The 72,089-nt window shown below is 36.6% G+C and overlaps 8 protein-coding genes across 8 annotated transcripts; all 8 read left to right on the forward strand.

Moving 5' to 3' along the window:
• The first annotated feature begins 4,149 nt into the window (after positions 1-4,149).
• LOC149288707 (olfactory receptor 5AR1-like) lies at positions 4,150-5,085 on the forward strand. The gene has a single exon (XM_089491414.1). The coding sequence runs from the start codon at positions 4,150-4,152 to the stop codon at positions 5,083-5,085; it is 936 nt and encodes a 311-aa protein (XP_089347540.1).
• Positions 5,086-11,070: 5,985 nt separating this feature from the next.
• On the forward strand, positions 11,071-12,030 carry LOC149288708 (olfactory receptor 5AR1-like). The gene has a single exon (XM_089491415.1). It carries the CDS (start codon positions 11,071-11,073, stop codon positions 12,028-12,030), a length of 960 nt encoding a protein of 319 aa, XP_089347541.1.
• Positions 12,031-14,854: 2,824 nt separating this feature from the next.
• LOC149288709 (olfactory receptor 5AR1-like) lies at positions 14,855-15,811 on the forward strand. Its single transcript, XM_089491416.1, has one exon. The coding sequence runs from the start codon at positions 14,855-14,857 to the stop codon at positions 15,809-15,811; it is 957 nt and encodes a 318-aa protein (XP_089347542.1).
• Positions 15,812-18,799: 2,988 nt separating this feature from the next.
• LOC149288710 (olfactory receptor 5AR1-like) lies at positions 18,800-19,765 on the forward strand. Its single transcript, XM_089491418.1, has one exon. It carries the CDS (start codon positions 18,800-18,802, stop codon positions 19,763-19,765), a length of 966 nt encoding a protein of 321 aa, XP_089347544.1.
• Positions 19,766-24,040: 4,275 nt separating this feature from the next.
• On the forward strand, positions 24,041-24,985 carry LOC149288711 (olfactory receptor 13G1-like). Its single transcript, XM_089491419.1, has one exon. It carries the CDS (start codon positions 24,041-24,043, stop codon positions 24,983-24,985), a length of 945 nt encoding a protein of 314 aa, XP_089347545.1.
• Positions 24,986-28,713: 3,728 nt separating this feature from the next.
• LOC149288712 (olfactory receptor 5AR1-like) lies at positions 28,714-29,649 on the forward strand. Its single transcript, XM_089491420.1, has one exon. It carries the CDS (start codon positions 28,714-28,716, stop codon positions 29,647-29,649), a length of 936 nt encoding a protein of 311 aa, XP_089347546.1.
• A 3,862-nt stretch (positions 29,650-33,511) lies between these two features.
• LOC149288713 (olfactory receptor 5AR1-like) lies at positions 33,512-34,456 on the forward strand. Its single transcript, XM_089491421.1, has one exon. It carries the CDS (start codon positions 33,512-33,514, stop codon positions 34,454-34,456), a length of 945 nt encoding a protein of 314 aa, XP_089347547.1.
• Positions 34,457-39,611: 5,155 nt separating this feature from the next.
• LOC149288714 (olfactory receptor 5AR1-like) lies at positions 39,612-40,592 on the forward strand. Its single transcript, XM_089491422.1, has one exon. The coding sequence runs from the start codon at positions 39,612-39,614 to the stop codon at positions 40,590-40,592; it is 981 nt and encodes a 326-aa protein (XP_089347548.1).
• Positions 40,593-72,089: the final 31,497 nt, after the last annotated feature.

The following is a 72,089-nucleotide window of genomic DNA, read 5'->3' on the forward strand; positions in this document are numbered from 1 at the left end:
CTATTTATGCATCTGATTAAAAACATCTCTAGATATATGATTAAAATTAAACATATTAAGATTATACTCTCAAATCTGTTCACTCATCTTATCCTCTATTTCAATACATTATGCTCTATTTCACAATATTATTCTGTATGATATTACTTAGGATATCTTATCCATGTATGTCTATAGGTAGTCAGGTAACAATAGATTATTCTGTTTTTTTCCCCCTTGGTTGGATCCTTTCTTCACTCCTTCCATGTGGTTCCTTTTTTTCCCACTAAGGGTCTATACTATTATATACAAATATCAGTCCCATATAAATTATATATCTCCACATCTATATACATTTGAACAGCCGTACATTATAATATGAACATCAATGTACTTTTGCAAATAGATATGTCCCTATATCCATAAGTTAAGTTCAATACCCCCGTATTTTATCTAGGGCGACTTCAATCCGTTCCCCATAGAATAAATGACAGACAAAGCCGTTTTTCATATACTACGAACAGGTTCCGATTTTTTATTAAAACCATATCCTTCTCCCATCCCAAACGAGTTTCGGAAGATTGGAGAATCGACACCTGAACGTAACTTCTTTGCTACGGAAGGAAAGATATTGGTTCCAGCGACGGCATGCGTGACATTAAACATGTAGGAGGAGAACACCGTCTGACGTCACGACGCACGGAGAAGGGGTCGCCACTGGAGGAGGAGGAACACAAAAAAGATGGCGCCAACCATGAATAAAAAGACGACGAAAGAGAGAGAAACATCACTCCTGAGGAAGCCCCAGCAGGCGAAACGCGTAGAGAGAGGACTTTTTTATTCCAGTACTTTTATCTTTTCTGATTACTGGTTTTTAATACATTTATTTATTTTTATCTTTGGACATAACGGACTGATTTTTAAATATTTATCTATTTATTGTGGCGATATTTATTTATTTATTTTAAAATCATGTACTTGTAGTCCATTAGGTACTTTTTGTATAGGGCTTTGCCCTCAAATAAATTCTTTTTTGATTAACTACTTTGTTGGCCACTAACTTATGGTAGTTTCCAATTTCAATACTACATTTTTTGGGAAGATCTACTAAAGACCAACACGAGACTGCAGACAAACATAAAGGAGAAATCTATCAGGAGCCACCCTCTGGGGAATCCAACGCTGAATACTCTCTACATAAGAGTAAGTGCATCCACCACCTTATGGTACTCCCTCCCTGAAAGATATCATCCCATGTTTGTTTGGTTTTGTGTTTTTGTCCACATATGCAAGCGGACAGACGGGCCTATAGAGGACTTTTCTTTCACTTTGAAGCATCACGTATACTTGTGAGTGCATATAGCATATTTATCCGTTTAATTGACTGACTATACGTCTACACTATTATTTTTTTCTTTATATTATTTTATTTTATCGGTTAACACGAGCGCACCTGGTTGGATTGTTTTACGAATTTTCTGCACCTGGAGAGTGTGTTACAAGGTCGCAGCTGTGTAATCGGTCCAGAAACTAAGGGTAGTATCCCCCTCGATTTATTTATTTATTCTTACACACTTAATATACGGTCTGAGACTGGTTTTTCATAACTTTTCACTTCAAACTTGGAATACAGACACATTATTCAGCAAAACACTAAGTTACATACAGTTTTGTAAGAATACTACTACTACTACTATGGGTTGATGTAATGTAATGTTACCCTGTTAATTGCGCCGCTATAAGAATCAAATGAAATAGATGATAAAAGGATTTGTACCGTGTTAGCCGTTGAGAAAACAGGAGAAAAGTATAGTTAAAATGATACCATTTATTGGGTAACTGAGAGTCTAATTGCGAGCTTTCGAGACCAAGTTGTTAGCTCCCTTCCTCAGGCATTAATGAAGCTAAAACAGAAAGCTTGCAATTAAACTCTCAGTTAGCCAATAAATGGTATCGTTTTAGCTATAAAATATGATTACAGTGTTCAGAGGGGCAGAGGTAGAAAAAGCGTTACGTTAACTTTCAGAGGATTGTGTTTATAAAGTTGAGAATATAATAAATACATATGTAATTCAAATGAAGGTAGGCTTTTACACAATAAACGTGTTACTGCAGGAGAGCAACACTAATTGTGTAATATCATAGATATCATAGATTGCAAGAACAGAATTCTAACTTAGGTTTGGCATGTCTTACAGAATGACATTTATTAGATCAATATAGAAAAGTGGTTGGCAGATGTTGGTCAAAAGTCTGATGGCTTACATGTGCCGGTCGCTGGCTGACATCACCTCATACCACGCTCGCCAAATGCAGGATATGGCTCTACGCCAACAATAAATTAAATGCTGGGCAACTAGAAGCCTGTGCAAAAAAGGGCATTTATTTTTGGCACTTACACGTTTTCTTTTTCCGGGTGGAAAGAAATTATGCCTTACCCGGTCCAGATTAATGTAGGGGCTGATGGAGCTGCAGCTCCAGGCCCCTACCTGGAAATAGGCCCAGACCGGGCCGGCCGGTCCAGGGACGCCCTGAGGTGGCGTATAAAGCCGCAGCAAAGGTTTTGTGTTATTTACTGTATCTGCATATTTTATTTAAAAGGATCAGTCACTAAAATGTGACTGCAGGCACCCCGCGTATGATGACCTTTTTAGTGTAATGATGTACTCCCAATCCCATCACATAAGAATCTATATTATATTATCTCTCGAGCATTGATGTCATCGTCATCCGGTACACACGGATGCCAAGGAGTTAAGATTCTGTCTATTTTATTTATTTCCATCAAAAGGTCCAAAATCCTCAGCACCAGGCCCATGATGCTCTTAATCCGGCCCTGTGTACACCGCACGGCACAAAACATCAATCAATTTAACACAAAATGAGGTTTAACATATACCTCCAGTAAAGATACACTTCACATGTATACCCAACTTTTTACCTCATTTTGTTAAGCGTGGTTAACTTTTTCACCTTGCATTGCTCAATACTTGCTTTTAACTAAACAGATACCATGGATGACCCATTACACATGTTTTACATATCAGTTTTAGCCTTTATTCAGTGCCATTCTAGCTCATTGTTATTTCCCTCCCCAGTATTGCCTCATACGCCACCTACAGGCTGCTTACAGAATACACGTAACAGTCCTCCCAGAACTTGACTAAAAAGATCATAACACGAAAAAAGGTTTAGAGATATTTGTTTCCTAGTAATTACCACAGTCCTTCACAGCTGCTACAATAGAAGTGCAATACAGAATTATTTTATTGTCCTACATACAGTATTTTATATCAGTTTTATTCATGTCCGTTAGCAGGGAAAAAGGGTGGGTGCAGCGCTACGTAATTGTTGGCGATATATAAATAAAAGATAATGATAATAATAATGTATATTAGATTTAATGACCCCATATATATATATATATATATATATATATATAGATAGGTAGTATGTTTCCTCTAATTATTTAGAAAGTTTAGTTTATTTTTACTTTTGTTTTGTTAAGATCGGCCAAACTCGAGTTAAAAGGAACTGTGGCCAAGTCACTTTTACATTTTGCATTAATGAGCACTAAGTGGCCCCCTAGTGAGTACTGGCATTACTTTCTTTGCATTAGTCTCTATCAAGCAAAGTTTATTTAGTAAACTTTTTTTTTTTGTTAAATTGTCTCTCACACTATAAAAATCTGATCTCTCCTACCAGAGGAGTCTGTACTCCAATCTGCCATCATCATTAGCACTGCTTTTATACTTTTGGAAATCATCTCTATGTCAAGAACATACATTAAGGTAATGTGTATTAATTCAGGATTTTTATGGAACGTTTAGAGTGTCTTCTTTTAGGTTTGGTTTACATAAAACATGGTATAACCAGATGATATCCATTAGAATGTTTTTTTCCCAATCTGTAATGTGTATCGTTCTGGACAACAGATCAAATGCATTTAAATATTTATTCCAATCCAAAATTTATAGCATTTTGAACAATTTACTCTATCACAAGTATATTAAAAATTGAGATATATCGGTCAATTATGTACCACTATTTTACCTATTTTTTTGTAAGTAGATAGATAGATAGATGATAGATAGATAGATAGATAGATAGATAGATGGATGGATGGATGGATAGATCAATATTATCTTGTTTAAGTCACCTTGCAGAAAAATGACATTTGAAAGGCAACTAAATCTAACAAGATTTACTATTCAAACCTTCACTGATGCCCCGGAACTCCAAATACCTATTTTCTTAATCTTTCTACTTGGCTATCTCATCATTATCCTTGGAAACTTCACTATTTTTGTTGTCATTGTAAGTGAAGCTAGTCTTCATACCCCTATGTATCTATTTTTGATGAAACTTTCACTTCTTGATATCTCCTGTGCATCAAACATTCTACCCAACATGTTACATATGCTTCTGACACAACACAAGACAATTTCTTTTGTAGGATGTATCACGCAGGTGTATTTCTTCATATCCCTGACCTGCACTGAGGTCCTCTTGCTTGGGGCCATGGCGTATGACCGATACTTAGCAATATGTCACCCCCTTCATTACTTTATGCTGATGAGTTTCAGACACTGTGCGTTGCTGATAATGGCCGCTTTTACCATAGGCTTCATTGATCCAGTGGGACATGCCGTCTTTATATCTAAGTTGTACTTTTGTGCTTCCCATCTTATTGACCATTTTTTCTGTGACGTTTCACCCTTGCTGAAGCTCTCCTGCAGCGACACATCGCATGTAGAAATGTTAACGTATGTGGAAGGGACATTCATTGTTTTCCCAAATTTCCTACTTACGTTAATCTCATATATATTCATTATCGCCACAATTCTGAAAATAAAATCTGCAGAAGGTCGGCAAAAAGCCTTCTCCACCTGCACCTCCCATCTGACCTGTGTTATTATGTTTTATGGAACTATCTTGTGTTTGTACATGAGACCCACGTCAAGCTATTCTCCAAAACAAGACAAATTCTTTGCTCTTCTGTACGTTGTCTTGGTTCCGATGCTAAACCCAGTTATTTACAGTCTAAAAAATCAAGATGTTAAAGGTGCTCTAAAAAAACTGAAGAACAAGATAATATGTAAATAATGTAAAAATAGTAATTTATCACAAGATAAATAAATCAAAATGAATAATGTGATCAAGCATTTTTAATTATGTTTTTTTTCTGTATTTAATTTAAATAGGTAAGTTTTGGTAACGTGGATAACACTATACAAGTTTTGAATGGCAGAAAGGAAGTTGTGATATTGGTATTCCAATTAGTGTTCCAAATGATAGCTTTTATGAGGCCAACATAAAAAAGATTCAAAGTTACAAGAGCTTTCGAGGCCTCTGTGTTGTCCTCTTAACATGGACCTTTAGATGGTCCCAAAAGCTTTTGTAAATTTACATCTTTTTATGTTGACCAAATAAAAGGTATACAATTGGACTAAAAACTCTTGGTTTAATAAGACTATATACATTTTTGTAATCGTTATTCCACAGATCTAGGCTCCACCAAACAATGATGTGAATCTTCTGAGCTAGCTCAATTCATGATGCTTTTTCACTAACCTGTGAGTTAGTATGACTGTTGGTCCCTATATGGTTCCTGTATGTTATAAAAGCTATCCTAATCACTAAATAATCTTATATGCAGATTTATGAATAATTTGGTTAACAAATGTTATTGTGACTTTTTTCATACATAATTCATGTTATTATATTATTTCCTGTTGTATTATCATAAAAGATTAATGTCTATGTCTTCAAAATGCTAGTACAATGGAGGCTGAATTCTTTTAGTTTATACAGAGAATATTAATGAAAATTGCAGTTAAAACAGATGTGTCTCACTGTTCAGGCCCATACTGGCCATCTAGGACACCGGGCAAGTGCTAGGTGAGCCATTGGCCTTAAAGTGCCAGGGCTACCTCGTCATCGGCCGTATGGTGCTGACACTATTACAGTACACTAAATAAGCCTTGAGAAAATGATTGTAATAAGTGATCGGAAGTGTTCTTAATTGGTGGAGATTGGTCTAGGAAGCCTTTTTAAGACTGGGAAAGGGGATTTAGGACAGTAAATGCATTAACCATAGTAATGTAGCTACATTTTGAAGCTTTCAATATCTAAAATATATATCTCTTCAACATTCTAGCAAACTATTATATTACAATTTTGCGTCAACATTTTTTTTCTAACTCCTTCATTGGTTCATAGGATTCAGTAAAAATATATTAGATATATTAGAATGAATGTACATATTACTCGTGATTTATTTGCTCATAAAACTCTATCTTTTGAAGTTATCAAAATTAAAACTTTAATGAAGCAAGTATACCCATTTTTAAGGATTCAATGGATTGATCAGTGAATAACAAGTAATCTTAACATCATTTTTTCAAAGAAAATTAGTCAATTTCAAATAAAAATATTATCAGTCTGTGGCAAGCATGCTCTTAGAATGGGCAATGCCTGTTTCTCTAATTCTCCCACAGGAGGACCACACCTGGAATACTTCCACAAAACAAAAAGGAGTATTTCTAAAATTCTTGCAAAGACTTTATTGTAAGTCCAGATGGAGTAAAGTAGTGCAACAAACAGAACAAGTGAAATTGCTTGATGCATTTCCACCTTAGTGCTAAGTCATAAGCTAATTAAACTATGTAACTAACTATGTAACAATCAATCCTTATATGTTACCATAATTATATATATATTATTATTATAATATAAACTATTATAATAATAATAGTATTATATATTATATAATATATAATATATAATATAAATATTATATATAATTATATTATATAATATATATATATATATCATATTTTATATATATATATATATATATAATATATATATATATTATATAATATAATATAATTATATATATATAAAATCCAAGAGGTTAAAATGGATTCAGATCCCTCCTTCCAATTAATACGTAATGTGGACAAAGTGACCTAATATTTCTCAATGGAGAGAGATTGAGAGCTCTCCCTCTAATCAATTTATAGTGCAGAGTAGCCCAGTGTTACTAAAGAGATCATAAGTATATTAAACATACTAAACAGTGTAGTACATTCTCTGGGTTCATATAGCACATGCTCAATAATGAATTGACCAGCCTCGCATGAAGAAACAAGCAAATCCTCTAAATGTGTAGGACCAATGTCTCCTCACGTATACTGCCATCAGAAAAAAAGCTTCAGTACTAATACGTATTTTACTCTTAGTGTATAGTGAGAGAGTCTTATATTAGCTATACAAATTACACATACAATTTGCATCAATGTGTAACTCAATTGTGACCGTTATTATAATATGTAACTATACGTTATTAGGTTAATTGTGTGTTTTCATTAGCAGCCTGAATAGGACAGGTGGAGCAGCTCCATCCATTATAAATGGAGTAGACCTTGGTTTTACCTGGATTTTAAAAAGGTTGTCAAGGAACGCTAACTGGTGGGAGTGAAAGTGCACTTGTGTTTCGCTAGGGTCATCAATAAGCTCATCAGAGCCAAATAAATTATGAAGCAGATTTGAGGAATTCCCTCAGAGGCTGTTTGCACTAATGTGTAAAAGGTATGGCAGGTATGTGACAGAAGGACATGGCAAGGATAACTCCCAACTAATTATATTTATACATGCTAGAGGGCTGTGCATTTGCAGGTATTGCCAAAAGTGTCACGGCAGAGGAGACTTTAAATTTGTCCTGGCAGTGCCCTTTTCCTGAGGCTTCCTTGGTAACCCTGGAAGTTCCTACCTACCATTTCATTTCTATGGCCCTTTTCAAGTACCATTGAAGAATCTTGGTGCCTAATGTGTTGGGTCAAGGATGCTTTATGGCCCACTGGGAACTGCCTGATTCTGAGATCTGATCTGATACTCAGCTTCTAAAAGATTATTATTGTTGCTTCTATGTACTATGGCTTGAGTCAATGTATGCCTGAATGTTTATGCGATGATTTATCACAGTACACTACTTACTACTTTATTGACTGTACATGTTAGGCCTGTAGTTAGAAAGAACTCAACAGTCTGTAGATGATGCAGTATTGCGATAAACACAAATTAAATCAAATGGATGAAGAAGAAGTACGTGTGGTTATTCTTTACCTTTTTAACAAGCATATTGCATATGCACTTTATGTCACAAAGTGTTATAAAGCAAATGTATGCTGGAGAGAGAATCAAGAGGGAAAGGGTCAGGCTTGCAACAGTCCACAAAAAATTAGGCTGTTTTGTATACAATCTCCTTAGTGATATTCTAGTGCTTAAAGTGACTTCTACATAAAGAAATTTGAAAAATAATGGTATATAATAATGGTAATAAGCCTACAGATTGACCTTAATAATATTGGCTGGTCTCAAACATTAACCCACAAGAAGAGAAACAAACTGCAAAATAGGGGACTGGCGCAGCCTTATCAATGATTTAAAAAAATAAAACTTAACTTTTATTGAATATCTTTAAAAATAAAATTAAGGGACTGAAGTTATATTTAAAACTAATGGTACTAGCTTTTATAAGTAATTATTATAGGTTTACTAAATGAATAACCGTGAATAATAGTTGACGGAAACCCTAGCGCGATAAAAGAACAGCCTACCTAAAAAAAATCCTGCACCTAACTCCTACGCAGACCTAAGCGGATTTACGGGCTGTACCTTGACGTGAATGGGCGGTCCTGCTGATGTCAGTGGGAGTTTCCACTGACATTGCGGGAAACACCCCCATTTGAAGGGAAAATGGGCGGGGAGTGGCATGTGTCAGGACCCCTGCTCTCATGACCTGGAGGATTTGGTTGTTGACCCAGAGAACCAATGCCTCTCCTGGAGTTCTCTGGGTCAAACCCGAAGAGGTCTCAGGTATGTTAACTTGCAAGCAAAATAGACTAGACATGTTTCCATTGCAACATTAACCTATAGCTGGCTCCAGAGCCGGCCTTAAGTGTTCTGGCGCCCTGTGCGGACTACTCCTCTGGCGCCCCCCATCCCAAAAAAAAAAGAAAGGAAAAAAATCTCCCCCCTCTGCCCCTTCTCACTATCTACCCCCCCACTTCTCATTATCCTTACTTACCTTGTTGAGTCCTGCGGTGGGAGCGGGAGGCGTCCGTCTTCCCGCCATGCTGCGGTGCACGCTTCACAGCTGAGCGTCAGAATAATTTCAGCGCTCAGCATGAAACGCTGGTACCGCGACGGAGAGTGAGGAGCGCCGAGCGGTTGATGAAAACTTCACGAGCAACCACTCGGCGCCCCTGCCCAGGACTTAAATTAAAACACCGTTTTTTTTGTTTGTTTTAGCTTTATTTAACATCCTCCGTGTTAAATAAAGTTAAAAAAAACTTTATTTAACATGGAGGATGTTAAATAAAGTTAAAAACAAACAAACAAAAAAACCCCCGATGTTTTAATTTAAGTCCCGGGCAGGCGCCCCTGTTGCCATGGCGCCCTGTGCGGCTGCACAGGTCGCACACCCCTAAGGCCGGCCCTGATTGGCCCTGATCCTAACTCTAAAACTTTTCCATGTCGCAAGTTCAACCAATAGGAATCCAGGAAAGTTTATATTAATTAGTTCTGAAAAACATTAGATGTATCAAGGCGACAGTTGTTTCATCACTGATGTTCACACACCGTTTTACTCATCAAACTTCGCATTCCCTGGAGGATTTTCTTTCTCTATAACATAATATAACTGAGCGGAGCATAACTGCCACTTTGCGCAGCCTTCCCTTCCTTCACCTAAGACTGCATTTTCATGGAATCACACAACATAAGGTAATATGACTTATATTACTCACAAGAGAAAATCTCATGCCTGACAACAGACAAGAATATTTTGCAATATTTTTTTAAATATTTTTTTTATATGAGCTAGCGATGAACATTTTAAACTAAAACAACATGTATATCTAGGAAGGCCCCTTATGGCTAACGTGGCAAATGCTGCTTTAAAACTTCAATTTGTTGGGGTTTTTTTCACATTTTCTATAAAAAAAAATAAAATAAAAAAGGAAACAAATTGAGCAAAACAATTATAAGACTGTTCGTGGAAATTCTTACAAAAAGGTTTGTTGTATAGTCAACCATTTACAAAATGTAAATATTGTATAATATGGGACTAGGACATTTCGTTAAATCCTAAAATGGTGAAATAAGGATTCGTAATATGGTATGTAATTTTTATATACACAGTATATATATATATCTAATGTGTACCTTAGCATGGCAATTTTAGACAAATCATCATTCTAGATGAGCTATGGATGTAAAATAAAATGCAGTTTTTTAACTGTTTTGATATAAATCTTGATATAATCTAAACAGATTACCAGAAATCCCATTCTAACCGTTTAAAACTGTTGAATATTTGTGAATATTACAATGGTTGTTTTATACTGACAATCTCAAGGTAACAATATCACTATTGTGTATAAGTGGGAATTGAGTTGTTTTCTTGCCCTTTTTTGTTATAATTACAGTGGCAGGAAAATGTAAGTGAACCTTTGGAATTACCTGGTTTTCTGCTTTAATTACATTAGAGCTCATGTGCTGGTATGCTCCCTGATTTATAGTTTAAACAACCAAGAAACGTTAGAACATGATAATATGCTAATCACATATAATTTTTGGGCTATTCCTTAGTTATTTCTCTAAATTAAAATGTATAGCATGAAGCAGCATACCATCTGAGTAAATGGCTTGATTATATAAAAAAATAGATTTTGTTGGCAAATTAGAAGGTTTCTTCCTTGAGATAAAAATTGCATGATTATATAGATGAAATAGAAGAAAGAAAATGTAATTTTTTTTTTTACAATATTTTTTTCATCTATATAATAATAATAATAATAATAATAATAATAATAATGTAATAATTCCATGTGGAATTATCGGAGTTCTTCCTCTCAATTCGAATGATTCTTTTTTTTATCTTTAAAAATGTCTCCTGGGACCTCTATATGAAGGTAAAACAACTCCACTGAACGGCCTCTACAATTGAAAACTAATGACTACTCTCAAAATCAACATTAAACAACGTTATTGGCTTTTTCAAGACAAATGTTATGTGACATCATGCTAGAAATAACTATTCAGAAAATGACATATGAAAATCCAAAAAATTGGACTGGATTCACTATTCAAACTTTTACTGATGTTCCAGAACTCCAACTACTAGTTTTCTTACTTTTTCTGGTTGGCTATTTCGTCATTGTCTTTGGAAACATTACTATTTTTACTGTTGTTCTACGTGACTCTAGTCTTCACACCCCTATGTATTTGTTTTTGCTGAAGCTTTCGTTGATTGATATCTCTTGTGCATCAAACATTCTACCCAATGTGTTATACATGCTTATTACACAACATAAAAAAAATTCTTTTGTGGGATGTATAACCCAGATGTATATCTTTATTTCCTTGACATGCAATGAAATATTCCTGCTTGGAGCCATGGCGTATGACCGATATGTAGCAATTTGTCACCCCCTTCATTATTTTATCCTAATGAGTTATAGACATTGTACTTTGCTAATAACGACTGCGTGGCTCCTAGGTTTCATTAATCCTATAGCACATGCCGTCTTCATATCTAGGTTGTCCTTTTGTTCTTCACATGTCATTGACCATTTCTTCTGTGATGTCACACCCTTGCTGAAGCTCTCCTGTAGCGACACATATAGCGTAGAGCTTTTAACTTATTTGGATGGGATGTTAATTATTTTTCCAGATTTCCTGCTTACTATAATCTCATATGTATTTATCATTTCCACTATTTTAAAAATACAATCCACAGAAGGTCGACAAAAAGCCTTCTCTACCTGCACCTCTCATCTGACCTGCGTCATTATGTTTTTTGGTACTATAATGTGTTTGTACATAAGACCCGCGTCAAGCTATTCTCCAAAACAGGACAAGTTTTTTTCACTTCTTTACGTTGTCTTCGTGCCTATGTTAAACCCGCTTATTTATAGTTTAAAGAACCAAGAAGTTATACATGCCTTAAAGAAGCATACAAACATAATAATATGTCAATAACATTTACTTGTTTGGATTGTTCCTTGGCTCTCTCTTTAAATTAAATTATATAACATAAAGATGCAAATGATCTGAGTAAATTGCTTTATTATATAAAAATAGGTTTTGTTGGCAAAGGTTTATATATAATATATATTAAATAGAAAGAAAATTTAATAAAATGCTATATGGCATTGTTCTTATTTCGCTTTAATTTGCTTCAAAATTAATTAAACTAATTTTATTTTTCTATTTCCCATTAATATTTTAGTTAACTTTATGCACTTTTCTCTGATGCTTCAAGTAACTAGGCCTAACACATGGAAACAAAATAGATATTTCAAAAAATGATTAGAATAAAGTTCAACAGGTGTATGCAAGCATATGACCAATGCATACATGTGACATGCATCCCATTAACATGTATTATGTCATATATGTCATAGAAACAGAAACTGTGACGGTGGATAACAACCAATCGGCCATGATCTTACTTGTACATAGACATGTTCCTTAATACAACATTTAAGTGACAGGGGTCAGCAATAATAATTAATTAATAATAATCTAATAATTAGACTTTTTTATTAGTGACTAAATACATATAAAAAGTATATCCTGGCAATATAAATAATTAAGGGGTTAAACACACACAAAGAAATGTTGCACACAATCATTAAAGGTGACAGAAAAAAAGTAAGTCGTCTCCGAGACCTGGGCCTACTTCGAGAGACTTTAATGTTAATGCTTAACATCCAGAGCTGTACTGGAGAGTTCAAGTGGCAACTTTCCAAAGTCGTGAATCTTGAGGGGTGAGAGGGGCGAGTGGCTCCAGCATAATGCATAGTTGAAAAAGGGAGGTGGCCGTTGTACAGGGCATTCTCGGTCCTTAATGGCTCCAAAAGATATCTGTACTTCAAAAGCAACAACCAAGATGGAAGTCGCAGCTCGGTGGGTCAGTCAAGGGAAATTCTGCAACCTCACCAATGGAATCATGAACCCCAAATGGTCACAAAAGTAAGACAGGGGGACTATAGGGTGACCACATCGGTCATGTTTTCCAGGACACATATAGTTTTTATATGTTGCTGACCATCCAAGAGACAATGCTGCCCTGCAGTATGTGTCATGTATAGACTTATGGAAGGGAATCAATTAGCTAGTTATGCCTCCTCCATACTACAGGGCAACATTTTATCTTGGATGGTCAGCAATATGTAAAAATTAGTGTGTCCTAAAATTAGTAAAATTTTTTGAGAAGAAGAACGGCTACTTTCCACGCTTTTTCACAAGAGGATAAAAGTTTTTTTTCTCCAGATCTAGTATCTAGGTTGCAAAGTTTGTATTATCCGGGGGATTAAACATTTCTATAACACACAGGGCTGCGAATGCCTGAGTCTTTCAGAGCCTTTCTGCTACCTGCAGCTCGGCTCTTTCCAGTTTACATCTATCAACATCATCAGAGCAGAGATTCCACATGGGTTTGTACCAAGTATTTTTTTAATTTAAAACACTAAATAACCTTGCAATATTATTTTAATATTGGAAATAGTAGTTAAAAAAGAAAAGACAAAAATATCTTACATTCCTTTTTTTTTTTTTTACGGAATATTGAAAATGTATTATACCTCCTGTGATTCGTGGATTGCGGTTTTGGTCTAAATTATTAGATTGAACCATTAAAAACCATAGACAGGCAACATTTTCCGAGTATTGAAAATTTTTTACATAATCTGGTTAGTTTAAAATTATTAGTAGAAATGTTAAATAAAACCAATAAATGGGAATTCAAGTAGACACGTGGCAGATAGTGCCAGTATTCAGCCACTTTTGTTACTTTTAGAAAATTCCAGAGGCGTAAATAGAGATTTGTAAAATGATATATTTTGTGAAATCTTATGTTTCTTTTAATGGCACAAATTACCAGTATGATTTGTCTCAATGCAGATGAGAAATAGCTGGGTGGGATTTTTTTTTAACTATAAATTTAATTTATAATATGCCCATTAACGGCATTGGGTTAATACAGTTTGCGTATAGGAAAAGTATAAGAATCCATAATGCAGGTGGATAGTGAGATTAAAAAGGGTGAGATTAAAAGGTAGATTCGGGATCGGAGGGATCCTACAGTAAAAACTTTCAATTTCTCAACCCGATATGAAGAAGAACGCCTATAATAATATGTTTAGTGTTGAGGGAAACATTAGAGCGCGTCTCCATAAACCTTTTTTGCTGCAGATAATGACTTGAGACTAGCCTGCCAAAAATGTTGCTGTTCTACCTCATCTGCTGAATTTCACCTTTTTAAAAAGAAAACATTGTGAAAATTATCATTTTTCAGGGATTTTTTTGTTATACGGTTGGAAAAAAAATCACAATCTGGAAACAAAAATGTCTTTGTTTTTTTCCCCCTGTATTTAACTCTTCGGGGGAAGATTACAATTATTATTATATTATAGTGACCGATCTGCTCAGCTTTACTTGTTTAACATGATAAGGAGTTTAATTTGTGTATTGTCTACATGAAATTGCATTTTTTAATATTGTAAATAAAACAGTCAACTCTCCTTATTGTACATTTTCAACCAGCTTAATCCTAACGTTCCTGTAAAACTGGAAGATCTTATCCAGAAGATAAATTGCTGCTCTGCGTGGCCTCTACTGAATACCATGTGAATATTATGTGGATCTTGTTAAGAATTTAGTGTCTACTGGTCATCTGAAAAGCATAATATTAGGAAAAACACCACAAAACAAACTCCTACGAAGAACAAATCTCTGCTGTTAAAATCCAAATATTCTCCTTTTATTGATCTCTGGATCTTGTAAGTGATTAAATTATAAGATGCGAAAAATAAAATCTGAAATTCAACACAACGTAACTGAATTTTCAATTGAGGGCTTTATGGAGATTCCAGACCTCCAGATCCCTTTGTTCTTAGTGTTCCTTTTTATTTACATTTTTATCTTATTTGGGAATATGACCATTTTTGTCATTATTGTGACTGACTATTACCTGCACACTCCAATGTATATTCTTTTGACGAACCTTTCATTAGTTGATATTACCTCTTCTTCAGATATTTTACCTAAACTGTTAAAAATGTTACTGACACAAAACAATATGATTTCATTTCTAGAATGTGTAACACAGATGTACTTTTTTTTATCTATGACTTGTGCGCAATTTATCCTGCTTGCAGCCATGGCATATGACAGATATATCGCGATCTGTCACCCCCTTCATTATTCAGTTCTTATGGGTTTCAGACACACAGCAGAACTTGTGGTCATTACATGGACCATAAGCTTCATGGTCCCACTGGCCCATGCGTTCCTTGTAGTTAAGATGTCCTTTTGCATGTCTCGCATTCTAAAGCATTTTTTCTGTGACCTTGGAGCATTGCTGAAGCTCTCTTGTGACGACACCTCCATTGTGAAAATCATTAATTACATTGATGGGGCACTGGTTCCGTTTCCAGCATTTATTTTCACTTTTATCTCATATGTATTCATTATTTCTGCTATTCTCAAAGTAAAATCGGCAGAAGGCCAACGTAAAGCTTTTTCTACCTGCACCTCCCACCTCACGTGTGTTACTCTGTACTATGTAACTACTATGTGTTTGTACTTGAAACCTACGTCTAGCTATTCTGCAAAACAGGACAAATATTTTGCCCTTCTCTACAGTGTTGTGATCCCGATTCTAAACCCCATCATTTATACTCTGAAAAACCAAGAGGTCAAAAATGCTTTGAAGAGATTCAAAAATAAGTTTGCATTATGTAATAAAAATATGTAACCTTTTTTATCACAGGCAGTTTCCTAACCCTTTTGGGTGGTTGTGGGAAATCTGTGCGCATCCTTTGCATCGTGTAGGAGATATACCAGTACATCCATAATAGTCACATAGATCCCAATGCCTATTGATCAACATATTTGTTCCAGATATTAATACTCCATTAGAAGCATACCTAGGAACTTCCCAGGATAGGCCACCCAGAACTTTCTCTCTTCTGGTGGCTTCATGAAGTGGTGTGGCAAGCTCTACACAAGGGACAAGGATAGCCCCAGGCAATCTTTAAATGGTGGTGGGCATACTGGGAACTTCTAGGCTCCAACTACCCAGAGCCTATCCTTGTGGGACCGACCAGGGCATAGGTGGGCATTCCCGCTGTCGTCGGTGGACATTCCTCCTGACATCACGGGAAACACCCGCATTTAATGGAGAAATGGGCAGGGAGCGGAACATGTCAAGAGTTTTCCTGTTCGCTATGCTGTGTATTTTTTTATTTTTCATTTTTAGTTATATTATGAAAAAAATAACACTTTTAATTTTCTTTTTTTACATTTTCCTTTTGTGTTAAGAAGGAGAAACTGTTTTTCTCACTTTCTCCCCTCCAATCTCTCCTGCATATATCACACTGTGATCAGCAAGCAGGGTTCCATAGACTTGAATTGCTGAACGCAATGCTTGTGATCAGCCAGCAGTAGAAGCAATCGGAGATCTAGGCAGACCCTGGAAAGGAATGCCTAATCGAGAGAGAGCATCAGAAAGCTTGAGAGAGTCTAAATGAGAAGGTGAGGGTGCGAAAGGGTTTGAGTAAGTGTGGGAAAATTAGGAGTGCTCTGCTCCATTTTCATTTGTTTCATTTTCAGACATTCCTATGAATTGATGAAATTGGCAAATTTGGTTAAAATGTAAATGTATTCCAATATAAAGTATAGTGACTTATCAGTAGGTGGGCAACACAAATCTGCCAACTCCCTAAATCTGTGTTGGCCAACTTCAAGTAGTCATGTGTGCATCACTCTTTTTCTTGCGGAAGTTGTACATTTCTTGTAGAGCAAGAAAATGCTACTTCCACACTTTTTCAGAAGATAGTAAAAACTTTCCCCAGATCTAGGTGGCAAACTTTGCATTATCTGGGGAATTCTGTCACACGGTATAACAGGGCTGCAAGTTACTATTCTTTTCAGTGCCTTTCCACTACCTGCAACACGGCCCTTTATCTCAACAATTCATATCCACCCAACAGCATCAGAACAGAGATTCTACAGGTATCTATAAAGGTTTGTACTAAATATGATATCATTAAAATCCCTTTAACAATAGCCGATCCGCTGCCTGATAATATTATTTTGAAAATAACAATTAATAATGAGATGACAGAAATATCCCACATTCAATGTTTTTAAAAAATATTTATTACATCTATTATGCTTAGTGGATTTCAGTTTTGAGACAAGTATTGGATTCAACCTTTAAAGCTATAGTGTCTCATCTCATGAGCATTGAAATCTAGTGTGTTCACATATTAGTACATAATATGGCTAGTCTGAAATTATTAGTCAAAATTTTAACTATAACAAAGAAAAGGTAACTTTTAAAAGGAACTTGAAAGTGCTAATATTACACCTCTATTTTTTTTTTAAACTTTTTGTATTTTGTACGCATGTTGCAGAGATTAAGGGGTAGACTCAGGATAGGAAGGGTCCTACAGTACAAAAAGTTGCAATCGCTCAGTGCAATGCGAGGAAGAATTATATCATTAGCGCTCGTCTCCATAAATCTTCTTTGCTACAGATGATGACTTCTATCTAATTTACCCTTCTTAAAAATAATATAGAAATTCATGCTTTGTCTAAATCGCACCTTTTGATCTTGTAAATGAAACAGATCATTGGCTGTATTGTACATGTTGCTTATATATATATATATATATATACTATTTTTAAATTATGATTTATTTCATAAAATAAGTAAACAGTTAACCAGCCTAATTCTAAAGTACCCGTAAAGCCGGAATATTTTTTTTTAATCTGGATTAAATGTGGATTGTATGTGCAATATATTGCTGTATAGGTGGCCTCCACTGGAACCCTTGTGAATGTTTTTATATGTAATGAGCCCCACTTTAAATCAGCACTATAATTACCCATATATTGTGTTTTTGTGAGGTTTCTGTCAATAATATTTCCGGTTCTATGGATCTAATACTCTTCTGAGACTTTTGTAAATTGAAGAACACCACAAAACAAGTTTCTACGAAGAAGAAATTGTTAAAACTCTACATTAATAGATTTGCAATAAATTTTAAGAAAAATTACAGTAGTTATGAGAAATTTAAAATTTGAATATCAAGAGAATTCATCTGATTTCAATTCAAGGCTTCACAAAAATTTGAGGCCTGCAGATCCCCTACCGATGTTCTTAATGTTCCTCTTTATATACCTTTTTACCTCCTTCGGAAAAAGGGCCATTTTTGTCACTGACTACTACCTTCACACTCCAATGTATATTTTTTTGACGAATCTTTCATTAATTGACATTACTTTCTTTTACTTTTATTCTGTGATTAAATCTTCAGGGGGAAGACTAAAATTACAGATCTGCTGTGGTTTATTTTCATAACATGACAGAAAGCTGAAATCATGCATCATCTAAATGAAACAGAGCCTTTTAATCTTGTTCTTTTTTACAAATCTTGCATATATGCCATTTTGAAATCATAATTTATTTCATAAAATAAGTAATTAAAAAGTAGCCTAATTATAAAGTTTCCGTAAAGTCAGAATATTTTTTATTTGTGTGATGAGTGCCACTTAGTTACCCAGACCATGTGTTTTTTTATGAGATTTCTGTCAAATATATTTTAGGTTCTAGGGATCTAATATGCTTCAGACGCAGGAATGTTGAGGATTAAAGGACACCACAAAACAAAAGAAATTTCAGCAATTAAAACTCTTACTTTCAACAGCACATTCGCAATAAACCTTAAGAAAAATTATGGTAGTTATAGGAAATATACAATTGAATTATCAACAGAATGAGACAGACTTTTCAATTCAAGGCTTCACAGAAATTTCAGGCCTAAAGATCCCTGTGTTCTTAATTTTTCTCTTTATTTACCTTTTTATTATCCTTGGAAACATGACCATTTTTGTCATTATTGTGACTGACTATTACCTGCACACTCCAATGTATATTTTTTTGATGAATCTTTCATTAATTGACATTACTTCTACTTCAGATATTTTACCTAAACTTTTAAATATGTTACTTACACAAAACAATATGATTTCATTTCTAGAATGCGTAACCCAGATGTACTTCTTTTTATCTATGGCTTGCGCACAATTTATCCTGCTTGCAGCCATGGCATATGACAGATATATAGCAATCTGTCACCCCCTTCATTACGCCATTCTTATGGGTTTTAGACACATAGCAGCACTCATCATCATTACATGGACCATCGGTTTGATAGACCCGTTACCACATGCTTTCCTTGTCTCCAAGATGGCCTTTTGTGTCTCCCATGTCATTAACCATTTATTCTGCGACCTCGTACCGTTACTGAAGCTCTCCTGCAGTGACACATCTCTTGTGGAAAAAATAAATTACATTGACGGGGCGCTGATCCCGTTTCCTGCGCTAGTGTTCACCTTTATTTCATATGTATTCATTATTTCTGCCATTCTTAAAATAAAGTCTGTAGAAGGTCGACGTAAAGCCTTTTCTACCTGCAGCTCCCACCTGCTGTGCGTTACTCTCTACTACTTAACGACCATGTGTTTGTACATGAGGCCTACATCAAGCTATTCACCGAAACAGGACAAATATTTTGCGCTTCTATACATTGTGGTCGTACCGATGCTTAACCCCATTATTTACAGTCTAAAAAACCAAGAAGTCAAAAAGGCTTTGGACAGACTCAAAAATAAGTTCGCAGCATTACTAACTAAAGATTAATTTGCGTTACCTGTTAAGGAAGTTTCCATGGGGGGCATCTGGATCTATATACCACTTCAAACACAGACTTGTACATAGTCATGCTTATACCCTTCCTTTGGATAGCATTTTTATCATCTCATTTCCAATAAAAATAATAAAGTATGGTGAAGTATTGAAAAAAGCGTTTAAAGTTTTTTTCACGTTTATTTGAAAAACCTTTTACTTATCTACAAAAGCTAATGAAAAAACTGCTAAATAGATTTAATTGGTCCTGAGTTAAGAAATACCGAATGTTTTTATGTTTTTTTGCAAGTTATAGGGCAATAAGTACAAGTTGTGTTTTGCTATTTCAAACCCACTTTTAGTCAATCTGGTGATCCCGTAGTGCATTTTAATAATATGACTCCTGGCCCCGGTCATGATAGGGTTAATTAGTTAAGTATAGTCATATGTCTTGTAACTTAGGCGTCAGGCGTCAACATGTACAGACCACTAGATAGATAAGGAAAAGCGGCCCGAGCACATAAGAACAAAATGGCGAAGGATCTCTTTTTAGGGTGTCTGGCCAGCATCATAAAATGGAGGGTTGCCTGCATCACAGAACAGAAGCCTCCTAGAGATAACACCATGACGTAAAGACACTCGCCCCTGGAAGATTCCGGAAAGTCCTCACCAAGCCTATAAAAACCTAAGGCCACAACTACCAACTTTGAAGCCTCATCTATGGTGTTTGCAGCCCAGGATGTATCCAGGGATCCTTGCGTCCGAGACAAGTGGCTCTTGTTCCCAGCCCCTGCTGAGTTACGAGTTAGTCAGCTAGATGAGTGATAACTACTTGGCTCGGTGATGTATTACTGTATTGACATTTAACACCGTAAACTGTTGGCGCTATATAAATAAAGGATAATAATAATAACATGGATTGCTGTGACATTGATTGCTTAACCCCTTCAATCCCAGGGGTTTTTGGTACCTCAAAGCTAAAAAATATTTTTTTAACACAGAAATGGTTAGAGGTCCTCTTAGGGACCTCCTGAACATGCCAGTGATGTCACAATGACATCACAGCTCACATTATAATTTTGTTTAGTATTATTTATGTTATTATTTTAATGATGTATTTAATATTATTTTTTTAATGAATTAACTTTTTTTTCTGCTTTTCTGTTACAGGACGGGAGGGGGAGTGAGAGACATGGTTTCTCACTCCCCTCCCCGCGATCCCCCTGCACCGATCACAATGTGATCTCTATGCAAGTCCTCACAGACCTGCATAGAGATCGCAGCGTCTCTGTGCCTCATCGGAGGGCAGGATATCCCCACAGGGGATATCCTGTCCTCCGATGACCTTCCGGGTTACGTCAGCAGTGACGCAACCCGGGAGGGAGTGCCCGATCGCGCGTTTGAAACTGCAGTTTACAGTGTAACAGCTTACCGGCTTTCATCCCAGAAGCTGTTACAGGAGATCGGAGAGCAGAAAGCCGGCAATGCCGGCTTGTGCTGTCAGTGGGGAGTCCAGCCTGTGAAACGACAGCCTGGTCTCCCGTGAAGTGGCAGGGATGTGTCCCTGACGCTGCACGAAGGGCTAGACGTACCGGGACGTCCATAGGGGTTTCTTAATAGGCGTTTTTTGGACGTCCCGGTACGTCTATAGGGGAATGAAGGGGTTAACTCATTTTACACACACATATATACATACATATAAGTTTACACACACTTATACATACATATATATAAGGTTACACACACATATATACATACATATACGTTTGCACACACATATATACATACATGTAAGTTTACACACATATAAGTATTTTCTATCTGCTGTAGTAAGAGTTCTATATTAAAGTTTTGCTTTAATTTTTGTTTGATGTGCTGTCATTCCGTATCCTCATTGATTGGGCAAAGCAGATCCTCTCCCCATGTCCAATTTTGGACATTTTTGGAAGCCAACCAATTTATTGTACTCCATCAAAACATATATTTTTGAAAACTAGACAATCTGGAGTATTTCAAATGCTGGTATTATAACACTTTCCATGCACTAGTTCTACTACCAGCCTTTGTCAAAGTTTGTGGTAGTAATTTATTTTGTGTTTTTTCACACAAATTGTACTTCAGGTATTAATTTACATCCCCTGGTATAAACAAGAAACCAATAAGTGTTCAGCAACATCTCTTGAATACAGTGATCCCACACATGCATGGGTTTGTAAGGTAGTTTGGGGACTAAAAGGTCACATTTGGGACATGCACTGACGTCAGGTAGTAGCCGGAGCCCAGAAGTTCCCAGGTATGGGAATAAATTCTAGTAGATATGGGGCCACCCAGACATGAAGACATCCTTGTCCCTCCTGCCTCTGCTACCTACTACTGTGGTGAAAGAGGTTTGGAGGTGTATATACCCTTTAGGAAGGAGGGTATTGAGATTTTAACACCATGCAAGAAGGATGGACACACATTTTGCATATGATACCTGTGTGTGGGGGGCACATGTTGTGATGATCAGTGAAGCCATCCGTCCTCATGTTTGGCCCAAAAGAAGTGGTCATCAAAAAATCTCAAATAATTCAAAAAAATTATGATCTAAGAAAACTGACCACAAATTATAACAGTTTGAACGAAGCTTGGGCTGTAACCTCAGATCCCATACAACCTATCCATGTCCATATACCATCCCTATACCATCCCTGGACATTACTTAAATTTCTTTGTTTCAAACTAAAGTTTACCAAGCCTAAAACTTTAGCTGCGGCATGAAACATGTTGAGTTGTACTGGGTATCATTAGGTGTTCCCAAACCTGTTTTTCTTTCTCTGACTCCAAGAAAGTTTTACTTATCATACTTTTTCTCTTGAGGGTTTCACATCTCTATCAGACAGTATAAAAGATCAGCAAATAACCGTTACTTTTCACACCCCTTTTTCAGGTGTATAAGAGGACTGCACTTCCCTGTGTTTTATGGGGACAACACAGAAATGTCAGCATTAGAATTGGCTTTCTACATAGGTATGTAACTAGTATAGATTATTCACTTATTAGACTGACTGTCTACGTTATATATATTATTATTATTATTCTTACAATAAGACGTATTAGCATTAGTTTATGAAAACATGTATATTAAGAGGTAGCACATGTTGAACATCATAAATCTGGTTTTAAATGTTTGTCAAGTGTATCTAATACAAATATGGGCATATTGACGTATACATTTATATATGCTACATCAATGTTTTTTTATTTTTGATTAAGCGTTATGTTAGTGATATGTTTATGTGAACAGTTGATGCATTAAACAGCATATTTATTTTTTAAATTATAAATTTTCTATTTTTTCCTTATATGTTACCAATTTTAATCACACACATATGCATCAGTCTCACTGACTGTTCCTATAAAAATATTATTAAGAAAGCATCCATTCTAATTTTTATTTTATTTTTTAAACACCACAATATTTGTATAACTATGCTGTGATTTTAAACATTACTGCCCCTTAAGTTATGCTTTCCTTATTGAAGCAGGCTTTTCTTGCAAGGGCCAAGTTGGGTTTGAATGTATAATCTAATGTTATACAACATAAGAACCAATTTATTTAACAATATCCCCAGAAGAAAACTTGATTCACCCAGCCAACAAATGTCTGAAAAAAATGAAGGGAAATAAATTCATCCACACTAGTCCAAAAGTAAATGGAGTCTTTTGTGAAAGTTAATATCTTTTATTGACCAGGAGATCGCATAAGATTTTCATAGGATTTTATAACGTCTGTCTCTTCTTCAGATGGAGTAAGACCTCTGAAGTCCTAAAAGCTTATGTGATTTTATATTGGTTTCTAAATTGACCCGATCAACCCTAAAAATCAATCAGGAACGTTCCTTCATATTATTATTATTACCACATTAAACATGTTCTAGTTTATATTATGTTTTGATTGTTTTTATTTCATATTTAGTGTTTATTTTATTTGTCAATAATAGGATGTATTTGAGGGATTTTTGTTGGACACAATTTATTTTTAAAATTAAAGAATTATGCATGTTAGAATGATTGTGAACCTGATAATTTCCTTGTTCAGAATGATCTCTTTTTTTTTATAGGAGTCCTTGGGATAAGGAACCAATAAAACATTCTTAAAGAAGGACTCGCTCCTGAAGGAAGACTTACAACACAGGAAGTAATACATTCTACAAAGGCTTTACTAGATAAAAAGAAGTGTGATTTTTATTTTAACCCTAAGGCCCTAAAGAACGGTGACTTGGTCGTTGACAAATATGAAATTAGAAAATGAACTCAACAGGGCCTGATTTTACCATCCAGGGTTTGACGGATATCCCAGAACTACAACTTCCAATATTTTTTATATTTCTAATTGCCTACTTCATCATTATTTGGGGGAATATGACTTTATTCATAGCCGTCTTAAGTGACCCTAATATTCACACTCCAATGTATATTTTTTTAATGAAACTTTCTTTCATTGACATAATGAGCACATCAAACGTTTTACCTGAACTATTGTATGTCCTCCTTACTAAACGGAAGACAATCTCATTTGCAGGATGTATATCACAAATGTATGTCTTTACCTTCCTGACGTGCACCGAATATGTTTTGCTTGCGGTCATGGCGTATGACCGTTACGTAGCGATTTGTCACCCCCTTCGTTACTGTATCCTGATGAGTTTAAGGCACTGTGCTCTGCTTATAACGTGTGCGTGGACCATTGGGCTAACCGACCCTATGCCACACGCTATCCTCATATCTAAGATGTCCTTCTGCGCTTCTCATCTCATTGACCACTTTTTCTGTGATGTTTCTCCAGTTTTGAAGCTCTCCTGTAGTGATATGACTGTTGTGGAAATACTAACGTATGCTGGGGGTGTTTTCGTTGTGATCCCAGCTTTCATGCTCACCTTAATCTCCTATGTATTCATTATTTCCACCATTCTGAAAATAAAGTCGTCAGAAGGTCGACGGAAAGCTTTTTCTACTTGCACTTCTCATTTGACCTCTGTTACTATCTTTTATTGGACTATCTTGTGTTTATATCTGAGACCCATTTCATCCTATTCTCCAAAACAGGACAAGTTCTTTGCTATTATTTACGCCGTCTTGGTTCCTTTGCTAAATCCTATTATTTATAGTCTTAAAAACCAGGAAGTTCAAGCTGCTTTATTGAAACTTAAGAACAAAATAGCATTTTGTTCTAAAGGGCCGGACTGGGGCTGAAAAGCAGCCATGGAAACATTTGGAGAGCAGCCTCATAGTTTATCTCGCGGACGAGCTCTTATACCCACACGCACCCCAATACATACCCGAGTCACACTATTTGCCATACAAATAACTATAAAACATTCTTTTTATCACATTATTTGTATTAAAATGCCAGAAAGCAAAAGTGTTAAAAGGCCCTAATAATTTAAATACATTACACATAATGGAATCAAAACATTTGCTATTGAAAATTGTTTTAGATTAAAAAGTTCCATTTTATTCAGTGGAACCAAACAGCGATCACATTATTCTTCACGATATTCTTGTAAGAAACTTTTATTTCTTTATTAATTCATGTAAACTATTTTTTCATATTTAAGAAAAGCTGTGATTGATTGAGAATTATTTTTTTTTGTTTTTATTTCCTTTTATTTGCCAACCTGCCCCCCCAGTTATGCACATCTGCCCCCAGGCTTGCCACTCTGCCCCCAGAAATGCCTTATACCCCCTATATGCCATTCTGCCTCCCTGATATGCCTAATACCCTCCTAAATGCCACTCTGCCCCATGATATGCCTTTTAACCCCCTATATGCCATGCAAAAGGTGAAACCAAATGTCCGAAAAAGTAAGAAAAAGTAAGAAAAGAATAAAGTACTTTCCTTTCTTTTGGATCGGGTTTATAGCTGCAACCCTATTAACACTCTCCACCGAGTGTTGAAAAGGTATACCAAAATTGACTTCCGTCTAGGGGCGCTTGAAAACACACGATCGCAAATCTCTCAAAAATAAAAAATAAATAAAGAACAAAAAGAAAAAAATAGTGTGATACAGTAAAAAATGTTCCTGGATTTTTTAACACAAGACTTCAATGGTTGCACTCACAATATTCATCAATCTTTAGCGCGTATATTTAACCACCCTTCAGTATGTATGTTGGTTCCTTGACCTCAGGTGCATGGAAGATAAGAAATATCCAAATAGGGTAATATCTTTAAAACCAGTGTTTACGCAATAAAGTAATGCACTCACATTTGGATGAAGAATATCAAGCGCATCTGATTAGTTGTCCTGAAGCGGTCTTGGTTTCCAAAACGAAGTTCCTGGTGTGGTCGTACTGGACCCCAGGGTCCAACGAAGATGTTTCTTTAATGTTCCAGTATAGATGTTTTTTAAAGTGCAAGTGCTCGTGTAAAAGTCATAAAAAATATCGAGCAAAGTCCAAGGTAAACAGTCCTCTACGCGTTTCGCCGGTCAAGGGCTTCCTCAGGAGACGAATATACCTCCTGAGGAAGCCCTTGACCGGCGAAACGCGTAGAGGACTGTTTACCTTGGACTTTGCTCGATATTTTTTATGACTTTTTATCTGAACATTTTTTATTCTTTTAATTCATCCCGGACAGACTTTGTTAAACACTTATATAGTGTAGTTTGCCGATTATTGAATTGTAAGGGCATAGCCCCAAATTAAATTATTTATTTTATTTCTTGCATTTATCCACTGTTTCTCATACTGATCAATTTACAATTACTGAACATACACCATTTATCACATTTCATATAATTGAATCAATTTACATGAGCACTTGCACTTTAAAAAACATCTATACTGGAACATTAAAGAAACATCTTCGTTGGACCCTGGGGTCCAGTACGACCACACCAGGAACTTCGTTTTGGAAACCAAGACCGCTTCAGGACAACTAATCAGATGCGCTTGATATTCTTCATCCAAATGTGAGTGCATTACTTTATTGCGTAAACACTGGTTTTAAAGATATTACCCTATTTGGATATTTCTTGTCTTCCATGCACCTGAGGTCAAGGAACCAACATACATACTGAAGGGTGGTTAAATATACGCGCTAAAGATTGATGAATATTGTGAGTGCAACCATTGAAGTCTTGTGTTAAAAACTCCAGGAACATTTTTTACTGTATCACACTATTTTTTTCTTTTTGTTCTTTATTTATTTTTTATTTTTGAGAGATTTGCGATCGTGTGTTTTCAAGCGCCCCTAGACGGAAGTCAATTTTGGTATAACCCCCTATATGCCACAGACGTGCATAGAGATCGCAGCATCTGTGCCTCATCGGAGGACAGGATATCCCCTGCAGGGATCGGGCAGTTTAAAATGTAACAGCTTTCCGGCTTACATCTGTTACATCAGATCGGACAGCAGAAAGCCGGCAATGCTGGCTTCTGCTGTCAGTGGGGAGTCCAGGCTGTCAAACGACAGCCTGATCTCCCGTGCAGCGGCAGGGATGTGTCTCTGACGCTGCAAGAAGGGCTGGACGTATCGGTATGTCCATAGGGGATTCTTGAGAGGCGTTTTTTGGACGTATCGGTACGTCCATAGGGGATTCTTGAGAGGCGTTTTTTGGACGTCACGGTACGTCCATAGGGGATTGAAGGGGTTAAACATGCATGGGATATGCATAAACCCCAATCTAAGACAAGAATATGGACTGATTAAGGTTTCAGTGTCTCCATAATGGGCATACTAGGTGGGCTGAGTTTTAAGTGAAAAAAAAATATTTACAGAACTTTTTTCAATACAAGAAGTGCTGAATTTATAAAGATGTTTTGCTTGTCTGTATCCTGGGTATAGATGAGTACCAGGGGTCATTACTCGCCCTCAGAGTGGAAAGCAGAGATTGATTGCACCTGATGCTTACATTGTGATAGGGAATACTGCACAGTATAAAAGCGATAAATACCGGCTTCCTCTAGATTAATTAATCCTTAATGCAGATGGAGTAAGCAGTCTGTAATCATACTGTGCTAACCTAGAACATAGGTGAGTAGCATAAATACCAAAAAACATAAACCGTAAAAGTTACTTAAGCGATGTTAGAATAGATTTTTTTGTGTAAGGCTACAGGTATCTGCACCGCATATCCTATAAATGATGTTACTTAGCAGTTATTTTTATATGTGTCTTATTATTCAATTTTACATATTGTTGCAAAATGCTCAATAAAAATGTAGTTGCCTAAGATAAAACTGAAAGCAAGAGTTAATGCACAAAAACTACTTAACTCCGCGATATGTGGTGATGTATTTGGTGTCTCAAAAGATTTAATCTAAAATACAAATGCATTTACTATGATCCTTTACACATATATCTTTCAGGTTTATTCAACTGTAATCCTAGGAGAAAAAGGATAGAAATCCCATAATAAAGGGTTAATCGCTTTTCACTTCTCGACTTTCGATTCTTCTGGCAAAGTCACTGATTTAACATTTTAATGCAATTAAAAACTTTCAATCTACGACCCCAACTGTTCTATGTTCAGTAATCCAGTTGGAATTTTTAATCCAGGTGTGTTTAAAAAAGGTATACGAGTATGTGGTTTGTAGACATGGTAGAGGTAACACGCGCTATGCTAATAGTAATTGTTGAGTAATTATTATTATTATTATAATAATTGCATTTTCATATTTACAACATTTTAATGTACATTCATCAAATTATCTTTCATAGAATATTTTATGATTATTGTTACCAAACTAAATAAAAAAAATATATAATAAGGTTCCACGGAACCAGTAGGGATTCCAGTTAAAAGGTTTAATCCTACTGTCACGTTTCTACTTTTCCTTCAACCTGGAAGTGAATGGTAAATATTTAGCGAATAGACCCAAATATATATATAAAAAAATATGCATTTTTTTCTTTTGCTATCTCAACCGAAAACATGAATCTATATTTATTTTCACATTATCATTTACATTAGATTATGTACAACGAGACAGGGTTTATTATTGAAGGCTTTAATGATACCAAAGAACTTCAACTTCCAATTTTCATCATTTTTCTACTTATCTATTTAATTATTCTATTTGGGAATGCGACCATTTTAATTGCTATTTTAGGTGACTCTAATCTTCACACTCCTATGTATATTTTTTTGATTAAACTCTCATTCATTGACATAACCTATGCTTCGAATATCATTCCCAAACTGTTACATATTCTGCTTACTCAACATAAAACCATCTCATTCTCTGGGTGTATAATCCAAATGTATATTTTTATATATCTGACATGTGCTGAATTCCTTCTCCTTGGAGCCATGGCTTATGACCGATATGTGGCAATTTGCCACCCCCTTCATTATTACATTCTGATGACCATAAGAGACTGCTGTGTGTTGATCATTACTGCATCGAGCATTGGATTATTGGACCCAGTGGCACATGCCATGCTTATTTCCAGGATGAACTTCTGTGCTTCTCGCCATATTGAACATTTTTTCTGTGACGTTACCCCATTGTTGAAGCTCTCTTGCAGCGACACCTCCAAGGTCGAAATGATAACCTACATTTATGGGGCATTGCTTGTATTTCCAGCGTTCCTGCTCACTTTAATCTCATATATATTAATTATCTCCAGCATTCTAAAAATAAAATCAGCAGAGGGTCGGCGTAAAGCCTTTTCCACCTGTACCTCTCATTTGACCTCTGTCACGATGTTCTACGGAACCATTATATGTTTATATATGAGACCAACAGCAAGCTATGCCCCAAGCCAGGACAAGTTTTTTGCTCTGATATATGTTGTCATGATTCCAATACTTAATCCCATTATTTACAGTCTGAAAAACCAAGACATTAAAAGTGCATTAAAGAAACATAAAAACAAATTTTCTTTTAAAAAACAATATTGGAAATAATTATTATCCAAAGGATCTTTAAATTCTTCAAAATAGATGCAAAGGTTAAAAGCATATTATTGGATGTTTTCACTATAGCTGTATGATGAATGCTTTGTTTTTTATAATAGACCCGACGACAGAAAGAAAACCAGGGTATTTTTATAATATTTTTACTTCCTCACAAGGCCAAAATAAAATAATATAATAATAATAAAATAAAGTAATAAAAATAATATAATAATAATAAAATAAATTTTTTTATAATCTTTCCTGTGGTAAAAATATAGGCTGCAGTAGCATATTCTTGCCTGGGGCAGAAGGTCTTGGGGAAAGTACACTCTATGCCATAAAAAAGGGGGCACATCGCCCTTTTGGGTGAGCGAGCTTCCTGATGCACTGAATCTCAATGGACCATTTATGAAGAAAATCTCTAATCTCCATTACACTATGGAGGACTTCAAGATGTTTGATTAATTTCTCATATGTTTTATATTTTTTTTAATTTAATTTTTTTATTAGAGATTATTTGGGGGTTTTAAAAGAACTCAAGCATCTTTTCTGTAACAGGCGGTGCCCCAGATGATGTTCCTCCATATAATTACTTAATTGTTTTTAATTTGATTTATTATTTTATTACTATTGTTATTTTTGTCTGCTTCTCAGTTTTTTCGTATTCTCACTATGAGATTTCATGGAGCTCAGTGTGAACCAGAAGCTGGACTATGTACAACAATATAATTTCTGACCCAAAATGTTTTGAAATAATTTCTGAATGTATTAAATGTTTTTAAGTGTACAAATATGTACAAAGAAACACTATGAACAAGGTCTTGAAAATAAACAGAACTTCCATTTGTTCTTCTCATGGATATTAGTGAAATCTCTGGACATTATTAATGGGGCTCCTGTGTGGTAGGCGGAGTGTTGAACCCTAAGGTTTGTTCACCTTCTTCATTACTGTATCCTGGGTGAGTTTAAGACATTGTGCTGTTACATTGGACTATCTTGTGTTTATATATGAGACCCACTTCAACTTATTCTCCAAAACAGAATTATTTTTTGGCTATTCTATTCGCTGTCTTGGTTCCTTTATTATGTATAGTCTGAAAAATCAGAAAGTTAAAGTTGCTTTAATGAAACAAAATAGCATGTGTCAAACACCCCCAAAAAACTTTGCATTAGTAGCTAATGTATGTAGTTTATCCATACTTTTACTTTCTAAAAACTAAATATTTTTATGTAAGCATAAAATACAGTGAGATATGTAGATCAGCCCTAGAGAAAAATGGTTTGACTTTTACTTTCTAAAAACTAAATATTTTTGTGTAAGCATAAAATACAGTGAGATATGTAGATCAGCCCTACAGAAAAATGGTTTGATTTCCTTTTGTTTCAATAAACTTTCTTCATCTGGACTTCACCATTGTTGTTAGTCATGTGTTTTTTTTCCTTAATCACCACACTAATCTTCTTCTTTACGGCAACACTAAGGAAGTCCGTTCCTCCATAGAGGTTCCTCCACTAAGGAGGTGCAGATATTTTAATATTATATTTACATTTCATTTAATATCCTATACAATATTATATTTGCATAGCATTTATTAATTCCATAGCACCGTTACAAAACAACTGACACTACATAAACTCATACAATTACCAATGATTTGAACATGTTAATATATATATATATATATATATATATATATATATATATACAAGCCCAAAAGAGGAGAACTTTGCACTGGGTTTTCCATTCCCTTGCCTCCTCTACTGATTTCCATAGTAGGAAGCAGCTATTTTCATCTGCCTGCTCCATACATAACCTAACAGTGCCAAAAACTTCAGGCCGACACCAAAAAACACACCAGGATAGGCTCTGCCACACCAACACCCAAACACATACACCAGGACAGGCTCTGCCACACCGACACCCCAAACACACACACCAGGACACACTCTGCCACACCGACACACCAAACACACACCCCTTTAGTTTTAATGTATCCCACCCACACCCTTGTGTATTGTCCCATGTGCATTTGTGCCCCCAGTCAGCCCCCTTTTGCATTTATGCACCAACACCCTTGTGTATAGATTTATGTGATGTCCCCAGCCACCCCCTCCCTTGTGTATTGATGCCCCCTTTTGTACTGTTGAATGCACCCATATGGTCCTTCTGCCACCATGTTCTGTTTGGGACAACTTTGAAGCTGGTCAGCTCAATTTACCCCATCAAATCATATATTTTTGAACACCCCAGGGTATTTCAAATGGCAGTATTTTATCCCTTTCCATGACCTAATTTTACCACAAGCCTTAGTCAAAATTTCTGCTGATATTTGTTTTTTTCCCACACACATTGTACTTCAGGCGGAATTTACAGCTCCTGGTATATGTCACTGTCAAACAACACCCCAATTTGTGTTCAGCAACATCTTTTGAGTACAGGGATACCAACTATGCATGTGTTTGTCTGGTTGTTTGGGCCTAAGAGGACACTTTGGGAAGTGGCATTTTTTTCATTTGGGTCAGTCTGTGCCTATGCCCTATTTGGGACTTCATTGAACTCCAATTTACCCCATCAAATCACTTTAATTTTTCAGTAGATATCCCTTGGGTATTTGAAATGCTAGTATTTTATCTCTTTCATGTCAGTATTTTTGGGAGGATACAGCGCTAATTCTAGCATTTGCTCATAAATATTTGATTTTTTTAATTATTTTTTTTACATTTTATTGGAACTGGATAGTTCCCCTAATGGTGACACGCCTGCATAAATATTTTTAAATGTTACCACATTTTGTATAATTTTTGTAAAATGATCAGAATAGATGGGCCAGATGGGTATTATCTGCCAGGAAATTCCATATTTCTATGTTCCATGTATACAAAGTACAAGTTTTGCTCATTTGTATCCTGGGTATAGATAACTATCAAGGGTCATTACTTGTTTCAAAGTGGAAAGCATCGGTTGATTACACCTGTTGCCTAAATGTCCTCAAGTGTGTTACATTTTCCTGCCACACAGTATAAAAGCGATAAATTACTATATAATCAATGAATCCCTACTACAGAAGCAGTTTATAACGTATCAGAGAGATATTATTACAACTCGGACAGCACATAGGTGAGTAGCATAAATACCAAAAATACAAAACTTGTAGACTTGCTTACATGATGCTAGATAAATATTATTTTTCGTTCTTAGGCTACAACAGTATAAATAATGTTTATGTGCATTTATATATATATAAATTCTTTGGTATGCAAAATAAATTATTATTAGTAGTAGCAGTAGTAGTGGTAGTAGAAGTAGTTTTACTATTATTATTGTTATAATTGATTTTTTAAACAAACTAAAAAATAAAAATTTCCATTTTCTTTAAACAAATTATTTTTAAAAGTTGTGCAGCGCAGTCCCATAGATATTGTTGTATAAAGATAAGCTGAAATAATAGGTATTTAGGTTTATATATTATAAACTACTTACCCACATTTTATAAGAGGAAGTACTTGCTGTCTTACATTTACATCAGTTACATAATTTACACAAATATCTTTCACATGTATTCAAATATAAACATAAGGTCAAAAAATCGCATAATTAAAATAAAAAAATCACCTTCAAAAAAATTTTTATGATTATTGTTAGCAAAATTAAATACATAAGTTCACAAATGTTGCACAGAACTGGTGGACATTCCATAGTTGAATGTCTTAATCCTGCTGTCCTGCTTTTCCTACAAATTGGAAGTGGATTTTTAATGAATAGATGCTAATATATACAAGGAACAAAAATGTGCATTTTTTCTTTTGTTATTTAAATCAATAATGTGAATCTATATTTGTTTTTGCAGAAATAAGAATATACATAGATAAAATGACGTACAACGAGACAGGATTTATTATTGAAGGCCTTACTGATAAACAAGGACTCCAGCTCCCAATGTTCCTTGTTTTCCTACCCATTTTTTTCATTATTCTCTTTGGGAATGCGACTATTTTAATTGCTATTTCAAGTGACTCTAATCTTCACACCCCTATGTATATTTTTTTGATTAAACTCTCATCCATTGACATAACCTATGCCTCGAATATTCTACCCAAACTGTTGCATATTCTGCTTACCCAAGAGAAAACCATCTCTTTCTCTGGGTGTATGATCCAGATGTATTTCTTTGTATCTCTGACATGTACTGAATTCCTTCTCCTTGGAGCCATGGCTTATGACCGATATGTGGCAATTTGTCACCCCCTTCATTATTACATTCTGATGACCATAAGAGACTGCTGTGTGTTGATCATTACTGCATTGAGCATTGGAATATTGGACCCTATGGCACACACCATCCTTATATCTAAGAAGAACTTCTGTGCTTCTCACCATATTGACCATTTTTTCTGTGACGTTACCCCATTGCTGAAGCTCTCTTGTAGTGACACCTCCAATGTGGAAACAATAACGTATCTTCTTGGGACATTGCTTATATTTCCTGCATTTCTACTCACTTTAACCTCGTATGTATTGATTATCTCCAACATTCTAAAAATTAAATCGGCAGAGGGTCGGCTTAAAGCTTTCTCCACCTGTACCTCCCACCTGACCTCCGTCAATCTGTTCTATGGAACCATTCTGTGTTTGTATATGAGACCCTCAACGAGCTACGCTCCAAGCCATGACAAGTATTTCGCTCTGATATATGTTGTCTTGATCCCTATACTAAATCCCATTATTTACAGTCTAAAAAACAAAGATATTAACGATGCCTTAAAGAAAGTTAAGTACAAAATGTTTTTAAAAACAATGTTTGCAAAAAATGATTAACCAAAGGTGACAAATCTTCAAATGCCTTATTATATGCAAAGGTTAATAACGTACAGTACTGTGCATGAGTTTTAGGTAGGTAAAGTAAAGTAAGAATGCTTTCAAAATAGACATGTTAATCGTTTAATAGTTTATTTTTATCAATTAGTAAATTGCAAAGTGAGTGAACACAAGAAAAATCTAAATCAAATCAATATTTGATGTGACCACCCGTTACCTTTAAAAAAACCATCAATACAGTACTGTATATAACATTATTAATATTATGGTTTTCATTACAGCTGATGACATGTTGATGATTGAATTATTTAGCGGAAAGTGTGAAAATATCGTTAAATACAACTTCTTATCATATCTGTCCAGTGGGGACAATTTATTTAATTTAGTGAATAGATCCTAACATAGAAATGGAAAAACCCCAGATGATGATTAAGGTGAAATTCCTGGAATCCATATAATTATTTAAGTATTTTTATTATATTACTATTTTAATTTTTTCTGCGTTCTTCGTATTCTCACAATGACATCTCATGAAGCTCAATGTGATCCAGAAGCTGGACTAGGTACATCTATGTAATTGATTACTCCAATTTTTTTAAAATAAATTCTGATTGTATTAAGTGTACAGATATGTGCAAAGAGACCCAACGAACAAGGTCTTGAAAATAAACAGAACTTTCCTTTGTTTTTCTGGACATCATTAATGGTAGGGGGTGCTCAACCCTAAGGTTTAGTTAGAAGCTCCATATATGCACAAAAAATTACACAGAAAGTGGAGAGAACACCTTTAAAAGCATACACATTCAGATTCCGACCAACATATACACAAAACGAAGCAAAAGATCAGCGCACACCCAGCAAATACTATTTAAAATTAACTATTTAAGCCATAAGTATTGGGCATTCTGTTACGCTATGTGGCCAGATATTGCTTAGCTTATGTTTCTCCATTTTTGAAGCTCTCCTGTAGTGATATGTCTGTTGTGGAAATACTAACCTACACTGGTGGTGTTTTCCCAGCTTTAACCCCTTAATGACAAAGCCCGTACATGTACGGGCTCAAAATGCATTATTTTCAATGGGTTTAGGGGCCGCCCATTTTCCATAAGGGGTTAATGCTCACTTTAACCTCCTATGTATTTATTATTTCCACCATTTTGAAAATAAAATTGTCTGAAGGTCGACGGAAAGCTTTTTCTACTTGCCCTTCTCATCTGACCTCTGTTACTATCTTTTATTGGACTTGTGTTTATATTTGAGACCCACTTCATCCTATTCTCCAAAACAGGAGCCTTTGCTGAATCCTATTATATATAAAAATTAGGAATTTCAAGTTGCTCTAATGAAACTTAATAACAAAATGGCATGTGTCGGAGAACAAAAATCTGTTCACATGAGTGTGAAGGTGCTTCATTTCCCGAAATGGTTAAATAATCAATTGGATATCCTCAGTGGCGTCGGCAGGGGGGGGCCAGAGGGGGCCATGGCCCCCCCTAAATCATGCTGTGCCCCCCGGTGTGCCCCCCCAATTGAAACGCCGTCTTTTTTTTTTTTTTTTTAATAGATCCGGAGGAGAGAGAGAGAGGCGCCGAGCGGTCGCTGAGGAATAAGTTCTCAGCGACCGTTCGGCGCCTCTCACTCTTTTCCGCGACCGCGAGGCCTCTGCCTTGGTCGCAGTGCCGGCATTTCAAGCCGAGCGCCGGTATATGATGTCATATCCGGCGCTCAGCAATGAAGCCGCGCACACTGCGGCAGAACCAGGAAGACAGAGACCTCGCGATCCCGCCGCTGGACTTCTACAAGCCCAAGGTAAGTGAACTTCAAAGGGGGGGGAGGAGGGTAGAAAGTTAGGAGGGGGTTAGAGAGTGAAAAGAGGTAGATAGGAAGTGAGAAGAGGTAGATAGGGATACATTGGGAGGGAGAGAGGGGGTAGATAGGATAGATTGGGAGGGAGAGGGGGTAGTTAGGATAGATTGGGAGGGAGAGGGGGTAGTTAGGATAGATTGGGAGGGAGAGGGGGTAGTTAGGATAGATTGGGAGGGAGAGGGGGTAGTTAGGATAGTTTGGGAGGGAGAGGGAGATATTAACATATATTGGCAGCAGGGGCTAATATTAATATTAATTGGCAGCAGGGTCTAGTATTTATATTCATATTGGCAGCAGGGTCTAGTATTTATATATATATCGGCAGCAGGGGCTAATATTAATATATATTGGCTGCAGGGGCTAAGTTTATATATATATTGGCTGCAGGGACTAATAATATATATTGGCAGTAGGGGCTAATATTAATATATACTGGTAGCAGGGTCAAATATTAATATATATCGGCAGCAGGGTATAATTTTTATGTATATCGGCAGCAGGGTATAATATAAGTATATATCCGCAGCAGGGGCTAATATCAATATATATCCGCAGCAGGGGTTAATATTAATATATATCAGAAGCAGGGTGTAATATTTCTATATATTGTCATCAGCAGGGGCTAATATTAAAGAATGAGAAATAACTGCCTAACGTGTGTGTGTATATGTGTGTATATATATATATATATATATATAGTGTATATGTACCGTTTTATAATTGGCCCCCATACTTTGGTTCCTGGCCCCCCATGTGCCCCCCCTAAATATGAAAGCTGGAGACGCCACTGGATATCCTAGAAAGGGTCCATTCAGTTATATTATCTGGAAGCCAAATGTGACCTAAAAATGTCCCATGAAAAAGCAATTGTTTTTCTTTGAGCATTAAATACAGTCCTGTAAACCGTAATGTAAATTATCACTGAAGTTGGTTGGATTGCATTTTGTTATGTTAAACTCCCTTAATCTGCAGACCTGGAAGCCGCCATTATTGTCAGTCATGTGATATTTTGGGTGACTTTGCCTGTTCAAACACAACACTGAGCTGATGCTTTATGGCAATGCTAATGAAGTCCTCCTCTGTAGACTTACACTAGTCAGCGTGTCTGGCTGGGTGGTTGATTTTTTATTGTTTACTACAAGGTAGTATGATAAGAAGTCATGGTGTTTGATGTTTGTATGCAGCTAGAACATATGCAAATTGCAGAAAGGTACATAAATTACACTGTGGCAAGTAAGCAGCAAGTGTGGGCCCCTGGCCACAAGAGCCAATGGTCCCATTATTAATTTGCCCTTGCTTACGGTCTTTGTGGTATGACATCCTAGCTTTAGAAGACTGTTTTGGATAACCCTCACATGATGGACACCTGAATCTTAGGCTTCCTAGACTTCTATCGCGAAACACCACGAGCAAGAACATAATTGATTTGTTCTTCAATTTTCTTGTTTAAATGGTTTTACATTAACCAAAGAGAAATTACTAATTCAGAAAAACCACATCTTAATTCACAAATATGCTTGATTTCTTGTTAAAGTTATTGCTTACTAAAGTCATGCAGATTTCAGATCCTCTATGCTATTTAGACCCCTACAAAAGTACCCGATGCTATGTCCTTCCACTTCTTCTCCTAGAATGTCGTCTCTTCTCCATTGATGATAACACCTTAGCTAGATTTAATGCCAGAAATAATATTATTATTTCAGAATTTACAAGCATATCCTTAGAACAGACAAATCATTGTTCGCAATTGTTACGTGATGCATTAGAAAATATTGTGAAAAATTTGTAATAAAAGAAAAAAGAAAGTATAACAAATAAAAAAATATTATATGGGAAGTGCGGAACTTTTTGAATTTTCTACATGCAATACAAAGATTGTATAGTTGTTCAGCTCGTCCCTATCCTGGGTATAGATGAGTACCAGGTGTTATTACCGGTTCTCTTGATGCTTATATTTACTCAGGGGGGATACATTTTTCCTAACACAAGGTATAAAAGTGACAAATTACTGCTTCAGCTCCATTAATCCTTAATACAGACAGAGTAAGCAGCTTATAATGTATCACAGAGATGCGCAATATCTTATTGCAACCGAGAGAGCACACAGGTACGTAGCAGAAATACAAAAAGTAAAATAAACCCTTAAAGTTACTTACGTGATCCTAGCATTTTTAGGCTGTTAGTAACTATTATGCATACGCTTTGAATTTTTACATAAATCTTCTTTGCTAAGCATAACCTATTTGCACATCCTAAATTATTAACTTAATATTATTATTTTAATAATATTATATTAATATTATTAAAAAATATAAACAAAATGAAAAAATACAAAACGTATTGTGGTTTGATCACGTCTTATCTTCTATTACAATAAGAAGACCTGACCCGAGCTTTTTTATACACAATTTTTATTTATAAAATACATGAGCAGGGGACATGTACCTCACCCATTAACCCTTAATATGAAGCTCAAACCAAAAAGAGGGAGAGGGACTTTAAGCTTTGGTTTTAAGTTTGGCAAATGTTCATGCATTGATGCCACCCAGTAAATTGGAAGTGAGTGGAGACATAATGGATCCCTGTCTATAAAATCCTTAAGCCTGTTGTCCGGCTTATCCTTTTGCTACAGAGAGCGCCCTACACAATCATATTGAAGTTAGTAAATTTAAATGTTTCATTTAATCTCAACTCAACTACAAACTTGCAGTTTAGGCAAAAAATCCTCCTAAAGGACTTAGATCAACTAAAATTCTGTGTAATTGTTTTGAAGTAATAGTCTTACATTTTGTCAACAGAAGATGCAATGTAACCTCCAACCATGTGGGGCGCTGGTGCATTGGGGTAAACATCTCACTCAAGCAGAAGCAATTTGGAAATCCACTGCCATGATGTGGGAAATTATCAGGATTTTTTTATCTTATTTTTTGATAGCCTCTTTCCATGGGCTATAGATGAAGACATGAGGGCATAAGATTGTATCAAAGTGTTTAAAATCATATTTTTTTACAGATTGTACCATTTTGTGTGTCAAGGGTTTAAGCAGGGATTTTCATGAGATGATCCAGGAAATTTGCCTTCATTAGATAATTCATACATTTAACTGCAACCCTTAAGATATCAACTCGCAGACACTTGCAGCAACTCATATGCCAAAGAAAATGCATTTTATTGTATGCGAGTGCATGTGACTTTAACACATAACTTGAATGACATATGGACTTTTTAGTAAAAAAAAGCTAAATGTATAAAAGAAAAAACAAATGTTTTTTGTTTGCAGTCTTAACCAATGAATGAATCTTTATTTGTTTTCACAGGATTGAGAATACCCAAATATGAAATGATGTGCAATGGGACAGGATTTATTATCGAAGGCTTTACTGATGCACAAGAACTCCAACTTCCAATTTTTATCATTTTTCTACTTATCTATTTCATTATTCTATTTGGGAATGCGGCCATTTTAATTGCCATTTTAGGTGACTCTAATCTTCACACTCCTATGTATATTTTTTTGGTTAAGCTCTCTTTCATTGACATAACCTATGCCTCAAATATCATTCCCAAACTGTTACATATTCTGCTTACTCAACATAAAACCATTTCTTTCTCAGGGTGTATAATCCAGCTGTATTTCTTTGTATCTCTGACATGTACTGAATTCCTTCTCCTTGGAGCCATGGCTTATGACCGATATGTGGCAATTTGTCACCCCCTTTATTATTACATTATGATGACCATAAAAAAATCCTGTGTGTTAAATATCATGGTATGGGTCATTGGCTCGTGTGACACTATGGCACACACCATACTCATATCTAAGATGTCCTTCTGTGCTTCTCACCTTATTGACCATTTTTTCTGTGATGTTAGCCCATTGCTGAAGCTCTCTTGTAGTGACACCTCCAATGTGGAAATGATAACCTATATTAATGGGTCATTACTTATATTTCCGGCATTTTTGCTCACTTTAACCTCATACGTATTGATTATCTCCAACATTCTAAAAATTAAATCGGAAGAGGGTCGACGTAAAGCTTTCTCCACCTGTACCTCCCACCTGACCTCCGTCACCATGTTCTATGGAACTATTCTGTGTTTGTATATGAGACCAACAACGAGCTATTCTCCGAGCCTGGACAAATATTTTTCTCTGATATATGTCGTCATGATCCCTATACTAAATCCCATTATTTACAGTCTGAAAAACCAGGACATTAAAAATGCCTTAAAGAAACATAAGAACAAGATGTGTTTTAAAAGACAATAATTTAAATGATCTTCAATGAAAGGCAGCGGCTCCAAATGACTTATTGATGCAAGAGTTCATAACATAATACGTTTTGACTACTACTTTGTGATAAAGTGTACAAATATCAAATAAACAACCAGTAATTATGCAGTTGAGCTTTGCAGTTTTTCATAAAATGTATGTCCACTGGTGACCGTTTTTGTTGAATGTGGAGGGACAATAACATTTTATGAGACCACATGGTATTAAGAACACAAAATGAACTAGGGTAATGTAACGAGAATTCAGAGGCATAATCTGATCTATCGTAACTCACAAAATGTAATGTTGTAGTAACTTTACAAACAACTTGCAGATTAGTGAATCGTGGGTGGGCATGCAGATGAAGACGAGTCTGGTCAGACGAGTCAATGTTTAACTTGACTGACTACTTATGGTCTAGAGCTGATCCACTGTGAGCCTAACATTTTTGCAGGTTTCTATTTCTTCTGACCATGAACCACAACAGGACATGGGGTGGACAGGTAGAAAAATGGTCGATAACAAAATGTTTAAGTCTAGAAACATGGAAATCATTAGAAAGTTTCATGGTACAAAAATCAAGAGTATCCATATTGATAACATACGCTGTTGATTTTCAAGAGCATTCTGTTGGGATATAAAGAGGTCCCAACTTGGCAAAGGGTTGTTGAGATTAGCCAGATTAGCCAGAACACCAAAAAAGATTTAGGGAGGACCCTTCTGAACTGTCTCCACATCCTTTGCAGATGGTGTATATTAATCTGGTTATTTGACATGGGGTCATATGCAGAGAAAAAGTTAAGATCCACGCTAAGTGTTTACAAAGTGTCCTTCAAAACTAAGAGACATATTGTAAGACTGCGGCAAACAATTTACCTAAGGAAGATCTTGCCTGTCTGAGAAACTGAGGAGATGCTGAAAAGTGCAATAACATAAAACCAGTTTGGTAAAGCAGTCAACAAAACCCCCATTATTGCCCTGGGAATGTCAACAATAAAGTTCATGGCCATATAACCCCAAGGGTAGGAGGGAGCGGGTGGATAATGCAGCATTGGTTCAGTTGGTCCTTGACCTTTTCATTGCAGGCACAAATGGTACAAGCCTTAACAAAAGGTGCAATGTCCTTATGGATGATAGGCCACTAACAGGTTAGAGGGAAGTAGTGATTCCTAAAAAATGTTGGAACCCACAAAGGTCATGTGGTAGGGGCCTAAAACCTTATTGGCATCCATCCGTAGTCCAAAAATATATATAAAGCAGGAAGGAAATGCTTGGTCTTTAAAACATGTACTTTTCTACCGTGGTATATGAAACATTTTCCCTAAGAAACTGAAATACTGCCTTGACGTGGATTTGATTTCATCCAAAGATCACAGATTGATTAGCATGGCATCCAAATAAAGATTACAAATTCTATCATGAAAAATCATGCTAATAAAATATTGGACTTAAGCAAGAGCTCTGCAAGGTTCGAATGGCAATACTATATATATGGAGTTCCCATGTGTGGAGTTAAAGATTGTTTTCAATTCATCACTCCCACCAATCCAAATTACATGTACTTTAAAAAATAACAGACCCTATTTTTTAAGTGGTAATAGGTATATGTTTTAATCATAATTTGATTGAGACCAACTAGCCCAATCCCTCATGCAGCCACTTCCCTAGAAGAACAGGGCTCCAGGTAGCCTGCCATGAGGAGTTCTCAAGTATGCTTATACTCCAGTACATGACAATACTTTATGCAAGATGGCGCCCACCAAGCCTGTACTAGCCATAAGAATGAGGAATCTGCACACACACCGGAACTCAGGTGCTTAGCTGTGCCAGGAAGGACCAGCTCCCCAGTAAATCAAAATAGAAAAAGGCTCCAGGCACTCAATTGTTCCAGCTCAGGCAGATTTATTGAAGGAGAAGGACAACATTTAGAATCACAACGTTTCGACCTCACAATGAGGTCTTTATCAAGTTGCTAAATTGTGAGGTCGAAACGTTGTTATCCTTCTCCTTTAATAAATCTGCCTGAGCTGGAACCCCTGAGTGCCTGGAGCCTTTTTCTATTTAGATGTACTGGCCATAAGGCACATAGAACAAACAGGACCTTGTCTGGCATTGGCACCCACAGAAAGCTTAATAGGGGTTTCTAAAGTAAAATCAGTTTATTACAATATTATTAGCAAGGTCAGGCTTTAAAACGATTATTAAAAGGTGGGGGGTTTACTATTCTAACATTCAATGAATATAGAAATAGGAAAATGTGAAAGTAAACTTCTTGAATGAATGACTGCAAAGGGTCAGAAATTTGTTATCAAAGAGACATGGCGGATGGCCTTGAGACAGGGGGGGGGGTTTGTAATATTAAACCCAAGGGGCAGGTCCAGACAGGGGCCGAATTCTTAAAATCAGCAACCCAAGCGGCAATTTCTCGTAACCCTCACCTGCACTAAGATGAAGTACTGGGCAACCAGGCTCCCTGGCATGCCATTTCTCCATGGGCTGGTTGGCGAGATTGGAGCTCTCCCTTCTGAACTGCCCACAAACACAATGGAACGCCGTGCCTAGCCGGCACAGTCTCCATGGTGAGCTTACTCCACTTAGCATTGAGGATGGTGGCCACAGAGATAATTCAGGGGTCGGCTGCTGGGGTGCTACCCATGGTCAGGCCTTCACCAAGTACCATGGTACTTGGCTAGTCTATCTTGAAAATATCTGTCTAAGCCTTTACCAATCCTGCCGGTAGATTAGGCAACTGATAAAATCTGGCGGCAGTCCCAACGCTTCAAAATGGCCCTCTTCGATGTGCTGCTGCTTAATGGGCCGGTTATAGGAAGATCTCTAATCATGGCTGGCAGAGCCTCCATAGACTCTATATACATAGTATATTTATTTACTATATATATATATATATATATATATATATATTTATATATATATATATATATATATATATACAGCTATAACTGTGACATTTAATTCATTATAACCCAGACTGACCATTCCCTGAATCTCAACTCTGTCCCTCTTTAGGTTATTTGCAAGATAACTATAATCCAGTTTTTTGTTTTTTTTTAATTATAAGAAACATTAATGATTAATAAGTTAATTCTATCCTACCGAAATGCAGAGACATTTAATTAGCTGTTTTCTTAGTTTAGTTGTCTGGATGCTTTAGGGAATCCAGACAAAAAATGTTGAGATGCTTCCCATGACTGCAATTAGTACATCACTTGTACAAAATAAAATGTAAAAACAATGACGCAATTTAAAGTAACTGTTTGGAGCCTCGATTAATGATCTTAAACCTCCACAGATGGTTTAATTGTCCTTTGTTAATTCAATATTGTTTAATTGGCTTTGTCCTTTGTTAATTCAAACTTTCCTTGTTTTCCTTTGTGGCTATGTAATGTTTGCTGAGAAATTACACAAGATTTCGTGTTCGTGTTCAAAGTTACTGGATATTAATATGAATTAAAAGCCAACAAAAATTTGAAATAAAGTTTGCTTTATTACCAAGTGCCAGAAACTTTTAAAATATGTCAAATTGTTATCTTAAATGATCAGATTACAGGACAATATTTTTTGGATCAGTTATATTAACACATTATACACAAACGCAGATTAAAAATGTATGGAACTTGTGTAAATCGCTTATTGAGGCAATTTACAAGTACAAAGCCTACTTTTTAATCCTCAATTCTGCGCTGTCATTGGGTGATTGCTACCGCAGACTGGCAATGAGCATAGTCAACATTTAGGCAAGTGGGGTGGTTTACATTTCTAATCCTCATAAATAACAAGTATAAAAAATAAACTTAACCCCTTAAGGCCAAGGGAGGTCCCTAAACCCATTGAAAACAATGCATTTTGTCATTAAGGGGTAAAAATAATCAAGGATTGTTTAACCCCTTCAATCCCAGGGGTTTTTGGTACCTCAAAGCCCAGAGCATTTTTGGGGTATGTCGGTTTAGCAATGATTCTCTTTTCCTGTGAATAGGGTACCCATGTAAACTATATATTGTTTTTTCAAGGAGAGATAGAGCTTTCGTTTGATACCATAGTTGGATGATTAGCTGAAAATTTAGAATGAGAAATTTAGTAAAAGCTAGTGAAGATTAGAAAAATAAACTAATTTTTTTTTACATTTTCCCTCTGAATCCTCTCAAAATTAGGTAAAGTGATGGAAAATCCCCTCCAAGTTTATCAATTCAGGTGTCCTGATTTCAGTAATACCTAATTTATATAGATTTTCCAGACTTTCCCAGCACCAGGGAGCATACTATTAGGTGTACAATTTTGTATAATTTTTATGCCTATGGCTTAACGGGTTTGGGGTTTGTGAACGGGGGCAGGAGGGTTATACTGGCTAGATGTTATGCTAGGGCAATGGGAAGTAAGGTTTTTTTAAGAATTTTTTTATTATCTTTTTTTATATATTTAAAAAAAAAAAATTATTTAATATTTTTACATTTTTTTGTATTTTTTATATATTTATTTTTTTACACAGTAATGGTTAGAGGTCCTCCTAGGGACCTCCTGAACATGCCAGTGATGTCACAATGACATCACAGCTCACGTTATAATTTTTTTTAGTATTATTTATATCATTATTTTAATGATTTATTTAATATTCTTTTTTAAATGGTTTAATTCCCCCCCCCCCCAACTTTCAGGATTTTCACAGACCTGCATAGAGATTGCAGCGTCTCTGTGCCTCATCGGAGAGCAGGATATCCCCGCAGGGGATATCCTGTCCTCCGATGACCTGTCGGGTTATGTCAGCAGTGACGCAACCCCGAAAGGAAATGCCCGATCGCGCGTTTGCAACTACGCGATCGCGCGATCGGGCACCTTCAACTGTAAAACTTACCGGCTTTCATGCCGGAAGCTGTTACAGGAGATGTGTCCCTGACGCTGCACGAAGGGCTGGACGTACCGGGACGTCCATAGGGGTTTCTTAGTGGGCGTTTTTTGGACGTCCCGGTACGTCTATAGGGGATTGAAGGGGTTAAAATATATCTTCAGCCTGCCAAAATGCCACATTTATTGTGAATACATTTTTGTAGTTCCTTTTATTAATCATAAGTACGTCTCTTTGAATGAAAGATTGCAGACCCCTGGAGTAAATGAGGTATATCTGGATTTAAAAGAGAATCTGGATTAGCCATTCTCATTTTATTATAGAAGAAAATGTTGGGGTCACAAGAGGTGTCAAACTTTATATTCATTATATGATAAGCATGGTTGGCCCAACTATGTATGTGATGTAGGATTGTTTGCTGGTGGTGGTAGGAAAAGTTGGCACCATAAATGTAGTTTTCAATCCAACGCCATCAGGTATGGTTTACTTTTAACATTCTTTTTTTAGTGTGAGAATGTTCCTGTTGGTAAAATGCATTCACAAGACCCAAAATGACATCATTATAGATAAAATAAACATGTGAAAAGGAAAACAAACTTTAAAACAAAAGTTTATAAAATCAATAATAAATCTAAAATCAATATGCACATATATATATCAATATAAATAGTATGCATGATTCACCCTATTTAGCAAACATCGGGGATCAAAAGGTATCTGTGTGCCATCTTGTGGTCAGAAGGATATACTACAGGTGGCAAAATAAAGTGCAAAAATATTTATTACCGTATCTGCTCGATTATAAGACGAGGTTTTTTCAGAGCAAATGCCGGTGCCGCACCGGTGCGGGGAACTCTGATCTCTGACAGTCTGGGAAGGTCTGCGCGATGGACGCAGACAACCCCCGCTGCTATCCACGCCTCTTTCCGGCTGCAGCGTAAGTGCATGAGATCTACACGCTGCCTGGCTACATGACAGGGAAGTCAGAAGCACCGGCAAGTTTGGGGGGGGGCCGGGGGAGTGTTAAATGGGGGGCATAAGGCATTTCTGGAGGCAGAGTGCTCTGTGAAATGCCTTTTAACCCCCTTAATGCCACTCTGCCTCCAGAAATGTATTTTTAACCCTCTATACGGCACTCTGCCTCCTGAATGCCTTAAACCTCCCTATATGCCACTCTTCCCCATAATATGCCTTTTAACCCTCTAAATGCCAGAGTGGCATATAGGGGTATAAGGCATTTCTGGAGGAAGAGTGGCACATAGGGGGTCAAAAGGCATATCATGGGGCACAGTGGCATATAGGGTTAAAAGGCATATCATGGGGCACAGTGGCATATAGGGGGTATAAGGCATTTCTGGGGCAGATGTGCATAACTGGGGAGCAGGTTGGAAAATAGAAGGAAATAAAACCAAAATATTTTTCTCAATCATAGCTTTTATTAAAAAAAAATAAAATAGTTTAGATGAATTAACATTTACTGGTAAAACTTTTTTCCTATAGGGTCGTCTTATATTCAAGCCTTTTCTTTTTTTCCTAAATTAATATTCAGATTTGGGGGGTCGTCTTATAATCGAGCAAATACGGTGTATATATATAAAAAAAAAATAGTTCATATGGCATAATACCATTTATATTGCCAAAAACTTAATAGAATGGCCATATTTTGTTAAGACTACCTCATGACATCAAATAAACAATGTATAAAACATATATATTCTCTAGCGCTTAAGTAACATCTGGCCCTAAAGAGAAAAATAAATGTAAGTGTGACAAATCTCTCATGGTTACATAGGATATCAGACATTAAGGGACTACCTACCTACCTACCTACCTTTACCTGAAGCTTCCATCATTCAAAACCTAATGCACAATCTTCATGAGGATATGCCTGCGTATTCCTGAACTCATCTCCTTTTCACACATAATGCCATTTTACTATTCTGGACATCAACAGTAAAATATTTGAATGTTGATTTTGTCACTTTTAATTTTGTTGTACTCCTGAGGTATATCCCGTGAATGAAAACAATTAACGACCCTTAATTAGATTACAGAGAAAAATAGAATTTGACAAACAGATAAGAATCGTTGAGCCCATCTAGTCTGCCCAAATATATTACCAGCGACGTGCACCAATGAAGCTTGTTGACGATATTATTTATCAGTTCTTCTCCTGTTTAGGTTGAGGTGAGTCTCAACTACAAGCTGATGAGCATAACATAATATGTAATAACAGAGATCAAAAGTGAGGTGCAGGTAGAGAATGACGTTCCCGCAGGGAACCGGATGAAGCTTTGACACTCAAGACAGACTTCTAGGTTGTATGTGAAACACAAATGACGGATTCCCTAGAGTCAGAGGTTTATATAGTTTGTTATTTGGAGGCAGCTAAATGAGGATCCTGAAACCTAACAATCCTATGGCTGCCAGAATACCTCAACCAACCCAATAGTAGAAAGGTGCAGCAGTCCCTATAAAAACCCTGACAGACCCGGGTTTGCAATTCTAGGTGAGCACAAGGTGTTAGCACTACCTTACCTGGATCATTGGCCACAGAGGGATTCTTGATCCTCCTGGCAACTATGCGTTAAGTCAGCCTACACCCAGTCAGCTTCTCCTGCAAGAAGAGTGGAGTTGACCCTATATGACGTAAATGTACGTTTTTATAGTCACCTCCCAGATTTAACTATGCATTTCGCTGGGTCAGAAATTCATACAATCCCTGGTTTAGCAAAAATCAAAACATCTCAATTGACTTTCATGGAAAACCACAGATTACGCATTATGAGGAAGCAGTGCGTCAGCCACTTATATCATAGTAAAAGTAAAATAATCTTCAAAATATTAATTAAGATAATTTCCATTGTTTATTTCTTTGACGTCAAAGAGCAACACATAAGACCTTTCACTTATAACACAGTAGTAACATTAACATGTTTCACTATATCAATGCAGATATTAGATGTAAATGTTGATGGGCTACACGTTTTAGAATTAAATTTATTAGAAATCTGTCACAAAAATGTATTTTCAAATCACGATGATGTGAGCTCCATGTCAGGGGCATTTTTGGTGACCCCCAGTCACTTTTACCCACCATGTGATGAAGATAAAAAATGTTTACTGGTCCCAATTTGTCTTCCTTTATAAATAATAATTCAGTTCCTAAAGTAGTTAGTAAGTTTTCCAATATGTTTGTGGAATGCTTCTTTGACATCTTTATTCCTTAAACTATATATAATTGGATTTAGCATGGGAATAACATTTACATAAAGAACAGAAAGTATTTTTCCTTCATCTAATGAGTACGAAGATGTTGGCTTCATATAAACGCCAACAACCAAAACATAGAAAAGAATGACGACAGTGAGGTGAGATCCGCATGTAGAGAAGGCTTTGTGTCGACCCTCACTGGAACGGATTTTGATGATGGCTGATATAATGTAGACATAGGACATCACAGTAAGAAGAAAGCAACTAAACAGAAGAACGACGCCTTCGGCAAACATGGCGAACTCAATGGGAGAGGTGTCATCGCACGCTAGCTTCAATAAAGGAGTCACGTCGCAATAGAAATGGTTGATAATGTTAGATGCACAAAACGTCAGGGCAGAGGACAATGTTGTCACAGGAGCTGCTGCTAAAAACCCAACTTTCCAAGCCGCAACAGCCAAAGCAACGCAGGGCTTTCTTCTCATTGCTTTAGGATACAAAAACGGGTTACAGATGGCCATGTACCGGTCATACGCCATGGTGGTCAGAAGCAGATATTCCACGCTTGCAAACGAGTTGAAAAAGTAAAGTTGAGCCATGCACTTCTTAAAAGTGATTTTGTTGTTCCCTGTTACGAAGATGTGCAAAAGAAATGGTGTGGTGACAGTACTGTATGAAATGTCTAAGAACGACATGTTGCAGAGGAAAAAGTACATGGGCTTTTGCAAGCGGCGGTCTCGACAGATAAGGATTATGACCGCAAAGTTGCCGAATAAAGTGAGAAGATATAGTAATAGAAACATCAGAAAGAGTGGAGCTTGGAGTCCTTGAAAATCGGAAAACCCCAAAATCACAAAATCGATGGCATCACTTTGATTTTGAGTTGAAATGGACTGATCTGTATTCCTAATATATGATGGCGGGTTCATTGTAATCTAAGAAAAAAAAGTATTACTCCCATGTTGTAGAGAAAGAAAAATAATTACCTAATCCGTCTAATCTCTCTCTCTCTTGAAATATTGGTATTATCAATATTAACCCCTTAAGGACAATGGGTGGTCCCTAAACCCATTGAAAACAATGCATTTTGAGCCCGTACATGTACGGGCTTTGTCATTAAGGGGTTAATATGTGCTATATGTATTTGTCCAAACTAGTTCCATAGGTAATATCAAAGTTTAAAGTGAGTAAGCATGATGTTATTTTTTTCTAGTCCATCCTAAGTTCCATAAAGTTATTTCGGAAACAGCAACGATCCTGGAACCAAAAAATGGAATGAAACATATTGGCGTTTCCAAATGTGTCCTTAGTTTCAGTAGTAATGAATATTTTCTACTATCACTTGTATTTTTAATGACTATAAAAAATATATATATTTTTTTTTTTTGCAATGTACAGATTTTGAGGAAGTTTTTTTAAATTCAAAATGTAAGAACCTCACCTATAAACGATGTCTCATGTATCAGTGCACAAGCTGAGTTAGTATTACCCATTCATTGAACTTACTCTGGATTCGTAGTAGTTGTTTTGACTTTTATTGAGTAACAAGTATATTGATGCTCTAAACTCATATTTTATATTAAAAAATATGAATAGAAAATACTTATCATCCATACGTCCACCGGTCTTCTAGACTTAAATGGACTATTTTCTATTAGTCAATAAAGTGGTCTAATTAAAGAAATAAAATATTTTTGCTTAAAAAAAAACTGCGGTCGATGTTTTTGGTCATGATAATGTATGAATAATATTAATAATAATTATATGCTTTAGGAAGAAGAACTTACAGCACAGCATTGGCGAGCATTTTCTTTCATCTGTGTTTTCAGAAATACCTGACATTTTATAATGTATCACAAAGCCAATTATCCAGAGAACAAACTGCCGCACCAATGCTTGACAGTCTTAGTAGTAAATTAAATGATGCACAAAGGCACTGAAGTCCTAATTATATGAAATATGCATTGATTTGATAGTTGGACCGTGTGCTGTTTATTTTTAAATAGTATTATAAGATATAATGGTGATAGATGTTTTTTTCCAGATAAAATATATTAAAGAGTAAAAACAAGTCCAGGAGCAAGAATAACTTGTTTAAAAAAAACAAACCTATTTATTCAAGCTGGTAATAAAACCTAGTAAAAATATAAAATAGCACACAACGCGTTTCGCCTAACAGCAGCCTTCCTCAGGGTGTGAAGCAGAGCTCCTGGATTCATTTTCCTTTTATACATTAATAAGTATAAATAATGTATAAAAGGAAAATGAATCCAGGAGCTCTGTTTCACACCCTGAGGAAGCCTGCTGTTAGGCGAAACGCGTTGTGTGCATTTTAAGTACGCCATATATATCAGATATAGCCTTTCAACCCCGTACAATATGTCTCCCTACCTTCTCTGCTGACCCCTTCTGCTTCCGTGTCTCGCATTTTCTTGTTCTTCATTTTCTTGTTCTCCTTTTTTCTTTCTCCCTTCTTCTCTCTTCCTTGTTAACCTCCCAACAAACTATGTAGTTATTATTAGAGTTTCTGGGTGTGGGGAAAGAGTTGAGCGTCCCCATCCAGTGCATCTATCCAGGGTCATAACTAGAAAACACCAGGCCCTGGTACAAAAAAATTGCCCCGGGCCCCTCAACTTCAACAGCTAGTCTGTGCCTTCCTGCATACAACATATTGAAACACACTTACACAAATATCACACACTTACTCATACTCACTAACACACACTCCATCTCACCTCACTTACACACAATTACAATAACTTTGCCTTCCAACATACAACATATTGAAACACACTTACACAAATATCACACACTTACTCATACTCACTAACACACACTCCATCTCACCCCACTTACACACAATTGCACATGCATTCTCTTTCACACACACACACACACACACACACACACACAAGAACACATGTATGCTCACACACACACGCAAGTGCACACACATGCTGTAGGGTCTTGGCTAGGGTGCGCTGGAGACCAATGGCAGGGTGGGTAGGCAAAAAGGGTTCAGGCAAATTGAGTTAATGTACTTTTCGAGGATCTAGGGATAGTCCCAGTAGTAAGATCCTTATTAATTTTGTATATCATAATGCAGAATGGGAAAAAAAATGTATGGCCCCACTTAACATGTTTATATGTTTATATGACCCCAATTCACATTAACAACTCCAACAATTGGTAGTTATATTGCTATACATTTCCAGGAGCTAATATTGTTTGGTCAGTATGTGCCTGCTAGCTTAGAATTAGGGAGTTTCAGGTGAGGGCATACAATCTCACATTTTTTTCACCCTTAAGAGATAGAGCAATGGGATATGACCTCATATGAGGACAATCAGTTGTAAGATATCTGCACCACTGCCTTTCATACATCACCCTCGCTACAATAACATCATCTTCACCAACACTGTCTCTCAATGACCCCCCCATCTTCCTAATAGATTATAACATTGCAAGAGCAGTACCCTCTATATGCTTGGTAGTGTGTGCGTTCCTTGTTTTCGTGTGTATTTCAGGTCCTGACTAGACTTTTAGATTAAGCGCTTTTCCCAAATGTGCCTCGTTACAAAACCAGAACTTTTATCAAAGACTAGATTCCTATGCTTCTCGCTCATTCAGCAAGTGCCTTTATATCATTGGAATTTAAGATAAATGATGAACAGAGAAAGGAAGATAAAAATTGGTGGAAAGGTAAATTTATGATTTTTATGGTTCTAATTTGCTGTTGACACTACTAATAATATGCTATTTCTCCTTTTTTTGCTTCAAGAGTGCTCAGAGTTTTGTTTTTGGCTGATGCAAACTAAAAGTTATTGCACAGAGCACATCTTGGTAAAGCACATAAGGGTCTTCGGAGAAATTGGAGGAAATTGATTCCTTCTTCCACTACTGTCAGTAGTCCGGAGAAATCATCTGTCTGAAGCAAAATGAAGCTCAGCTTTCAGAAACTGTAGTGGTGGTAAAGCATTTAAGGCACTACTGGGTTCCAAACTTTGCACATCGACATTTACATGTATTGGAGGTAGAAAGGAATTGAAATTGTATCCGGTAGATTCTAAGAACACTGTGTCCTTTGTACAATAAGTGGGAGAGATTCACATAAAATCACAAACACAAGAACATTGTACAGAAATCCTTAGTTACACAACTCATTAGATAACCATAAAGGTATAAACATGTTGTTTTATTTGTTTAGGTGTGTAATACGTTAAAAAGGTTGTAATTGAAGAATAAACGAAAGGTCATCCCAATCTTCAGTGGTGGTATAAACAGCACAGTTGTCTGATGCAGTGGATCTGAGTAAATAAACATATATCATAATTAATGATTTATAACTGTAGGGACATTTCAATTCAAAAAGAGATATACCTAGAACTTTGTTAGAACGTGTGAATTAGAACCTTTTTATGAGTCCAGCACCTTTGTTGGTCTTGCACATCAGGGAGGCAGAGAAAGAGAAATGAAGCTGGGATTCAGATACAAGCAGCTTTATACATTTTAACATGGTCATAAATACAGATAGTTTAGCCAAATGACTTATGGATTCATAACAGTCAAGAATGTGTATATACCCTTCATGATATATAGCTTGGAATCTGTCACATGGCAGGCATCAGTTTCTACAGTGAAAAGATGACTTTTAAAACATTCCAGAAAAACATATTATACTAAACCTCCATTGTCTTTTTCTTTACATCCTCAACTCACCACAGTTTTTTGGCATCAGTAGTAATTTCCGCCTTCCAAAGTGATCCGTATTCTGCAAACTTGATCATTCCATTTTCAATAACTATAATGGAACGGTCACTCGGGACAAAGAAATGTAATGTTATCAATTCATCCTTAGATCCACGTTTGGCTATCCAGCCTACCCAGAATCCCTTGTGGTTGTGGCAGCACCATGAGATTTCTGAGGGAAAAACAAGCCTTCTGGTGTCTGTAAATGAGTGTCTACTACCCCCATAAAAAGTGTATGAAGAGATCTAGAACAACCCCAGAAATATTTACACAATTATATCACATTACATTTTTTTACAAATCAGAGCATTGGTACAGGTGAAAATACAGGTATTTAAAGTATTTTAAAATACGGATTTTTAAAATGAACAAATCTTTTTAAAACACATAAGGCATTTTGTTACGAGAAGGTGCACAGGTTGCCAACACATCACAAATCCATAGGTCCAATGATCAAAGTTAAAACATAACGCAGCGTACGGCAGAGCACATCCAACTGCTCTCCCCACAATGCAGCACCCCATCTACACCAACTATTTAATGATGTTCTATGGACCTTCACAAACCTTATCACGGACACTGGTGTCCTCGAAAGACACTTTGCCTATCCCTGCATCTACCACTGGAAGGGCAGATCGAGAACGCATGGAACAATGATGGGCATTCGGCCAGTCCAGGTCTGGTTATACACAATGGCTCAGATTACATTTGTCCGAGTTTTAAAGAATAATGATGACGAAGCCGTTTCTTCAGAGTATTTTTTACCTCACCATTTCTTAACGTGTAGATCATGGGGTTCAACATGGGAATTACAGCCGTGTAAAGCAATGCAAAGAGTTTGTCATGGGCCGGCAGGTACCTGGAAGATGGACGCATGTAGACGCCAATCATCGTTCCATAGAAAAGTATCACGACCGTAAGGTGGGACGCACAGGTAGAGAAAGTCTTATATCTTACTCTCGATGAGTGAATGCTCAGTATGGCGTTTACGATGCTAACATAAGAAGACAGAGTGAAAAGAAAAGGAAGAAGACCCAATAAAACGCTCTCTGTAAATATAACTGCCTGAATATTTGTGGTTTTGCTACATGACAATTTTAGCAGAGCTGTGAGGTCACAGAAAAAGTGATTAATGATGCGAGAGCCGCAGAAAACAAACTGAAGAGAAAATGAAACTGGGACTGATGAAGTCACAACTCCTGTTAGCCAGCACCCAATGGCCAGTATATGGCATAGTTTAAAGTTCATGACGACAGGGTATTGTAGGGGGCTGCAGATTGCCACGTATCGATCATACCCCATGGCGGCCAACAGGAAATATTCCGAAATGGCCAATGAAATGTAGAAATATTGCTGAGAGATACAACCAGCGAAAGATATGGTTTTGTCTTCTCCGGAATGAAGCTGTATCAGTTTAGGGAGCGTGACGGTGGTGTAACAGAGGTCCAGAACGGCCAGGTTACATAGGAAAAAATACATGGGGCTATGGAGAGAGCTGTTGAATGAAACGAGAGCTAATATTAGAATGTTTCCAGCGATGGTTAAAGTATAGACGAGATAGAAGCTCACCAGCAGTGGATAGTGCAACCACGGCAGGTCTGCAAACCCAAGCAGAATAAAGCTTGCTGTTAGTTGAGACTTGTTAGTTGAGAATAGTTCTACTGATCCTTGGTCCATGTTGCCTGATATGGGGAAAAATGTAAATAAAAAAACAGAAAGATAAAAATTCTCCACTTAAGGAAACGATATTAAAAAAATGTGTTATATTCTTTTTATGTCTTTGTTTATAGTATTTTGGGTTTTTTTTTACCAAAGGTCCACATTGAAAGTTGTTGTTTTCTATATTGATTTAGTGCTTATACTTCAAATCAACTGTAATGCAGAAATAAGAAGAAATCAAATTCCTTAACAATTGAATAAAGGTGGTATATGAAATAAACTGCAACAATCTCTATAAAGCCAATATTGTTAATAACATTCAATACCGAATCACACTAACTATACGAACCAAAGTATAATAATACTTTTAATGTACTATTATTGATTTGTAAGTTACAAAGTATTTGTTACCCCCATCCATACTGGTGTAGGTAATTAAAAAGAAATGTATCTCATTCAGCTATTCGGATCATTGTTGCTTTGCTATTAATGCCCAGCATCCTTTTATTGTATGTGTCGCCCGTGACTTATATCTGTTTTGACTTAATATCCTGCATTAAATATTTTTAAAGCAGAGGGACATATTAAGTTTTTCTTCGGTCTCTGTTTCGGGAATTAAGGTAGATAGAGGCCAACACTAAATTTCCCAATAGAGAATCTAGCACCTATAATAATATCTTATCATTAATCATGTCTAACAGCTACTATATATATTTATTTAAATAGAATATATCAGGGGCTTATTTACTAAACCATGACCTTTCAGCTTATAGGCAAGAAATGACTGAAATATTTAAAAAATGCTTTCTTGGAAAGTACTTCTCAAAACTGTTTCCCTTCTTAAGTCCTGTTGAACTCCTTTGACACTACACATCCCTTTTCCGACACATTGATGTATATGTCAATGGGAACTCCATGAAAATGCAATTTTGTGCCTTATTTTTTTCCTGCCAGGTTGCACATTATCCAGTGGCTTGGTGGAATGCTGCTTCATTGGTGATATATATGCAACCGATAATGTGCTTTTAACGGTATGCACTCAAATAATTCTATGAATTTCATTTGTGAAATGCCTTCCTGTGCGATGACATTTTTAGAATAAGGTTTATTTTTTCTCATATCTCATAAATATCTCATATATATTTATATACCATTCAAAAGTTTGGGGTCATTTGGAAATGTCTTTGGTTTTAAAAGAAAAGCACATTTTACCCATTAAAATAACATGAAATGGAAATCCAGCGCAGACAGGGTTAATGTTGTAAATGACTATTGTAGCTGGAAATGGAATATCTTCATAGGTGTACAGAGGCCCTTTATCACTCCCATCACTCCTGTGTTCCATTGGCCCTTTATCACTCCCATCACTCCTGTGTTCCAACGGCCCTTTATCACTCCCGTCACTCCTGTGTTCCAATGGCCCTTTATCACTCCCATCACTCCTGTGTTCCAATGGCCCTTTATCTCTCCCATCACTCCTGTGTTCCAATAGCCCTTTATCACTCCCATCACTCCTGTGTCCCAATGGCCCTTTATCACTCCCATCACTCCTGTGTTCCAATGGCCCTTTATCACTCCCATCACTCCTGTGTCCCAATGGCCCTTTATCACTCCCATCACTCCTGTGTTCCAGTGGCCCTTTATCACTCCCATCACTCGTGTGTCCCAATGGGACATTGTGTTCGCTGATCCAAGTTTAAGTTTCAAAGCCTAATTAATGGTTAGAAAACCCTTTTGCAATTATGTTACAGATATAAATGTCTTTGTTTTCCATTAAAACAGGTCAGTGACCCCAATCCTTTTTATTATTCCTGGAACATCAATATTATTTTAATCTTTCTCTGTCACCGTTCCTCATCTGCCGCTCCTCTGTGCCAATTGGCTCCCCATACCCTTCAGAGTCAAATTCAAACTTCTGACCTACAGAGCCCTTAACAACTCTGTGCCCCCTATATCTGTAACCCGCATATCCAAAATACACCCCTAACTGCCCTCTTCGTTCCGCTCATGACCTTTGTCTCTCTTCTACCATTACTACCTCTTCCTCATAACACTCTTAACCAACAACCTCGGCAGCTCATCCTGACTCAACAACTCATCCCCATCCAAGCCGTCTTCTCCTACTGTTCCACTTTCCCCTTGTCACGGAAGCCTCTGTGCCATGGGCTGCTGGACTGAGTGCCTCCTTCCTACAGACAATGGGCCCTGGTATGGAGTGCCACATTTCCCAAAGTACAAGAGACTCTAAAGACTGTAGGGCTGCAACTAACGATTATTTTAATAATCGATTAGTTGGCCGATTATTTTTTCGATTAATCGATTAATCGGATAAAAAAAAAAATATGCAAATTTTTTGTTTATTTAAAATAATTTAATGAACTGGATGTTAAAAAACAACTTAAAATTTACATTAACATTCTTATTTTGTTATGATGTAATAAAAAAACAATATTTTCAAAGTACAAAAACCCAAACACAATATTTATGAAACAAAATAACCCCAAACATTCTGAAAAGAGGTGGACTATTACTGTTCAAGAAACTTTGCACCCGGCACTTTGCACCCAGCCCTGGCACTTTGCACCCAGCACTTTGCCCCACCCCTGGCACTTTGCACCCAGCACTTTGCACCCGGCACTTTGCACCCAGCCCTGGCACTTTGCACCCAGCACTTTGCCCCAGCCCTGGCACTTTGCACCCAGCCCTGGCACTTTGCACCCAGCCCTGGCACTTTGCACCCAGCACTTTGCACCCGGCACTTTGCACCCAGCCCTGGCACTTTGCACCCAGCACTCAGCACTTTGCCCCAGCCCTGGCACTTTGCACCCAGCACTTTGCACCCAGCCCTGGCACTTTGCACCCAGCCCTGGCACTTTGCACCCAGCCCTGGCACTTTGCACCCAGCCCTGGCACTGTGCCCCTGCACCCAGTCTCCAACTCTGCCCTGCACCCAGTCTCCTGCCCTGCATCCCCACCCCCACTCTGCCCTGCACTCAGTCTCCTACCCTGGCCTGCCCCCCCACCCCCACTCTGCCCTGCATCCCCTGAAACCCCACCCCCACCCCCGCGAACCGCTCTGTGCGAGTGGCTCCGTTCGCACAGAGCGGTTCGCTCTGCGCGAATGGAGCCACTCGCACAGAGCGGTGCGCTCTGTGCGAATGGAGCCACTCGCACAGAGCGAACCGCTCTGTGCGAAAGGAGCCACTCGCACAGAGCGAACCGCTCTGTGCGAACGGAGCCACTCGCACAGAGCGAACCGCTCTGTGGGAACGGAGCCACTCGCACAGAGCGAACCGCTCTGTGCGAACGGAGCCACTCGCACAGAGCGAACCGCTCTGTGCGAACGGAGCCACACGCAACTAGAAGAAGGCAGAGAGTGCAGCGCGTGTAGCGGAAGCGGGGAACGCTCGCGGAGGTAAGTAAAAGGAGCCGAGTGCTCCAACAACGAATCGATCACTCGATTAATCGATAACGGAAATCGTCGACAACGATTTCCGTTATCGATTATTATCGATTTTATCGATTCGTTGTTTCAGCCCTAAAAGACTGTGGCGCTCGGACACAGATTTGGGGTTACTGCATTTTGGGAGGGGGTTTATGAGTGTTTTACTCTCCATCGGTTTAGGACTTACAGGACAGAGACCTCTATGGTCAGTCTGAAGGGTGACCAAGCTTAATTAAAGTGTATGGAGAAGAAAATTCCAAATATTTGGTTGTCATCTAATAGAAAATCAATTCTACCTTTTGACAATAAAGATCTGAAAATTGTTTTGTTTAGTTCAGAAAAATATATTTAATTTGAAATCTCAATTAGAAAAACCACCCAAAAATCAGAGTATAATTACTATAATTAAAACTGAATCTTTATGCAATGTGGCAAAATATTTAAAATTACATTTGTGTTATTTTTGTTCCTTCCTATGTTCAACGTTTTATTCTCCTTTCTGAACATGGAGTTACTTATTTGATCATTTCAGAGTCACAAAGGAGTTTGGTCCCAAAGGACAATGGATCTTAATGATGTTGTGTATAACCAAAGCTTTTCAATAAATAGACCTGTGGATAATGAATATTCTTATACAGCATGAGACCCCAAATCATTGCGGAGAAGGTAAGGCAGAGGAATTGCCATTTTATAAGGAAATACAGAGATTTGCTTATTCGGTGCCTTCAGGGGTTCAAATACACGGCTTGTAAATTTAACTATGGGAAATTTGCCTAAAATGTTTTGTAAATCATAAATAAAATTATTTTGTTACCCTCTATTAACAATGGATTTAATGCTGGATACATTTAACACAAGACATTGAGTAGCAATTCTCCCACAGACTGGAACCACACAAATTAAATAAAAACAGTGGTATATTAGCATGGAATAATTGAAGTTTTTTTTTATTCCAATCCATGGGGTATATACACTAAAGGGGTAGTTTGCAAGGGATTTTAATATTTCAGTTAACTTGTGCTTCTATTATGGAAGGCTAACCCCAGAGAGCTTATTCTGCAAGAAGAACTAGGGTGGTATTCTATTTATCAGTGAGATTTTTTGTAGGGCCAGCTTCTTACCCCCTCTCGAAGGGGTAACATGCCAGGGTTGGTCCTCTATAATATACAATGAATTTGTTGAGTTAAAAGCATAACTCTGCTGCAAACATTCTTGCTAACATTTAGAGAACTTGACATTTTAATTCTTTCTTTTTCATGACATGGTGATAAAGTCTGAAAGACTTGCAGCCCTCTCCAAAAAGCTAGACAATGAACAATAAAAAAAGAGCCTTTTAGGAAAATAACAGGTGCTACAAGAAAACATGATTTATGGTCAAGTGGCGAAATAAAATGTTTTAATATGTTTTATATGTTAATATTGTTTTGTACATGGGCTGTAGATATCCTGGAATAATTTTCAGTTTAGGGAATGAAGGCTAACATAGTAAAATATAATGTTTCAAAATTGGATTTGTAGTGAAAGCTGCTTTGGTGCTGCAATATTTTGCTACAATGTTACACTAGTTTTGCTTTCATTTTGTTTACTTTTATAAGTTAATTTTTTTTCTCTTTTTTTTTCTTTAAGGCCCGCAGACCAGAGTATCAACAGTGACATCTAGTGATGGATGCTGGAAATTACACCAGGCCACACAAATTCATATTGTTAGGCTTTACTGATGGCCCAGAGATGAAGATTTGTCTTTTCGTGTCTGTGTTAACATTTACTTTGCTTGTCAATCTGGAAACATAATGATAATGATTTTGATTTATCTGGACCCTCGTTTGCACAATCCTATGTATTTCTTTCTAAGTAACCTTTCCTTTCTAGACATGTCCTACACATCCGTTACTCTACCAAAATTACTCATCAACATCGTGAACGGAAAGCAGATATCTTTCATAGGGTGTATCATACAGTGCCATTATGTCCTTACGCTACAAAGTAATGAGTATTTACTTTTGACCGCCATGGCTTACGATCGATATGTTGCGATATGTAACCCTCTCCGCTACTTGCTAATTATGAGCAAAAAAGTTTGTGCTGCTCTGGCGATTTTTTCGTGGGCTTCTATTTATTTATTCACTGTGTCTATCACCGTTCTAATATCCGGACTTAGTTACTGCAACTCTTGTGAAATTAACCATTTTTATTGCGACATCATGCCTCTCCTAGAGTTATCCTGCTCTAACATTATGGGAATTCAAATTATTATTTTTACAGCTGCAGTCCTGATGGGAATCCCATGCTTCCTATTAACTTTAACATCTTACATCTTCATTGTCAACAGTATCCTCAATATCCGCTCTAAGAAGGGGCGATCTAAGGCTTTCTCTACTTGTTCCTCGCATCTCACTGTTGTTACTTTATTGTATGTGATTCTCTTCTGTTTGTATTTGCGGCCACCTTCCCTGAAGCTATTAAATGATGGCAAAGTGATTTCCATGTTTAACGTAGCCTTGATACCGACGCTGAATCCCCTTATCTACAGTCTCAGAAATAATGACGTGAAACACGCATTTCGGAAGATATGGTGTTAAGTCACTTTCATAAGCAGATTTCTCTATGACTACAAAATGGAGTATAAATGAAGATAAGTGATTAAACGTTTGTTCTACTCTCGTTATAATTGGTATTCGTAAAAGTTCACTAAAAAATATATTCATTAAATAATTTTAATGCCAATTACTTAAAGGTTGAGTTCTGTTCATAGGGTTGTACGCTTGCTATTTTGTTTATGTTTTGTGCAGTTTTAGACATTTTACATAATATCCGGGTTGTTCATTGAAAGTGTTGCATACTTGCTTACTGGGTGAACGTCTGCAATCATTGCCAAGGCTGAGATACGAATATCATTGGTTGCGTTACACTGATAAATTAATAAATATTTCATGAAGTCCGAGTTTACTTGATCCTTGCAATGTTTTGTGTCTGCTCTCAAAATCTGTCAGATCTAAATGCATTCCACTGCAGTTGCAAATAGGAAATACATAGTAAAAAAAAAAACACCCAAAAAATGTCTACAAAGATCTGCTTATCCAAGACCTGAAGACGCAGTTTTTCTATTTAATTTTGGAAAAATGTACGTAGAACTTTTTGTAACTCATAAATGTATTAATTCTGTTATATTCTGTGATATTTCTTAAACAAAAATTATACTTGTTTAAGTAAATTATAAATTCCAATGAAAGTTACTCTAGATACCAAAATTCCATCTACCTCGTTAACTTACGATAAAGGGAATTTTACTACCTTAGTAGTAAAGCCTCTCTCAAAAAGTCACATGCCATTCATTTTATAATGTGGTCTTTTTTATTACTATGCAAATAATAATTTATGTAGTAATTATAATAATTAATATATTAACCGAAGAATCATCAATATGATCATCACATAACTATTACATGGCAAGGAGCAAACGTTGGGTAAAACTTTATGCTCTACTGGATGAACGGGCAAACATTACCACAGAAACTCTCCAAAATCTTGTTGAAAGCCTTCCCAGAGGAGTGGAAGCCGTTATAGCTGCAAAGAGAGTAACAACTACATATTAATGCCTATGTATTTAGAATGTGATGTCATCAAAGTCCTTGTTGGGGTAATGGTCAGGCGTCCCAATACTTTTGTCCAAATAGTAATATGGGCAGTCAGTACAGGACAAGTAGGATATATCTTTGTCCGTCTGTGGAGGCAGAACAAAGAAATCGATTTTTTCTTCTCCTCCAGACCTGGAGATATAACCCCCTTCCAATCACAGGAAGTCAGTTTTTTGTCCTTCCTGTTGGAGGCAGGTTGGGGTCTTATGGACCCTGTTGTTTTTTTTAATTACTTTTCTTTTTTTGATTTATGTGTTTTATTTTTCTAAGAGGCTAGTTTACCCCTCTTTAGTATTCTGACTCTGGGGCTCTTTCCTCTCCTTGGTAGTTTGTCTGTCCAGGTGGGGATAGTGATTTTTACTGACCATTAAATCCATTTCACGTAGGCCAAAAGTCACTTCAAGAAGCCCAATATTCCTGTAATATATTTTTTTATATTTGTTTTTTCTTGGGCTCTACTATTAAGTAATACCTGGGAACTCTCGGGCCTTTTGCCTTTTTCCCTAACCTAAGGTCCCAGGGTGGAGGGGCAGATTCTCAGCGTCACACTGTCTGGAGCTGACTCTTTCTCATTCTACCCCGCTATAATCACATATAAGCCTCCCAGTTGGTGCTTCTGCTACCAGTAGTTTATAGTTGATATCCTTGCTTGAAACAACAAGCAAAAAATCTCTTAATCATTCAGGAAATATATATGGCTGTAAGAAAACCAAAGGTCAAAAAAAAGTAAAAAACTCCACACTTAGTTGCTTCACTTATTTATTGCGAATAAACTGCGCTCACAGCAACATCAATGGGAAAGAAAAAATCGAGCTGGCAGAAGCCTATCATGGTTCAAGCCTGTACCGGCGCTTATTCGTAACGGACAACAGTGATTGATGCTTCCGACCAGAGTCACAGCCAGATTATCCGATTGTAAGAAAACCACTCGACGACCAGGGTCTAAGGATGATTACAAAATTCTATTCTTTGCGCAATGTCGATAATTATTATATTTGCTTTATATTATTTTTTTTTTACTTACGATGTTTTAGACCTGTTCCTGAGAATGAACAGTTACTCATCTTTATGCATTCATATCAAAGTCACAAAGGAGTTTGGTCCCAACGGACACGGACATCCTAATTATGTTGTTTATAAGAAAAGCTTTTCAATAAATAGACCTGTAGATAATGAATATTCTTATATAGCATGAGACCCCATAGCATTGCGGAAAAGGTAAAGCAAAGGAATCGCCGTTCTATAGGGCAATACAGAGATCAGTTTATTCAATGTCTTCAAGGGTCCAATTACTTAATCCTGCACCAAGTCGAAGCCCCGAATGGCAGAATGTGTTGTGATATTTCTTAATCTTTTGTGAATTTCCTTTGGATTTCTGAAGATCTTTGCTTTTACTTCGGGGGAAAATCTGTCTCATATGTAAGATATTATATTTATTAAAAAAAAAATCTTTTTAGAAACTTGATATTAATCCTGTTTTCTGTATCCTTGGGTTTAACTGAAAGAGATCCACAAATGTTAAAATAACATATTTTAATACGTGAAAAAAAACCTGTTGTTATTCTGTAATAATCGATGCAATAAATGCAAGTAAAATCTGTTTTGAAATCGGATTTGTATTTTGCTTCATTGTTACAATATATTTTGTTTAATATTGTTTGTACTTTTATAATTATTTTTCTCTTTAAGGCCCTCCAGACCAGAGTACCAACACTGACATCTAGTGATGGATGCTGGAAATTACACCAGGCCACACAAATTCATTTTGTTAGGTTTTATTGTTGACCCAGAGATGAAGATTTGTCTTTTCGTGTCTGTGTTAACCATTTACTTTGCTTGTCAGTTTGGAAATATAATGATAATGATCTTGATTTATCTGGACCCTCGTTTGCACAATCCTATGTATTTCTTTCTAAGTAACCTTTCCTTTCTAGACATGTCCTACACATCCGTTACTCTACCAAAATTACTCCTCAACATCGTGAACGGAAAGCAGATATCTTTCATAGGGTGTATCATACAGTGCCATTATGCCATTACGTTACAAAGTAACGAGTATTTACTTTTGACCGCCATGGCTTACGATCGATATGTTGCGATATGTAACCCCCTCCACTACTTGCTAACGATGAGAAAAAACGTCTGTGCTGCTCTGGCGATTTTTTCGTGGGCTTCTGTTTATTTATTCACTGGGCCGAGCACCGTTCTAATATCCGGACTTAGTTTCTGCAACTCTGATGAAATTAACCATTTTTATTGTGACATCATGCCTCTGCTAGCGTTATCCTGCTCTAGCATTTCAAGTATCGAAATTATTATTTTTACAGCTGCCGTCTTCCTATTAATCCCATGCTTCCTATTAACTTTAACATCTTACATCTTCATTGTCAACAGTATCCTCAATATCCGCTCTAAGAAGGGGCGATCTAAGGCTTTCTCTACTTGTTCCTCGCATCTCACTGTTGTTACTTTATTGTATGTGATTCTCTTCTGTTTGTATTTGCGGCCACCTTCCCTGAAGCTATTAAATGATGGCAAAGTGATTTCCATGTTTAACGTAGCCTTGATACCGACGCTGAATCCCCTTATCTACAGTCTCAGAAATAATGACGTGAAACACGCATTTCGGAAGATATGGTGTTAAGTCACTTTCATAAGCAGATTTCTCTATGACTACAAAATGGAGTATAAATGAAGATAAGTGATTAAACGTTTGTTCTACTCTCGTTATAATTGGTATTCGTAAAAGTTCACTAAAAAATATATTCATTAAATAATTTAATGCCAATTACTTAAAGGTTGAGTTCTGTTCATAGGGTTGTACGCTTGCTATTTTGTTTATGTTTTGTGCAGTTTTAGACATTTTACATAATATCCGGGTTGTTCATTGAAAGTTTTGCATACTTGCTTACTGGGTGAACGTCTGCAATCATTGCCAAGGCTGAGATACGAATATCATTGGTTGCGTTACACTGATAAATTAATAAATATTTCATGAAGTCCGAGTTTACTTGATCCTTGCAATGTTTTGTGTCTGCTCTCAAAATCTGTCAGATCTAAATGCATTCCACTGCAGTTGCAAATAGGAAATACATAGTAAAAAAAAAAACACCCAAAAAATGTCTACAAAGATCTGCTTATCCAAGACCTGAAGACGCAGTTTTTCTATTTAATTTTGGAAAAATGTACGTAGAACTTTTTGTAACTCATAAATGTATTAATTCTGTTATATTCTGTGATATTTCTTAAACAAAAATTATACTTGTTTAAGTAAATTATAAATTCCAATGAAAGTTACTCTAGATACCAAAATTCCATCTACCTCGTTAACTTACGATAAAGGGAATTTTACTACCTTAGTAGTAAAGCCTCTCTCAAAAAGTCACATGCCATTCATTTTATAATGTGGTCTTTTTTATTACTATGCAAATAATAATTTATGTAGTAATTATAATAATTAATATATTAACCGAAGAATCATCAATATGATCATCACATAACTATTACATGGCAAGGAGCAAACGTTGGGTAAAACTTTATGCTCTACTGGATGAACGGGCAAACATTACCACAGAAACTCTCCAAACTCTTGTTGAAAGCCTTCCCAGAGGAGTGGAAGCCGTTATAGCTGCAAAGAGAGGAACAACTACATATTAATGCCTATGTATTTAGAATGTGATGTCATCAAAGTCCTTGTTGGGGTAATGGTCAGGCGTCCCAATACTTTTGTCCAAATAGTAATATGGGCAGTCAGTACAGGACAAGTAGGATATATCTTTGTCCGTCTGTGGAGGCAGAACAAAGAAATCGATTTTTTCTTCTCCTCCAGACCTGGAGATATAACCCCCTTCCAATCACAGGAAGTCAGTTTTTTGTCCTTCCTGTTGGAGGCAGGTTGGGGTCTTATGGACCCTGTTGTTTTTTTTAATTACTTTTCTTTTTTTGATTTATGTGTTTTATTTTTCTAAGAGGCTAGTTTACCCCTCTTTAGTATTCTGACTCTGGGGCTCTTTCCTCTCCTTGGTAGTTTGTCTGTCCAGGTGGGGATAGTGATTTTTACTGACCATTAAATCCATTTCACGTAGGCCAAAAGTCACTTCAAGAAGCCCAATATTCCTGTAATATATTTTTTTATATTTGTTTTTTCTTGGGCTCTACTATTAAGTAATACCTGGGAACTCTCGGGCCTTTTGCCTTTTTCCCTAACCTAAGGTCCCAGGGTGGAGGGGCAGATTCTCAGCGTCACACTGTCTGGAGCTGACTCTTTCTCATTCTACCCCGCTATAATCACATATAAGCCTCCCAGTTGGTGCTTCTGCTACCAGTAGTTTATAGTTGATATCCTTGCTTGAAACAACAAGCAAAAAATCTCTTAATCATTCAGGAAATATATATGGCTGTAAGAAAACCAAAGGTCAAAAAAAAGTAAAAAACTCCACACTTAGTTGCTTCACTTATTTATTGCGAATAAACTGCGCTCACAGCAACATCAATGGGAAAGAAAAAATCGAGCTGGCAGAAGCCTATCATGGTTCAAGCCTGTACCGGCGCTTATTCGTAACGGACAACAGTGATTGATGCTTCCGACCAGAGTCACAGCCAGATTATCCGATTGTAAGAAAACCACTCGACGACCAGGGTCTAAGGATGATTACAAAATTCTATTCTTTGCGCAATGTCGATAATTATTATATTTGCTTTATATTATTTTTTTTTTACTTACGATGTTTTAGACCTGTTCCTGAGAATGAACAGTTACTCATCTTTATGTATTCATATCAAAGTCACAAAGGAGTTTGGTCCCAACGGACACGGACATCCTAATTATGTTGTTTATAAGAAAAGCTTTTCAATAAATAGACCTGTAGATAATGAATATTCTTATATAGCATGAGACCCCATAGCATTGCGGAAAAGGTAAAGCAAAGGAATCGCCGTTCTATAGGGCAATACAGAGATCAGTTTATTCAATGTCTTCAAGGGTCCAATTACTTAATCCTGCACCAAGTCGAAGCCCCGAATGGCAGAATGTGTTGTGATATTTCTTAATCTTTTGTGAATTTCCTTTGGATTTCTGAAGATCTTTGCTTTTACTTCGGGGGAAAATCTGTCTCATATGTAAGATATTATATTTATTAAAAAAAAAATCTTTTTAGAAACTTGATATTAATCCTGTTTTCTGTATCCTTGGGTTTAACTGAAAGAGATCCACAAATGTTAAAATAACATATTTTAATACGTGAAAAAAAACCTGTTGTTATTCTGTAATAATCGATGCAATAAATGCAATAAATGCAACAGTAAAATCTGTTTTGAAATCGGATTTGTATTTTGCTTCATTGTTACAATATATTTTGTTTAATATTGTTTGTACTTTTATAATTATTTTTCTCTTTAAGGCCCTCCAGACCAGAGTACCAACACTGACATCTAGTGATGGATGCTGGAAATTACACCAGGCCACACAAATTCATTTTGTTAGGTTTTATTGTTGACCCAGAGATGAAGATTTGTCTTTTCGTGTCTGTGTTAACCATTTACTTTGCTTGTCAGTTTGGAAATATAATGATAATGATCTTGATTTATCTGGACCCTCGTTTGCACAATCCTATGTATTTCTTTCTAAGTAACCTTTCCTTTCTAGACATGTCCTACACATCCGTTACTCTACCAAAATTACTCCTCAACATCGTGAACGGAAAGCAGATATCTTTCATAGGGTGTATCATACAGTGCCATTATGCCATTACGTTACAAAGTAACGAGTATTTACTTTTGACCGCCATGGCTTACGATCGATATGTTGCGATATGTAACCCCCTCCACTACTTGCTAACGATGAGAAAAAACGTCTGTGCTGCTCTGGCGATTTTTTCGTGGGCTTCTGTTTATTTATTCACTGGGCCGAGCACCGTTCTAATATCCGGACTTAGTTTCTGCAACTCTGATGAAATTAACCATTTTTATTGTGACATCATGCCTCTGCTAGCGTTATCCTGCTCTAGCATTTCAAGTATCGAAATTATTATTTTTACAGCTGCCGTCTTCCTATTAATCCCATGCTTCCTATTAACTTTAACATCTTACATCTTCATTGTCAACAGTATCCTGAATATCCGCTCTAAGAAGGGCCGATCTAAGGCTTTCTCTACTTGTTCCTCGCATCTCACTGTTGTTACTTTATTGTATGGGATTCTCTTCTGTTTGTATTTGCGGCCACCTTCCCTGAAGCTATTAAATGATGGCAAAGTGATTTCACTGTTTAACGTAGCCTTGATACCGACGCTGAATCCCCTTATATACAGTCTCAGAAATAATGATGTGAAACACGCATTTCGGAAGATATGGTGTTAAGTCACTTTCATAAGCAGATTCCTCTATGACTACAAAATGGAGTATAAATGAAGATAAATGATTAAACGTTTGCTCTGCTCTCGTTATAATTGGTATTCGTAAATGTTCACTAAAAACTATATTCATTAACCCCTTAAGGACAATGGACGGTCCCTAAACCCATTGAAAACAATGCATTTTTGTCATTAAGGGATTAAAGAATTTAATGCCAATTACTAAAAGGTTGGGTTCTGTTCATAGGGTTGTACGCTTGCCATTTGTTTATGTTTTGTGCAGTTTTAGACATTTTACATAATATCCGGGTTTTTTATTGAATGTTTTGCATACTTGCTTACTGGGTGAATGAATTAACCGATGAATTAATAAATATTTCATGAACTTCCACGCTTACTTGATCCTTGCAATGTTTTGCGTCTGCTCTCAAAAACTGTAAGATCTAAATCCATTCCACTGCAGTTGCAAACAGGAAGATAAATATACAATTTAATTTTGGGAAATTTATGTAGAACTTGTAACTCATAAATGTATTCGTTTCGTTGGAGTCCCTTAATATTTCTAAAACAGAAAATATACTTGTTGTAAGTATATATGTTAAAAGTTCCAATGAAAGTCATTCTAGATACCAAAATTCCATCTACCTCGTTAACTTACGATAAAGAGAATTTTACTACCTTATGTATAAGTCTCTCTCATAAAGTCACATGACATCCATTTTCTAATATAGCAAGTCTTTTTTTATTACTATGTAAAAGATAAAAATTAATAGTAACCTTATAATCATCATTACGACAATCGTAAAACAATAATCACACGGCAAGGAGCAAACTTTGGGGTCATATACAGTAAAACTATGTATAAACAGAAATGTGTATAGTTAATATTTTTAATGGGTATGACACGCACTGACCAGTATATTTATAAAATACCCATAAAAAAATATTATTAAAGCAGATATTATGACTTGGGCCATACAAGTTAATGCAGTTTGCATTTAAGGGTCAAACCTGAATACATTTTAACTCTGTATATAGTGGTGAATCTACTTGCTTTTGTCCCCTGAAAATGATCGTTCTTAAACAATAAAAGCCGTTCTTTTTGCATAGGGCAAAAAAGGATATAAAAGGGTTTTTTTTATACAATGCTGTAAATGTTGTAAATAGGTGTAAGAATTAGGATCGGGTATAGTTTGTAACGTTTATTTTCCCTTTAATCTTGCAGCAGTACAAAATATTAGCTAGATATCAATATAGTAACCTTAGACATTAATAGCCCCCCCTTTGCAGCTATAACGGCTTCCGCTCTTCTGGGAAGGATTTCCACAAGATTTTGGGGAGTTTCTGTGGGATTTTTTGCCCGTTCATCCAGTAGAGCGTCTGTGAGGTCAAGTGGGATGTATTTGCCTATCCTTGGAGGCAAGACAAAGAAAGAAATCTTTTCTGCTCCTCCCTACCTGGAGATATAACCCCTTCTAGTCACAGGAAGTCAGTTTTTTGTACTTCCTGTTGGAGGCAGGTTGAGGTCTTATGGACCCTGTTGCATTTTTTTTAAATTAGTTTTCTTTTTAATTTATGTGTTTAATTTTTCTTAAATGCTTGTTTACCCCCTCTTTAGTATTCTGACTCTGGGGCTCTTTCCTCTCCTTGGTCGTTTGTCTGTCCAGGTGGGGATAGTGATTTTTACTGACCATTAAATCCATTTCACGTAGGCCAATAGTCACTTCAAGAAGCCCAATATTCCTGTAATATATTTTTTTCCATTTGTTTTTTCTTGGGCTCTACTATTTAGTAATACCTGGGAACTCTCGGGCCTTTTGCCTTTTTCTCTAACCTAAGGTCTCGGGGTGAAGGGGCAGATTTTCAGCGTCACACTGTCTGGAGCTGACTCTTATTCTGCCCCGCTATAATCACATATAAGCCTCCCAGTTGGTGCTTCTGCTACCAGTAGTTTATAGTTGATATCCCTACTTGAATACAGGTGGATCAATTAAGTGTATCTTTAAATAATGACAAGTCTAGGTTTCCATGAGAGCCGGTATTAGAGCCATTTTGGTAAGACATTTGGTGAGTCACTACGTGGAGTCTTCACGATGGGCAAGTAAAGGGTTAATATTCCAAAGGTCTCAGGGTCAGCTGATTTAGGAAGTTCCCAGGTATGTACAGTATATGGTAACCGACTTCCTGGGACAGGAAAGGAATTATTTCCCCTGGGGCAGAAAAAAGTTCCTCTATTTGTCGTGCCTCCACGGACGGGCAAGGGTATAGGACTGACTTCATGCCTGCATTAAAACAGCATAAAACAACAAGCAACAATCTCTTAATCCCTTCACTAAATACATATGGCTATAAGAAAACCAAAGGTCAAAGGTTAAAAAAGTTAAAAACTCCACACTTAGTTGCTTCACTTATTTATTGCGAATAAAGTGCGCTCACAGCAACATCAATGGGGAAGAAAAAAATCGAGCTGGCAGAAGCCTATCATGGTTCAAGTCTGTACCGGACAACAGTGATTGATGCTTCCGACCATAGTCACAGCCAGATTATCCGATTGTAAGAGAACCACTCAACGACCAGGGTCTAAGGATGATTACAAAAGTCTATTCTTTGCGCAATGTGGATAATTATTATATTTGCTTTATATTTGTTTGTTTTTTTACTTACGATGTTTTAGACCCTTTCCTGAGAATGAACAGTTACTCATCTTTATGCATTCATATCAAAGTCACAAAGGAGTTTGGTCCCAACGGACACGGACATCCTAATTATGTTGTTTATAAGAAAAGCTTTTCAATAAATAGACCTGTAGATAAAGAATATTCTTATATAGCATGAGACCCCATAGCATCGCGGAAAAGGTAAAGCAAAGGAATCGCCGTTCTATAGGGCAATACAGAGATCAGTTTATTCAATGTCTTCAAGGGTCCAATTACTTAATCCTGCACCAAGTCGAAGCCCCGAATGGCAGAATGTGTTGTGATATTTCTTAATCTTTTGTGAATTTCCTTTGGATTTCTGAAGATCTTTGCTTTTACTTCGGGGGACAATCTGTCTCATATGTAAGATATTATATTTATTAAAAAAAAAATCTTTTTAGAAACTTGATATTAATCCTGTTTTCTGTATCCTTGGGTTTAACTGAAAGAGATCCACAAATGTTAAAATAACATATTTCAATACGTGAAAAGAACTGTTGTTATTCTGTAATAATCGATGCAATAAATGCAAGTAAAATCTGTTTCAAAATTGGATTTGGATTTTGCTTCATTGTTACAATATATTTTGTTTTATATTGTTTGTACTTTTATAATTATTTTTCTCTTTAAGGCCCTCCAGACCGAGTACAACAGTGACACCTAGTGATGGATGCTGAAAATTACACCAGGCCACACAAATTCATATTGTTAGGCTTTATTGTTGACCCACCGATGAACATTATTCTTTTCGTGTCTGTGTTAACCATGTACTTTGCTTGTCAATCTGGAAACATAATGATAATGCTTTTGATTTATCTGGACCCTCGTTTGCACAATCCTATGTATTTCTTTCTAAGTAACCTTTCCTTTCTAGACATGTCCTACACATCCG

This window comes from Sceloporus occidentalis, unplaced genomic scaffold, assembly GCF_023333645.1.
Source record: "Sceloporus occidentalis isolate IW3139 unplaced genomic scaffold, rSceOcc1.0.p SCAF_50, whole genome shotgun sequence".
Taxonomy (NCBI): Eukaryota; Metazoa; Chordata; class Lepidosauria; order Squamata; family Phrynosomatidae; genus Sceloporus; species Sceloporus occidentalis.

Coding starts and splice junctions, on each gene's coding strand:
- LOC149288708 (XM_089491415.1), top strand. CDS start 11,071: ATGCTAGAAATAACTATTCAGAAAATGACATATGAAAATCCAAAAAAT.
- LOC149288714 (XM_089491422.1), top strand. CDS start 39,612: ATGAATGAATCTTTATTTGTTTTCACAGGATTGAGAATACCCAAATAT.
- LOC149288707 (XM_089491414.1), top strand. CDS start 4,150: ATGACATTTGAAAGGCAACTAAATCTAACAAGATTTACTATTCAAACC.
- LOC149288709 (XM_089491416.1), top strand. CDS start 14,855: ATGCGAAAAATAAAATCTGAAATTCAACACAACGTAACTGAATTTTCA.
- LOC149288711 (XM_089491419.1), top strand. CDS start 24,041: ATGAACTCAACAGGGCCTGATTTTACCATCCAGGGTTTGACGGATATC.
- LOC149288713 (XM_089491421.1), top strand. CDS start 33,512: ATGACGTACAACGAGACAGGATTTATTATTGAAGGCCTTACTGATAAA.
- LOC149288712 (XM_089491420.1), top strand. CDS start 28,714: ATGTACAACGAGACAGGGTTTATTATTGAAGGCTTTAATGATACCAAA.
- LOC149288710 (XM_089491418.1), top strand. CDS start 18,800: ATGGTAGTTATAGGAAATATACAATTGAATTATCAACAGAATGAGACA.